At 42.9% G+C, this 72,089-nt stretch overlaps 1 protein-coding gene across 1 annotated transcript; it reads left to right on the top strand.

The window, feature by feature from the left end:
* Positions 1–22,031: 22,031 nt before the first annotated feature.
* Positions 22,032–56,889, top strand: LOC111148982 (phosphoglucomutase 2). The gene is made up of 14 exons (XM_022505844.1): positions 22,032–22,127; positions 27,147–27,314; positions 31,871–31,977; positions 36,365–36,449; positions 38,500–38,583; positions 38,706–38,899; positions 41,835–42,024; positions 42,741–42,838; positions 44,065–44,245; positions 44,334–44,427; positions 45,881–46,010; positions 46,877–47,066; positions 48,762–48,895; positions 56,131–56,889. The coding sequence occupies exons 1-14, from the start codon at positions 22,077–22,079 to the stop codon at positions 56,231–56,233; spliced, it is 1,809 nt and encodes a 602-aa protein (XP_022361552.1). The 5' UTR covers positions 22,032–22,076; the 3' UTR covers positions 56,234–56,889.
* Positions 56,890–72,089: the final 15,200 nt, after the last annotated feature.

Here is a 72,089-nt window from a genome sequence, read left to right as displayed (position 1 = left end):
AGTGGGAGGTACCCAGAAGGAGAGAGGGGGCTAATGGACATGAGGTGAAGTCAAAAGACTTCACCAGAGAGAGAAACATGGTGGCAGGAGGGAGAGAGGGAGGAAGAAAGAGAGGAAAAGAAGGGGCCGGGGAGAAGGAAGACTGAAGGGAGGCGTGTCCAGACCCACAGAGAGAAGTACTCTGGCCTCTCTCCACTTCCTGGCCCTAAATCTGCCTTTAGGCCTTTAGCTGACCTTATCAAGAAGCCAGTAGATGAGGGACCCTGAGAAATGTAGGTCCGGGTAGTAGAGAGCAGATAGGGAGAAGGCAGAGAACGACTCTAAGAGCAGACAGGCAAGGGGTCCACAATAATATCTAACCCAGCCAAACAGACCCTTTAAACCAGAGAGCCTACAGATGTACTGAAAATGTTTAGCTTGTATCTATACACATGAAGCAATGAGAACACCTAGTTAATGAAGCAAAAATCTAGTAAGGCTGGGATTTAGGTCCTTGTAAATCAGGTAGAAAATCAGATTAAGTCATTATCAGGGCAGATAGTAAGCACAATTTTCTTTTTTTAAAATAAACCAGAAATATAGAAAACTCCGCAGAAGGAAAAAACCTATTCGACATTCATTGACTTATGTGTTAAGAGCTACCCTCTCTGCTATGAGCTGGGACAGGTCTGTCACACTGAGCATCACCTCTGTCCCAGTCCTGGAATTCCCCATTCCACATTTTCTTTCAGTTGGCTTTGATGTATAACTGCATAGTATCCATGCCTAGAAATCTTGCGTGCTCGTCCTTTTACTTTTAACCCCTGATGTCCTATTGACAGCCTCCTATCTTCCCAGCATTCTCATTCCTGACATTCAAACATCTTCAAAATCTCCAGTCCCATTATCTCCCTTTTCTCCAAATTTTCTTAACTACCATCTTTTCCTCTCATCCCAGAACCAAGGGTCCAATACGCAACCACTCTTTCACAACAGTGAATAACAGGGTTGTGTTGTTTGTTTTCCTATTCAGGGTCTAAACCCCCTTCTTCATGGGAAAGGGGATTCCCATGGTGAGAATCTGCTGGGAGGTAGAGACTTTTTTCCAGAGTGGAAGCTGAAGGGGCCAGACACTTCTCCCTTCCTCCTAAAAGCAGAGATTGGACACATGACCAAGGGTTAGCGAGTTGGATGCTCCTACCTGAGGTCAACTCTTGACTACAGAGGACAAATGGCTAGTTGAGTATGTATTCACGGCTGCAGAATCTGGGCAAGGTGGATCCAGATATAGAGGGAAGGAGGCCCCGAGGTGCAGTGGGCCACCTTGCCAACAGTGGTAGCCATTCCAGCAGGAAGCCCTGGTCATTCCTTCCTGTGTAAGCTGTCTGATCTCCCTTGGTTCACACCTGTTTTTTAAGCCTGAGTCTCTAACCTTCCCTTTCATCTATGAGAGTTTATTATTTACTTAAGTCAATGTTTCACTTCTGCTACTTTCGATGAAATGACCAATGTATTGACCGATACTTCAACTCACCCGTTCTATTGTCATTCTTTTCATCTCTCTGCAAACTCTTAACTTCTATTTATTGACTCTGTCCCCATTTTTTGCTCCCACGTTCTGACTTGGGATCACTGCCAGGAAAAAAAAAAATCACTCTTCAGACTGCAACAAAGTCATGATCCGTAACTTCAGCCATCAGTCCTTCCAAGAATACTTGTTCTTTATCCCATGCCCCAAAGCAGCCACTTCAGTTCTTAGACAGCCTTCTCTGGTTTCCGCCTCCCTCATCTCCTGCCCTCCTCATTCCCAAGTGCTTTCCACGAACAACTCAATCATCTGATTCACGGAGGAAACCGAGACTATGAGACCTAAATTCAGCTGAATAATCATCACATGAATGGGTTCAGGGGCATTCAGTATATAATTACGATCTGGTGCTTCTCCTTTTCACCTTAAGATTATTTTCATACAAACAATTCCAAGTACTTACACTTCACACAGACCACATTAACTTTTGCTGCCTAGAGAACACATCAATGGATGTATAATATTATGAATACTAAGTACACACATACATACACATATGTACATACATACATATACATACACATGTGTACACAAGTTCCATATTTTTTTTTTTGGTAAAATAAACTCTCTTTCCCTTTCTATTTACTTTGTACTATAAATGGAGAAGCTATATTTGTGCCCTTTTTAAAAGATTTTATTTATTTATTTGACAGACAGCAGAGATCACAAGTAGGCAGAGAGGCAGGCAGAGAGAGAGGGGGAAGCGGGCTCCCTGGTTGCTCACTGGATGTGGGGCTCGGTCCCAGGACCCTGAGACCATGACCCGAGCCAAAGGCAGAGGCTTAACCCACTGAGCCACCCAGGCACCCCAATATTTGTGCTTTTATCACTGTTTTTCCCTCTATGTTTATTTCCTTAGGGTATATTTCCAAAATAGAATTAAGGGGTTAGAGAGTACGAGTAGTTTTTAGTAAAAAGCGAAAGATTTATGCGATCTGAAGAGAAACCAGAGTATACGGGTATAGGTAGTTTTTAAAGAGCCTGCTACATATTGGAAACTTAATCTCTAAGATGTAAACTAAATCTTAAGATGTAACTCTTCTGTAGCGAGAAAGCACATTTTGTTTCCTCATGGTGACCATGTAGCTCAGGCTCGGTTGAACATTATTATTTTCATTAATTTTGCGACCTTACTTTGTATGCCTTCTTTCCATCGGCTCGTGAACACTTTCCATGAGATGTTGCACTCTTGCTCGGGGTCACCTTCAGTGCCTCCTAGATAGACCCCACCTCCTGCTTTTTGCATTGATGTGCCTGCTGTATTTGAACAGTAAAGCTGTTATCTGATGTTCGTTTCCTCTATCCTGTTAGTTTCTTTCAATATTCATTTCAGTACAGTTAGTGTGCCCCCAAATGTTAGTCCGACTTCCCATATTGCATCTCTGACCTTAGCCCATATTTGTGAAGCATCAGAGATTTATCTCTCCTCCGCAGCTGGATTAAATCTGGCATTCCATTTTTTTTCCAAGGACTTTTTTTGTGTCTTTAATAGATTGGTATTAAATATTGAACTTCTGGGTCCCCCTGAAGTTGACTTCAGTAAATAATATGAAGTATGGATCCAAGTGAATTTTTCTCCCTACTCTTCTGCTTGCCTGATAGCATTTATGAAACAGTGATGTACCCCATCATCATTTTTTTAAAACTCCTGACAATGATTTTCAATCCAATTATTTTTTAATGGGTTCCACACCCATCATGGGTGTGGAACTCACTCCCAGATCAAGAGTCCCATGCTCTACCAACTGAGCCAGCCAGCGCCCTTCCGTCCAAAATTTTTCATTATGCATTTAGAGGAGTGAATTATTGTGAGAAGCTGATGTAGACCATTCTGACCTGAAAACCCTCTGAAAAGCAGGGATTTGAGGCTTCAAAATAACAACTGGTGAGCACGTGGAAAGTTAGGGCTAAAAGGGATTTTTAAACTATTTGGTTCAATTTCTCCTTCCTAGTACAAATAAGGAAACTGAGGCACCAAAGAATTAAATATAATGTATCACTCTGCTACAGACTGTGGGAAAATACAGAGAATTAAGGCACATAACTAGTAATTACGGAGATGGATTTCAGACAAAAAACATGTAAACTTTAAAAATACCACTAATAAAAAGCAAACAGCTAATACATAAATATATAGCTAATAATAATAAGTACACAGCTGATAAAAATATATACCTAGTAATGAGGGCAACTTCTATTAATTGAAGATCTACTGTGTTTCAAGCAGTACATGTCTCTTTAAAGCCCCGTGACAACCCTCTAGGGTATATACTATTATTCCCTTTTTAACCCATAGCAATTTCCCCACCATCTGCCACCCAGTGGTGAGAGCCTGCTCCCTGCTCTGTCTCTCAGACTTGGAAGCTCTTTCCCACTATACAACACTGCCTCCCAGCTACCCAATGGTAGAAGACTGGGCATGCCAATTGTCCACTAAGTAACACAGTCCATTAAGATAAAGACCAATCTGCTACTTAAGTCCATTTGAAACTGGTTAAAAGGGCTAACTGAATTACTAAAACTGTGTGATCTGGGACCAATCAATTGAACACATTAGAATTCCCATTTACTCAGATAAAGGCAGTTGTCCTAGGGAGGGGGCAACAGACAAGATAATCTCTGAAGGGGCACTTGGGTGGCTCAGTGGGTTAAAGCCTCTGCCTTTGGCTCAGGTCAAGATGTCAGGGTCCTGGGATCAAGTCCCACATCAGGCTCTCTGCTCGGCGGGGAGCCTGCTTCCTCCTCTCTCTCTCTGCCTGCCTCTTTGCCTACTTGTGGTCTCTGTCAAGTAAATAAAATCTTAAAAAAAAAAAAAAAAAAGATAATCTCTCAAATCTAATTCCTCTTATCTGTTTTTCTTTCTTCCATACATAATAAAAATAGTACACATTTTCAAAAGCAGTGCAACCACTTTTTTTACTCAGTTAATATGTTTTGCTGGAAAACAAGTTTACAGCCAATAAAACCCTTCATAGAAATTCAGTTTATGATAGCCATGAAAGAAAGGAAAGATAAGAAATTAAGAGATATGTCACAATTTTTTCAAACTAACATATAATGTTCAAAAAAGGAATTCTTTACAAAGATTATTTCTCATATACTAGTGGTCTAAGATGATCTGGGAGAAAAAATACTATGATTTAAGGTTAAGATGACAGTAGTCATAAATAACTTTATTTGGTGAGTTAACAAAGGAACAAATATAACTAAATTGTAGTGGCTGGGTCAAAAAAACGGATTTATTAGTTCCAATTCACTAAAGCTACAACGTCAAGTGTATTTTTGGTAATTAGTGACCAAACAGTAATTTTTGTTCAGATCTTTTTCAGAAACTGTAGTGTGGTGTTATAAGTAAAGGGAGACCTATGCTAGATATTTGGGCAAGCCAGGACAGTCCCCACAAGATTTTAGATCTGAATAGATTCTTCCTCTTTGAATCAAATTCTGAAATACTTGCCGAAATAAATAAGCTGTTGCCGGCAACAAGAAACCCTGTCTTTCCCACCTACTGGAGTGATTACAGACCACGGGAGGTATCTCAGGCTAAACACTTCCAGACTTGTACCTTAAGTCTTCCAAGAAAGGGGCCTAAGGGATTTCATAGACTGATAAAGAAGTAGAAATTAAGATATAAAGGAAAGGAGGATTTTAAAAACTAAACCAAGTCGTATTATTAAATGAAAATAGAAAAAAATGCTTCCCTAGAGACTTCTAAAAATAAATGACTTCAGCCTAAGAATAGGCAAAAACAACTGAAAGAGTACCTCTTAGTCATGTCATTTCATGAGTTTCTGGTATTTTTAAAAGTCTGCAAGTTTTTTTAAGACATCGTTCACAACATTGGACATATCGCCAGAAGAGGGCACCCTTTCCTACAAAACCAAGATCTGTGGGCTCCATCCCTAATACGTAAACAAATCCATGGAATAAAGCACTGCATTAACTTCAAATCAACAGGAGCGATGCTTTTAAAAAAATTATATTTCTACTAAAGCATACATTCATATGTATATTGTTTATAGATATACAATTTAAAGTGTGAGAAGGAAAGGAACTCCTGTATGCTCAGCACAGGAATTTAGGAAATAGAAAAATTCCAGTAGCTTGGAAGCTCCCATCTGCTTTTCTTTGCTTCTCTCGACTCAGCCTCATCTCTTCTGGTCCCAAGGGAGCCACTGTCTCAAATTATGTGTTAATAATTTCCTGGACTGTCTTTATAGTTTGATCACCTATGTATTACTTAATCTTGCCCCCTCCCTTTTTTTTTTTTACCCTTCATGTAACTATCATACTGCATGAATCCTTTTGTGACTTTTTTTTTTTTATCAGTATTAAGTGTTTGGGATCTATCTATAAGATACATGTAGGGGCGCCTGGGTGACTCAGTGGGTTAAGCCTCTGCCTTCGTCTCAGGTCATGGTCTCAGGGTCCTGGGATCGAACCCTGCATCAGGCTCTCTGCTCAGCAGGGAGCCTGCTTCCCTCTCTCTCTCTGCCTGCTGCTCTGCCTACTTGTGATCTCTTTCTCTGTGTGTCAAATAAATACATAAAATCTTTTAAAAAAATAGATACATGTAAATGTATTCATGCCTTTTCAGGACAAAGTAGAGTTCCATCCTATGGCTACGCCATAAACTAGCGTTCATTGTCTATGCTTCTTTGGTAGACTTGTTATTTTGTTACTATTACAGGCAACACTTCTGGAGCCTTCTAGCAAGAGCTTCTCTTATTTTAGTATTTTATTTAAATACAATTAATATATAATGTATTACTAGTTTCAGAGGTAGAGATCAGTGATTCATCAGTCTTATCTAATACCCAGTGTTCATCACATCACATGCCCTCCTTAATGTCCATCATCCAGTTACCCCATCCCCACACTCTCCTCCCCTCCAGCAACCCTCAGTGTGTTTCCTAGAATTAAGAGTCTCTTACAGTTTATCTCCTTCTCTGATTTTGTCTTATTTTTTTCCTCCCTTCCTCTATGATTCCCTGATTTGTTTCTTGAATTCCACATATGAGTGAGATTATACGATAATTGGCTTTCTCTGATTGACTTGTTTTGCTTAGCATAATACCCTCTAGTTCTATTCATGTCCTTGCAAGAGCCTCTCACAACACATGTACAACAGTTCCTCTAGGAAAGTATGCTGCCTGTTTTGGTATGGCCCATTAAAATGGGGATCATTTTCACATTTTAAATAGCTGAAAAAAGAAAGAAAGAGGAAAATATTTAGTGACATGTGAAAATTATATGAAAGTCAAATTTCAGTGTCTACAAATAAAGTTTTATTGGAACATAAACACACCGTTCCATTCCATGTTATCTATGGCTGCTTTCCAACTACAGGAGCAGAGCTGTGTAGGTGTGACAACGACCTTCTGGCCCACAAAGCCCAAAACATTTACCACTTAGGTCTTCACAGAAAGTCTGCAGACTTTTGCTCTAGGTTCTATACCTAATTTGGAAGTGCTGAGGCAGAGAGTATGTACATTTTCAACTACACTTGTTTTCCAAGATGGCCCTGCCAATATACCAATTTATATCCCCATTGCCAGTGCTTGAGCATTCTCAAGGTTGTCATGGTGGGGACAGGAAACCTAGATAGGCTACACAGGTACAGATGCTATGTTTCTGTGAACATATGAGTTGGGGTAGCCATTTGTAACACTTCTTATACTAATAAGCTATTAGTAATTATTTTGACTCTATCTTGGCTAGCCTTGGATACACTTTCTTAGCTTAAGCTTGTCAGTAGACAAGATCCCAGAAGGTTTCTAGAAAACTACCATACCTTGACCCAAGACCCTGTCCTGGGGTTCCCAGCTCCTTCATCTAGAGGGCTACCATCTAGCTAAGACCATTCATGGGCCTCCTACGAAACCAGGAATTGAGTGTAGTTGACGCAATGGCCACATGCTTGTGCATTTATCCTGTAATCTTCTGCTTGTGAGATCTAGAATAAGCTCTAGACCGCCCAGGGCCAGGCAGTCTGCATTATGACCGCTGTGTCCTCACGCAGCAAATATGTTAACACGAGGCTACCACTGAGCACTTGAAATGAGTCTAGTCCAAAGGGAGATGTAATCCACTATAATATACTCACCAGATTTCAAAGAGTTCATGCGATAAAAAGAATGTAAGATATTTGTTGTTTCTAGCTGCTAAACTTGATCTCGAGGTCATGAGTTGAAGTACTATGCTCGGCAGAGTTTACTTTTAAAAAAAATGAAGAAGTGCCTGGTAGCTCAGTCAGTCAAGCAACTGACTCCGGTTTGGGCTCAGGTCAAGGTCTTATGTCACAGTTCTTGAGTTTGGGCCCCATGGCGGCCTGTTCCACACGTAGTGGGGAGTCTGCTTGAAGGTTCTCATTTTCTGTCCCTCCCCCACTCGTGGGCGTGCTCTCTCGCTCTCTCAAATAAATAAATAAATCTTTTAAAAAGTAAAAAAATAAATAAATAAAGATAAAAATATGACCTCAGGATTAATAACTGAATTATCAACTGTTTTGTTGGGGGCACCTGGGTGGCTCAATTGGTTAGACATCTGCCTTCAGCTCAGGTCATGATCTCAGGGTCCTGGGATCCAGACCCGCGGTCTGGTTGGGTGCCCTGCTCAGCCAGGAGTCTGCTTCTCCCTCTGCCGCTCCCCACTGCTCCTGCTCGCTCTCTCTCTCTCTCTCAAAGAAATAAATTCAATCTTTAAAACAAATACATAAGTGAATAAATTGTTTTGCTTGCTATTTAAATTGTGCTTTAGAAAAGCCGTTAAAAGAGCAGTTTGGCCTCTTTTTCTCAATGCTTAACATTTTTATTAAAAAGAAACAGACTGGGGGTGCCTGCGTGGCTCAGTTGGTAGAGCATGTGAATCTTGATCTCGGGTTTTAAGTTTGGGCCCCACCTTGGGTGTAGAGATTACTTAAAAGTAAAATCTGTTTTTAAAATATTTTAAAAAAGAAAAGAAACAAACTGTCTGCAATGTCTGAATGACAAGTGTGCTTATGTGTAGAATAGACATCCCCCATAATGAAGCGAAGTTCTAGAAGAAAAATCCCTTCCAAACTGCAGTCCATTGACTTGAAAGCCAAACGGATATTTTAAAACAGGATACTGAAACACACACTAGATCTGAAGCCGATATTTGACACAAGCTTCATATATGTGAATTATTGCTGAGAACAGAACATCTGAGGTTTGAGGAGGAGCAGGGTTTGTGGGTGTGGCCAGTGACCACCCACGGGCTATTGTCTGGATACAGTCTAGCTAGGCCTGTGTCCCCCAAGCCTTGTGGACCGCCATAATCAGAACTTCCACTTCTTGGGACGCCTGGGTGGCTCGGTGGGTTGGGGCCTCTGCCTTCGGCCTGGGTCAAGATCCCGGGGTGCTGGGATCCAGTTCTCTGCTCCGCGGGGAGCCTGCTTCCCCCTCTCTCTGCCTGCCTCTTTGCCTACTTGTGATATCTCTCTCTCTCTCTCTCTCTGTCAAATAAATAAATACATAATCTTAAAAAAAAAAAAAAAAAAGAACTTCCATTTCCTGACATGCTCAGTCCTAAGCCCCACCCCTTAAAAACCCCATGGTCTGACTGGTCGGAGTTGCTCGCGTGTCTGTTCTGTGCGTGAATGTAAACTTGTCCGAATAAAGGGGCTTTTCTTTTAAGGTTCCCAGCTAATTTTGGTTTGGGAATCACGGAGTTCAGAGGCTAATGGTTTCCTTCCATCATCCCAAACAAATCCCTGCAACTTGTGTAGTCCTTATCCCAGGGTAACTCGCTGAACTTTCCTTCTGTCCTCGCAGCCACATTTCAGCATTTTCCCGCCTAGAACAGGCCCCTGGCTCACCTTCACGGACCCCCCCTCCCCACCCCGCGTTCCAGTAGCATCTTCCCAGGAGTCTCCGAGGACTGGGGAGTCCAGAGCTTTCTCCTTGAAAGAAAACCAAGTGGGCCAAATTCACAAACAGCCTATTCAAAACTTTCACCTCAAAGCCTCTTCTTTGATACAGATTTTTTGGTTTATTTATTTATTTAGGGAGCTAGAGGGAATGGCAGGGTTGGTGAGGAGCAGAGGGAGAGGGAGAAAATCCTCAAGCAAACTCCCCATTAAATGCAGAGCTCAATCCCAGGACCCTGATATCACCACCTGAGCAGAAACCAAGACTGAAACCAACAACCAACAGAGCCACCCAGGCGCCCCAGCGCCCCCAATATTTTTATCAGCATTACCTATGCCTATAGTTTAAAGACTCCTCCATAATTCTAAAAGGTTTGTTGTGAAAAACTGCAGCCTCTACAACCACCACCATTTCCAAAATGCAACTTCACTGAATTATTCAACTAGTTCTGTATTTTCCCCCAAAATTCTATATAACATGCTAATATAAACACACATTTGTGTTTTGTGGGATGTTTTTTTGTGTGTTTTGTTTGTTTGTTTGTTTGTTTTTTACTTTAAACATTACGTACTGTTTTTCCACCATAGCAGATGAAGATTTTACATTTTCTGCAACACCCACATGCGCAGGGCTCTCTGAGACTCTCACCCTCCCAATGTGTTGGAAGTTTGGTTAAATCAATAGTCAAGAGTTCCCATTTTACAGCCATGTAAAATGGAAGCCCTGTTGACAGCTAATTAATTCATGGATTATTAATTTCTCTTTCCTGTCCAACTTTTCTCTTGAGAGTTTTAAGCGCTTTTTAACATTTCTTTAAATTTTTAATACTTACCACTAATTTAGCCCCAATCACTCCTCCCGTTGAGTAAATCTCTCATCGCTTCCAAATATATCAGGTATTTTATCACTTATCGTTTTTTTTAACTTTAGTTTTTTAGAGCAGTTTTGGGTTTTAGGTTTACAACAAAATGGGGGAGGGGCAGTACAGGGATTTCCCATATACCCCAGCCCTATACGTTTTCAAACCTGTTTCTCCGATTTCACGTCTTCCTCTCATGTTGGCTCAACCCCCCGTCTGGGCAGAGTGTTCTGAAATTTCACTATCCTGTGTCTTAACATGGGTCTATCTAGATGTACTTTATCAGGGACTCAGTGGGCCCTTCAGTCTGGAACTTCATGTTTGGGCAATTTTCCTGAATTATTTCTTTGATGATTTCCTTCCCTCCATTTTCTCTGCTCTCCTTTTCTGGAATTCCTAAAATACTTTAATTCCTTACTTTATATTTTCTCCTCTCCTCTTTGTATTTTTTTCTGCTTTTTGGAAGATTTCCTTAACTTTTTCTTCCAAAAGTCTTTGGGATTTTTTATTTCTACTTATGTTTTTAATTTCCATGATCTGTTTTCTAGTCCCTAAATCCTTTTATTTTTACTCATTCTGTTTCATTATTTATGCAAGGGACTAATTTGGGTTTTTTTTTTCACAATTTCTTTTCTATACATAATCTCTTTCATATAAGCTATTTCCTTTCTCTTGTTTTGATCTCTGTCTTTCAAAGTGCAGGATTTACTCAAAATCTGGTGATTCTTAGCTATCTTCTCATACTTAAAAGTAGAGCACAGGTGCATCTGGCTGCCTCAGTCAGTGGTGTATGCAACTCTTGATCTTGGGGTTGTGAGTTCAAGCCCCACGTTGGATACAGAGATTACTTAAAAACAAAATCTTAGAGGCACCTGGGTGGCTCAGTGGATTAAAGCCTCTGCCTTCGGCTCAGGTCATGATCCCAGGGTCCTGGGATCGAGCCCCGAGTTGGGTTCTCTGCTCGGCGGGGAGCCTGCTTCTCCCTCTCCCTCTGCCTGCCTCTCTGCCTACTTGTGATCTCTGTCTGTCAAATAAATAAATAAAATCTTTTTAAAAAGAAATAAATAAATAAATAAATAAAATCTTAAAAAATAAAATAATAATGATTTTTTTTAAAGGAGTAGAGCAACAAAGCATCCATTGGAAGTCCGGTGTGCTGCATGGCTTCAGTGCAAGATGACTTATCTGTCTGTTCCAATGGGCTTCTTTCTTCTTGGGCTGGTTATAAACTCCAGACAAGGCTCTACCCCATTCTGGGATGAGAGATTGGTAAGAAGCCTGGGGTGGTATCAATATTCAGCATAAAAATTTTTACTTACTCTTCCTATCGTCACTTTGGTAACCTGATCTTAACTCATATCTGGGGTTCCTCAGTCATGATTCCCTTGATTTAAACACCAGAGTATAAACCTGCATTCCTCTGCTGGTGCTTTCAGCAGAGGAGCAACCGCTATTGGCCTGGAAGGCAAGAAGTCCCCAGAGCTAATCACTTTTTTTTTTTTTTTTTTTTTTTTTAAGTAGTCACCGCACCCAGCATGGAGCCCAATACGGGGCTTGGACGCATGACCCTGAGATCAAGGCCTGAGCTGAGATAAAGAGTCGAACTTTAACTGACTGAACCACCCGGGCACCCCCACCTAACTTCTTCCTCAACGGACTTTCAACCAAACTTTCTGATCGTACTTTTACTTCCCTAAGTATCTGGGTTTACCAATTCCTGAGTCTTTGCTGGGGGGCGGGGAGGGGTCTGCCATTGGACTGCCTTGTTCCTGGCTTTCTCCAGCCCTTTAGGATATAGTGGTCTCAAGGCTGCTATGCCAGTTACATTCTTCCAATTGCCTCCCAGCCTCCAAAATTTGCTGCTGTCTCCCACCTGTTCCCATGCTCTTTGTTCATGTGGCTTTATCTTCTCCTAAAATGTCCCTTCATTTGCATCCTCGTGTGGTTTTAGAAGAAATGAAAGCCAGTATATGTGGCCAACCTGCTCTTTTTGGTGTAAAGTCTCAATGCTGGTCTTACCATTAGTAAAACTAATATTTTAGTGTTTATCAGATTGATTCTGTGGTTTGAGGCTGTTTCTTTACTGTTGTGAGCCTTTTCTTTAATCCTGTTTTTCTTGTTCATCATAATAGCTCCTGCATCTAGCCTTTTGTGAAGTAGACACATGCCATCAATGTCACATAAAATTAAACCGTTGTACATTTTAGCACATTCTTGTGAAAAGCAGTAACATTTTAAAATGTAATTTTAAAGTTGAGCATGGAGCTTTTCCTCCATTACTAAAACAAAATATTATACACACATACATACGTACATAAAATGTAAGTGAAAGTTAAGACATAAAGCTAAGCAATGGGCCTTTTGACATTCAGAAATGATAAAATTCCCTGAAAACCTTTAATTATTTAGATGTCCAACTGTATAATTACCTAAGCCCTTAATTTAAGAAGGAACTTGTCTAGAGCAAATTACAGTTGTCAAACTACACTTTAATAAGATTTCATCAAGTCAAACTATGACACAGTATTTTTCAGAATGTGATAATTACCGGTATTCAAGAACTGTGGAAAAAATGTTCCTTTGTGTTTTTTTTCATTTGCAGAAGTCTATCTGTGTGCTAGTCAGAGGCCATTTGGAAAAGCAAAACATGAAAAATATAATAGTAAAAACTTTTCAATTATTTAAGGTACATGGTGCCTGGAGTTGGTAGAGAAACAATTGTGTGTTTTTGTTTTGTTCTGTTTTGGTTTGTTTTGTTTTGCCATTGAGAGGAGGCTGAAAGCCCAGATTGTCCCTCATCAAGCAGGTGACCCAGGGGGAAAGCTCAACTATGATCTGGGAACTTGTACTGAATTCTTTTATCTTCATATGCTACCAGAAAACTTAGAAGGGCTGCCTTTTAAAATCCAGCATTCCTTTATTCCAGCAGGTAAAGGCCACTCCAGGATGGGCCAGTCAGCTTTGTTGCAATAAGGAATGATGGCGTAAACCCCTCATGGTTTACAATAACAAATACGTCTCTCTTGGCCCCATTACACCGCAATGGCACTGGGTCAGAGCCAGACAACTCCTTGCTCGTGACTTCTCATCCCTAGATGGAAGCTGAAGGAGAAGCACCACCTGGCACATGTTGCTGGGTGACAGAGGGAGAAGTACCTAAAAATGTGACCCTTGTCTCATGTCCTCACATTCCTCTGAGCAAAGCAAGTCACACGGCCAAGGCCAGCATTGATGGGGAAAGAAAGTTTCTCCTCCAACAGGAAGTCCCTGTATGTTGCATGGTAAAGGGTGCACATATAATCCTCTAATAAGGAAGGGAGCAATGCATGAGTCACCAAAAATGATAATATAATCTCTACAGGTAGAGGAGGCAAAGAGAGAGAGAGGGCTTAAATCATTTAAGAAAGAAAGTGGATTTAAGAAAAGTTGATACAGCTAGGGGAAAAAAATTGAATAGTGAGGAGTATGGGAAAGTCTATAGGTTTAAAATGTGTTTAACCATTGAGTTAAACACAATGGTACTTTAAAGAATTTAAGCCTGGATTATCTACCTTAAATAATGATTTGTCAGTTATCCCTGCAACATAATTAATGTGACCAGTATTTCTGTTAGGAGTATGCTTTTGGATGCCTTTCTAATACTGTTCAGTTCAAGAGGTACCAGCTAAATTCCACTTTAATCCAGGTAGGATTAACAGACTGAGTTGAGAAGATAGTAAATCAAAATAATTTGGATGAAAAAGTGAACCGCACTGTATCAGTCAGTGTCATTTAGAGCGTAATCATTTACCCGGTGGCTACCCAAACAGAAACTATAGGTCCTCTGGGTTCTGGCTTAAAATGTAAGGCTCAATATTCAGTTGACAAAATAGTGCTGTCTCAGGAAAACCAGGAATGAGGTGATGCTCAGAAAAAGAGAAAAGAAAGAAAAAAAGAAAAAAAAATCCCTTCCACTAAGTCTCTTAAATTCAACACTTTGTAGGAATACAATTTTTAAAAATTTTTTTAAAAGATTATTTATTTATTTGACAGAGAGAGATCACAAGTAGGCAGAGAGGCAGGCAGAGAGAGAGGGAAGCAGGCTCCCCGCTGAGCAGAGAGCCCGATGCGGGGCTCAATCCCAGGACCCTGAGATCATGACCTAAGCCGAAGGCAGAGGCTTAACCCACTGAGCCACCCAGGCGCCTGGGATGCATTTTTTTAATGTAAGGCCTAGCCCCAAGCTGAGATGAGTATACTAACACTTTAGTGCTCAAGTTTCAAGGGTGTTGAGTTTTGAAACATTAACCTCCTGGAGACTGTTACCTCACATACTCTGACAGTGTGATCAAGCGTATGTTTATCTGACCAAAGCAGAAACCAAGATGCACAGTAGTTCAGAGAATGAATGACTCTTTCCCTGAGACCCATCTAGTTGGGACAGGTTGTGGGTGAAGGGTGGGGGAAGGTGTGCTAGACTGAGCACCATGAGAAGGAAAAAGAAATGTGGAAGTTTTGAAAGCAGGAGCTGGGGTAAGGGAACACATACCAGGCCTGGTATTAAATTTCTAATGATCAGAAGGCCCAGTAGAAATTCAGACTCAAAGAATTATTAAAATAAGTGATGAGAGAAAATTAAGCAAGTTTATGAATTTACTTAATGAAAATAGGCATAAATAATAGATATTTAAATCTTGTCACCCAAGAAAGACCATCAAACTCCAGCTGGTCTGTAGAAATGATTGCTGTTGGTATAGTTTGGGTTTATGGCTGGTAATAAATATACTGATGGGGTGCCTGGGTGGCTGAGTGGGTTAAAGCCTCTGCCTTCAGCTCAGGTCATGATCTCAGGGTCCTGGGATCGAGTCCCACATCGGGCTCTCTGCTCAGTGGGGAGCCTGCTTCCTCCTCTCTCTCTGCCTGCCTCTCTGTCTACTTGCAATCTCTCTCTTTCTGTCAAATAAATAGATAAAATCTTAAAAAAAAAAAAAGTATACTGATACAGTCTCCTGACACATTTTTTTTAAGGTTTTATTTGACAGAGAAGGAGAGAGCACAGGCAGGGGGAACGGCAGAAAGAGAGGGAGAAACAGACTCCCCGCTGAGTAGGGAGACTGGTGCAGGACTCAATCCCAGGACCAACCTGAGCTGAAGGCAGATGCTTAACCCACTGAGCCACCCTGCTGTCCCCACTGACACATCGTTATTCATTCTTTCATCAACCTTGAAATTGGGGCACTAGAGAATAGTGACAAGCATTTCACTTTTCTTGGTTAAATTCAGAAGTGCTAGCTTATTTTAGAGAAAAGACTTGTCTTGGTGTATCTTATATTATTATTATATTCAACCTTTCTTTTTTCTTCATTAATATAAGGGGACCCAGTGATTCATTTTTCAACAAACACCTATTGAACATCCATTATGAACCAAGCACTGTTCTAGGTGCTGGGGACTCAGACAAAAAAGGACTTACATTATAGCAGGGTAGACAGACAATAATAAAATCCAAATTAAAACATTATGGCAGGTACTGATAAACACTTTAAGGAAAAATAAAGTAGGGTAAGAGGATGGTGGTGAAGTTCCCATTTCAGAAGAGGCAATGGTGTGCTGGTGACAGCTCACTCCACTGTCAACAGAGCTGACTACATTTTTAGGAATGTTGCTAGTCATATATTAAACAGCCATTATTATAAATTAAATTACATAAGCTTATGAGTAAACATTATAATAAAAGCAAAGGTAATAAATATGCAAAACTCACCATTCATATTCATTTTTCTACTTGTTACGACCATCACTGCTCTTCATTTGCATCCATTATATCTGCATGTTGTAAATTTCACATAATGGTGTGCTAGTGCCCTTGTCTTCCCAACTCTGTGTTGAATGAGCTCACGCTGGCAGCTTGTAATCAGCCATGGTGGTTGTACTTACACCATGGAAATTGGCAAACAGTGCAAACCGGGGATTTTTTTTTTTTTTTTTTTTAATTCCAGAGAGCTCGTTAAACATTTGCCAGCACTTTCCAGAGAAGGGTCTTTCCGATGAGGTGATATTTGAGCAGATGCCTGAATTAGATGTGGGCATTGCCATCAGGATATCTGGGGGAGAACAATACAGACACAGGCCTCAGACCAGCCCCTGCTTGACGTGGTCAAGGATCAGCCCAGAGGACAGCATGGCTGTTAATTGCAGTCAGTGAAACCTGTGGCAGGAAATCAGGGCAAGGGACAGATTCCGTAGAACTTTGAAGTTCATGGTGAAAGGTATTTTTTATAAGTACATTATGAAGCCATGGAAGGATTGAAAACAGGAGAGGGTCACGATCTGATCTCTATCACAAAGCATCACTCTATTGCATAGAGGAAAATAGATGGTTCTATCAAGTGATTTGTTCTCAATTTCAACTGAGTGGTATCTAAGAATTCTTAGATTACCACTCCTCGCCTGTTGGAAATGTATCAGAACCAGTGAGATGTGCAATCATCCTAACAGTGAATCACAGACAAGACTGAGTCTATGGAAGTGACTGTGAAGGCTCATTCCTATCCTATCTCTTCTCCTTCCCCGCACATGAGTGGTCTACACTTCCCAACACTCTTGCAATTAAGTGGGTTCCAATGATGGGTTTGGGTAATGATATGCGAGTGGAAGAACAAGATGAAAGTCTTCTGATCCCTGAGTGACTGTGTGGTGTATACTGGCCACCGACTTGCCCTTGACATGTAACAAGAGCAATGAAAGAAAAAAAAAAATCTTTGTTTCACTAAGTCCTGAGACTTCAGGATTAATTTCTTACTTCAGCTTGACCTAGCCTATTGTGACTAACACAGAATTTCAAGCGAGCAATGTTTTCAGAACAATAGCTAACATTTATGGAGTGCTTACCCTAGGCGGGCCAAGCATTTTACATGTATTTCCTCATTTAAGACCCAAGTCACCCCACAGAGGTGGACGCTATTATTGCTTCATTTTAGAAATGAGGAAAAGAGGTCAAGAGAGGCTAAGTGGCTTGTCCAGAACGAAGGGTAGAACTAAGATCAAGTCCTGACTTGGTGCCTTCCCTTTTCCTAATCAGGAAAGAACACACAGCCTCCTGACTTCATTAGTTCCTTTACCCATTTATCCGGCACTAAGAGTGATAGGCTCTTGGTAGGCCAAGATAAACAAAACACCGCAAGGAGCTCACACAGTCAAGCAAGGGAGAGATCCTGAAGAGCCGCTTATAATGAAATGAATTTACAGGAAATACAGTAGACAGAGGAACGTGCCAGAAACTTCAGTCACCAAAAGCCAGATTGCAGGAAACCCTACAAGACAGATAACCTGGTTTCTTTGACAAATAAATTGCAAGGAAACTGAGGCAGAACCTACAGATTAAGAGAGATATAAAAAACTTACCAATCAATCGTAAGATATTCTGGCTCCTGGTTCAAGCAAACTGTGAACAAACAAATGGACAAAAAATGAAGACTCTTGCTAGATATTTGAAAATTTGAGCACTGAGTGGACACTTAATGACATGAAGACATTTTTAACTTTAAAAAGTTGGGATGAGATAATGGTTTTGAGGTTATTTTGAGTGTGTCCTTACCTTTTAGAGATACGTGCTAAAATATTTATAGATGAATGATATGATGTCTGGAATCTTCTTCAAAGCATTACAGGAGGGAGAAGTAGACAGACGGAACAAGCCCGGCCAAGGATGACCACATGTTCCATGGGGATCGATTTTAGTAAATGTTTAGAACTTCCCAAAATAAAAAGTTTTAGAATAACTATTCCTGGGCTGGATACAAAGGAACTGATAGAAATGCTGACAAGGTGTTTGGGGAAGTTGGGAAAGCTTCCAAGGAAAATGGGACATCCATGTGTGAAACAGTCCTCAGGCAGCAGGGAAGCACGCACAAACAAATGGAATTATTTTAAGCATCACCCAAAATTATTGGTGCCAGAGACGGTTAATATTTGTTTTTCAGCCACAGCCGCTGCTATCACATGGAAACAGGCTACCAGAGTTCATGAAACTTCCTTCTCTGGACAGGCCTAGAAATGGATTGAGAGAACAGGAGACTGAGCATTGGATTAGAAAGTCAGGAGACCAGGCATGAGAAGCCTGGCTCTGTTGTTGACCAGCTGTGTGTCTTGAAGAAGGACTCTTAGATTTTGTGTCCCTGTTCGCTCCTCTGCAAAACAAGGAGGTCCAGGAGCACCCAGGTGGCTAATTTGGTTAAGCATTTGCCTTTGGCTCAGGTCATGATCTCAGGGTCTTGGGATCTAGCCCCACTTGGGGTTCCCTGCTCAGTGGGGAGTCCTACCAACTCGTGTTTTCTCTTGTTATCTCTCTCTCTTTCTCTCTCTCTGTCTCTCTCTCAAATAAATAGACAAAATCTTACACACACACACACACACACACACACACACACACACACACACACAGAGGTCCAAACAGTTCCCAAAGAACCCTTCCTGTTCCCACTATTCTACACAGGCTTCCACAGACATGAGCTGTGATCTGGGGTCCTGTGTGAGAATCAGCTACTTCTGATTCATTCCAGAACCAGAGAGACTCCCAGGGCAGGCATCTTAGTTATAGGAGACCTTGGGAAAATTCCTTGCACAGAGAGACCCCTTGATGCAACCTTAGACTGTTTTCGACTTCACAAGGGAAGCAGATGGGAGCATTGCCATAACACCACTGCCATGAGCCCACTGTCCCTTGTTTCCAGCACAGTACCCCAGATCCTGGTGCCCTTTGCAGGGGAAGGGAGGAGAATTTACTTACAATTTGACAACTTCCTTGTTAAAAATTCCTCTCAGTTTAAAAATCCTATTGCTTTCTCTCCTTGAATGTTGAATATTGAGAAATCTGAGTCCTGGATGTCCCAAATAGAGGTTAAAATGGTACTGACTGAATGATAAAATGGACCCATGATTCCGTGCTGAGGAAAATAATGAAAAGTGTCAACGTATCCCCTGACCACCCCGCTTCCCGAACCTTCTGAACCGCAGCAGAGACTCACCTGCAGTCATTCCCGTCATGGAGGAAGTGATAAGACCTGAGGTCCAAGTCCCCACTACCTTCCCATCCCACCCACCCTACCTGGCAGAAGCTGAAGCCACACAGAGTGGTCTGGGAGAGTTCTGGTGTGTGAGAGGGACACAAAGGGCAAGTGAGACCCGCCTGGTATCTGACTTTCTGGGTCCTGCGGTTTCTGTCCTGGCATGATTGCAAAGAAGGTTGGTCTGTACCGTTGACAGAACAAGACAGCCGCAAGTGGGGTTGGCCCGCACAGAGCCTGACAGATGGCAGACTGAGCCTTCTCCTCCTTCTTCACTTCTTCTTGACTGTGCTCCAGTCTCTCCCACCTTTTGGTTCAGGAGAGGGACCACACTCGGAGGAGTCTGTCGATCTGGAAAGCGTTTTCCAGGCTGTCTCCTCCGCCATTAACTGTGTCCTTCCCTCATGTCTCCACATAAGCTTTGAGTGTGAAGGGAAGCTTCCCAGACTAGGACAGCCACCTAATGAATGAGATTCCCCTCCTGGAATCTCCTTGCTTCCCTCCTAATGTTTTTATCAGTCTGTAATTATGTCTGGTGTCATTATAGGATCAATCTGCCTCTATAAACAGATACAATAAATCCTGGGTATATATTGTTCTCTCTCCCTTTTTTTTTTTTTAAGATAGATTTATTTATTTATTTATTTATTCAGAGAGAGAGAGCGCGCGCGTGCACATGCAAAGAAAGGAGGGGCAGAGGGAGAGGGAGAATCCCAAGCAGACCCCCCACTGAGGGCAAGCCCCCACCCCCTCAGGGCTGGATCTCCTGACCCTGAGATCATGACCTGAGCCAAAATTAAGAGTCAGACTCAACCAATTGGGCCACCCAGGTGCCCCTGTTCTCTTTTTAAAAGTGAAATAGAACATATAGAAAATAAATAATTCATAAGGGCAGCCCAGTGAATTATTACAAAACGAGCCCACTTAAGCACCCATTACACGAGACAATAAAACAGTCCCAGCATCCCAGAAGGCACTGTCCTCCTTCCCAAAGTCAGACTCTCCTGACATCAATAGATTAGTCTTGCCTCCTTTTTAAAGTTTTAAATCTTGAGGTGCCTGGGTGGTTCAGTTGGTTAAGCATCTGCCTTCAGCTCAGGTCATGATCTCAGGGTCCTGGGATCAAGCCCCTTGTCCCATCATTCCATCAAGACCCTCTGCTCAGTGGGGAGTCTGCTTCTCCCTCTCCCTCTGACTGCCACTTCCCCTGCTTGTGCTCTCTCTCTGTCAAATATATAAATAAAATCTTTAAAGTTTTAAATCTTAAGACTTAAACGTAGAGATATGTACTGTGAATTTATGTACAGTGAAATTTATCTTTTCTGAGTATGCAGTTCTAGGATTTTTCTTGAACAGAGTTTTATTTATCATACTTTAATCAAGATACAGAACAGTTCCCTCACCCCCAAAATTCCCTTGAATCCTTTGTAATCAATCCTTCTCCCCATCCCCAGGTCTTGGGACCTACTGATCTGTTTTCTTTCCCTATAGTTTTACCTATGGTTGAATGTCATTTATCTGGAATGGTCTAATATGGGGAGGGGGGGCAGGAGGGAAGGTCTGGTTTCTTTCACTCAATGTTTACAAGATTTATCCATGATATATATAACAACTGTTCATTTTCATTGCTATATAAATATACCATAATTCATTTACATCATTTTATGATCATACCATGATATTAGCCATTGTATTGTTGACGGACATAAAGTTGTTTTCACCTTGGGGCTCTCACAGATAATACTGCTAGGAACGTTCGCACACACACCTTTTTAGGCTCACTGCATTAATCTTTGTGGTTTAGTGATCCCGAAGTCGTGAAAATGTACTCCTATCTCAGTTTCTAGAATTTTCACTCTACCTTTCACACTTAGATCTACAACTGACCTAGAACACTTATTTGTATGTGATATGAGGTGGGGGCTCAAGCTTCTATTCCCTTCGCGCCACCTGGATACCAGCTGAACCATCACCATTAATTGAAAAACAAAAGTCCGTTCACCCTGCTCTACCGTGCCCTCTCTGAAATAAGCTGTCCATACACCTGTAATTTTGTTTCCAGGCTCTCCATTCTGTTCCACTGTCTCTTTATATTAATCCTGCCCCCCCCCCTTTTCGAGATTTTCCTGTTATTCGTGACCCTCAGAATTTCCACATAATTTTTAGGCTCCTACCTGGGTTTACTCATCCGTGGCCCCAGCACTGACAAGGTGCCTGGCGCACAGTAGGAACTCAGTGAATCGCTGTTGTGTGGATGGAGGTGACCTCAGGACCTTTCAGAGACGATGGTAAAGACCTTCTCAGCCACACCCTCCCCACCTCCACTACACTGGCCGGCCTTCTGCCCCCCTCTACTAACCCAGCCCCCTTCCCGCTTCCCCTTCCCCTCCACTGACCCAGCCCCCTTCCCCCTTCCCCTCCCCCTCCACTGACCCCGCCCTCCGTCCCCCCCTAGAGGCGCTCGGGTAAACTGCAGGGAGGCGGAGCTCGTCAACTTCCTCCCCGACGCTGCCTTCCAGTGGCGGGTCCTCCCCGCCCCGCCTCCTGCCGTCTCCGCCCCGCCTCCGCCGGCCTCCGCCCCGCCCCCAGCTCTCCAAGCCCCGCCTCCGCCCCTCTGTGGCGGGCCGGAAGGGCAGTCCCGCGGCCTCCCTAGCTTGGCTACTGGCAGCGCCTGGAAGGCAGAGGCGGCAACCGCGGCTCGGGGAGCGCCCGGCATGGACACCCGGTTGGACCAGGAGACAGCGCGGTGGCTGCGATGGGACAAGGTGAGGGGCGCCAGGGGGAGGGAGCGTCCAGGGGAGCCGTGGGACCCTCCGCACCTCGCAGGCGCCCCGCTGCCTTTCCTGCGGAGAGCGCGGGCGCCTGCGCTTCCTTCCATCCTGCCGCTCGCACCCGCCGGGCGTACCGCCCGGAGGAAGACCCGAGCTGCGGTACCGAATTTACCAACATGCAGATCCCGAGCTGCTGGATGGGGAAACGCGAGCCGGCCCCGGGAGGCCACAGCTCGCTCCCTCAGCAGCCGGACTCCCGCTTCGGGGAAGTGGAGGCCACCCGGGCGGGTTGATGCTGCGCGCAGTTTCAGTGCATCCACACAGAGGAAGTAGAGTCACAGCTGAATGACGGATCCAACAACAGTGGGGAGTGGGTGCAGAGTCGGGGCGAGGTCAGCCCTCCGTCCCCGGGTCACTGGGGAGTTGCAGAGAGAGCAGGGTGGCAAGCGGGGGGCGGTCGCTAACTTTTCTCTCCGCTGAACTCTTAAGTGGTTATTTAAAAGGTGCTCCGGGAAAAGCAAAGCGAAAACAGGGCGGGGATCCCTCTGGGTGTGAGCAGGGTTATAAGGTTGTAAAAGGGCTTGGCAGCAACTCAGAAAATCCAAGTTGTTTTTCTCATCAAACACGGGAAGACAGAAGAGGAGGAAGCAGGGGTGGCCAGGCCTCCTTGCATTTAGACTGCTTGTGGCAGATCCGGAGTTTCCCCGGGGAAAGTTGTCCCGGGACAAATCGAGCCATCTGGCTGTCTGGGGTGCCGGTGGAGGAGTGGGAGAGCAAGCTGGAGCTGTCTGGACTTGGCCCGTCCCAGAGGTCATGTCCGACTGGGGCGTGCGCTCGTTGATGTCACTCAGATTGCTGGCTCAACAACCATCCTTACGCCGGCCGCGGTGCATCCCCAGAGACACAATCCTTTCGTCCATCCTTTGCCTTTTGCTCCTGGGAACTTTGCAGAACGGTTTTCCCATCCACCTTTCCCAGGTAGTCAGTTGTGAACGTGGGTCCTCCTGATGGGGCCCGCCTGGCTTCCAGCATCTTCTTCCCCTCTCTGACTTTGCTGGAAAGATAGCACTGCTAGCTTTTCCCCTGTTTATTCTTACATGCTAGAACAAAGAGAGAGAATTAGGGACCCCACTCCAAAAAGCTCCCCTTCTCTTGTCTAACTCTCCTACTTGCCCTTTGGGGCATGTAGTTTGTTTTCCCGGAGTGTTCCTTGGCTCCTCTGCTGAACTTGTTTCTCATGCTGTTGCTCCTGTTTTGGGTCTGAACTTCAAGGTGTTTTAGGTAGACAGGCCTTCCCAGGCAACCAGTGGTAAATTATGTCTCCCTAATAGTATATCTAGATTGGTCAAAAAAATGAAAACAAAACAAAACAACAAAACAAAAGAAAACCTTGTTTGTGGGTGTATTTGTTAATGTCTGGCCCCAGGGTTGACTTCAAAGGCAGGATGCCTTTGGTGGCACAGCCCCTGTTCTGGAGGGCCTAGCACTTGGCTTAATCCTCTGCTGTCCTGTTTTGAAATTCTTAAAACTTGTTAAACAAGGAGTCCCACATTTTCCTTTTGCCCTGGGCCCAGACAAGTTAAATAGCTATCCCTGTCCACTTCCTCATTAACTTCCATGGTCATTAGGGCCTGGCCCGGTGCACAGCTCATACTTGCAGAGCGAAGGAAGGGAAATTGCAAGCTGTCATAGGGGGCCAGGGCTTCCTCTCCACCTCTGGTCCCTGAGCAAGAAATGAGGACACATCCCACACAGGATGCTATTGGCAAGTCCCTGGGTGGTTTTTCTTTTCCTGGAAAGAGGGCCTTGTAATTCTTTAGGGAAGGAAACCATTTCTGATAACTTAATAACTTGAGGTGGGTAGATTTTTTTTTTTTTTTTAAGAGGAGGGGAAAAACAGAGGGAGAGAGAGAATCTTAACCAGCCTCCACACCCAGCGCGGAGCCCAAGGTGGGGCTCAACCTCGTATCCCTGAGATCATGACCTGAGCTGAAATCAAGAGTCAGGCATTTAACTGACTAAGCCATCTAGTGGCCCCTAGAATCCTTTTAAAATCATAATTGATAATGCGTTTTTCGATGAGGCTTTCTCTTTGAAGAAATAAAAACCTAATTTCCACAAAGTGTTGTATCTGTATATGGAGAGAGAGTACCTCCCTGGGTAGAGGTGAAGGGATATTATCCTTTTTATCTATTTGTTTTTTAAGATTTTATTTATTTATTTTAGAGAGCTAGAGAGAGAGAGATCACAAGCAGGGGGAGGGCCAGCGGGAGAGGGAGAGAGAGAATCCCAAGCAGATTCCGTACTGAACACAGAACCTGTTGCAGGACCTGATCCTAGGACCCCGAGATCGTGACCTAAGTGGAAATCAAGTCAGACGCTCAACCAACTGAGCCACCCAGGCACCCCTCCTTCTTATTTTTAAATTTCTACCGCTCCTGTTGCTCTTTCCTTTCTTCCTCGGTTTGAGACAGATGCCAAGTGGGGAGCATCTCCCTGACCAAAAGCACTGGAGCGGTCTGGTCTGATTTCCCCCAGGACCACAAGGCAGGTGCCCTCTGGGTTCCCACTATGCCTTCATCCCCCCCACCCCCGCCCCCATCCCTTGTGGTGTCTCTGCTGTCAGCTTTGGTCACTCTCATGGCTGATGCTGATCTACTCCGCCCTCCTGACTCTGCAGTTCTGTCTCTGTCTCCTTTGGTTTCTCTCAGGCGATTGGGTCTTTAATGGCTACCAAAGGCCAACTGGCGTCTTCCACATCTACCCCGTGTACAGGAGACTCACCAGATATTGGGTGTGACCTTGAAGTCTGTGTTTCCTCTTTCACTCAACAAATATTTATTAAATCTCTTCTGTGTTCCAGATCCAAACCCTTCCTTGAGGGGACCTGACTATCTGATTGGTCAGATTGTGCTCTGTGATCAGGGACTATTGCTTTTAACCCAAAAGGTGGGGGGGTTTTACCCGACCCCAAGGTGGAACAATCTGGAAATATGGGCTTGCTTCCAGAAAGCCTAGGTTTTATTGCAATAGCATTTCAAAGTTTAATTACGTGGCATATCTTGGCTGCATGTTCGGTAGTTGGATGATGACTGTGAGATAAAGTGTTTACTTGCTGGTTCCTCCAAACTCTTCATTTAAAAGTCTGATGTGGAATTAATGTGATTGTCATTTTCCTCCATTCCTAACATTTTCTGCGACTCTTGAACAAAGAAAATTGGGCAATGTAAAATGAACTTAAATGATTCATGAGTGTCTATTTGAAACAGCTAATGTAATAGAGAAAGTCAGTTAAACTCTGAGGCTTCTCTGTAAACTGGAGTGTCCGTTATTTGTCTGCTTCTTGCGGCCATTGCAAGCTTCACATTTGACCAGGTCTGTGAAAGGATTGTACAAATTAGAAGATACTGCCGTTGTAAGATTTTGATTTAAAGTATATAATCTCATAACTCTGTGGGAAAATTTGAAGATACCAGGGAAGAAAATGAATGTTTGAGTACAAATAAGTTCCAGACAGAGAAAGAGGTTTTGCATTAATTTAATGCAAACCACCTCCGAACCAGCTTGTAAAGGAGCTTCTAGACTGTTCCCATTTTACGGATGAGGAAACTGAGAATTCAAGAAGCTAAATAGGTCTTCCCAAGGGCATCCAGTTGGTAGGTGATGGTATGGCTGGCATTCCATCCCCAATCCTATGTGTTCATTCCATTTCTCCAAAAGCACTTGCCATGGTGGGAAAGAAAATAACGCATTATAAAGGAGAAAACTACTTCCTTCTAGTCACAACACTTCTGACACCAAATGTACGGGTTCCCACACCGAGTTATTTTCCAGTTCTCTATGGATACTGACTGGCATCCTACAGTTTCCCTCAGTTCTGACACTCAACTGAGCAAACTGAACACAGACACCACCCTCAGCTTAGGGGCTCAGACCCACAAAACTACCCCCCGCCTCAGATGCCCGTCAAAAGCCCCAGGTTGTCACCTGTACTTCTGACCAGCCAGCGATACATCAGGGGTACCCATGACCCACACTTCTCAGGGGTTTTTTTGTTGTTGTTGTTGTTTTAAAGATTTTATTTATTTATTTGACAGGCAGAGATTACAAGTAGGCAGAGAGAGAGAGAGAAGGAAGCAGGCTCCCTGTTGAGCAGAGAGCCCGATGCAGGGCTTGATCCCAGGACCCTGGGATCATGACCTGAGCTGAAGGCAGAGGCTTTAACCCACTGAGCCACCCAGGCGCCCCCACACTTCTCAAGTTTGAGAATTTGCTAGAATGGCTCACCGAGCTCAGGGGAGCGTTTTACTTAGGATTACCAGCTTTCTTATACAGGGTACAGCTCAGGAACAACCAGATGAAAGAGCTGTGTAAGGCAAGGCGTGTGGGAAGGGGTACAGAGCTACCCTGCTCTGCCAGCACCCCAAGTGTTCACCAGCTCCGAAGGTCTCTGACACTAGGGGTTGAGGGTTTGGGGGGACGTTCTGTCACCCTGAGCAGGATCTAGTCATTGACCACTGGTGGGGGAACCCAGCCTCCAGCCCTCTAGTCACTAGTTGGTTTCCCTGGCAACCAGGTCACTCCCTGGGCATAAACTCAGGTTTGGCTGAAAGGGGTTTATTATGAATAAGAGAAGTTGTTCTTACCCTGCCACTCTGCAAATTCCACCGGTTTTGGTGAGAAACTCTATTCCAGGAGCCAGGGACAAAAATGAAATCTGTATTTCATACTGTATCACAGTGTCGCAGATTATAATTAAAAAATTGAATCCCCTGAAACTAATGTAACATTTTGTGTCACTATACTTCAATACACACACACACAAAAAAACCTTACCTCATATTTCAAATTTTAATGTCATCAGAAAACTGGAAAGCCATAGGTATAGGGCTTTTCAAATATATACATTTTTACCCTATAGATTAAATTATTGTGGGTCTTTTAAAAATATTTCAGATGTTTAATTCTGTTTTTCAGTTGGCAGTATCTGTTGTACACGTTTCTGTTTCACAGAATCCTTTAACTTTGGAGTCAGCAAAACAACTAATTAAGGATGGAAATAAAGAAGAACTACAGAAATGTTTTGGGGCTCGAATGGAGTTTGGGACAGCTGGCCTTCGAGCAGCTATGGGAACGGGAATTGCTCGTATGAATGACTTGACCATCATCCAGACTACACAGGTACCACATTTTTCTATTTCTTGGTTATTCTTTTTTTTTTTAAAGATTTTTTTTTTAATTTATTTATTTGACAGACAGAGATCACAAGTAGGCAGAGAGGCAGGCAGAGAGAGAGAGAAGAAGGGAAGCGGGCCCCCTGCTGAGCAGAGAGGCCAACACTGGGGCTTGATCCCAGCACCCTGGGATCACTACCCAAGCCGAAGGCAGAGGCTTTAACCCACTGAGCCACCCAGGCGCCCTTATTTCTTGGTTATTCTTAACACGTTCCCAGCTGTAATGGATAAGCTGAGGCGTGTTAACAATTTTAAGCATTTATTTGAGCAAAAACCCGTTTGAGTCTTGGGGAGTATCAAGCTTAGGAGCACCCCAACTGGCAGGAGTGGGGAGAAACTTCCAGAGAAAAAGCAGAAGCGGAGCGAGGAAATTAATAGATTGGCTATAGCTCTTGTGGTTGCCTTTTTCAGGTAAGTCCCCCTGGCTGTTTGTAATTGGCTCTCCTTAGGTTTTAATTTAACCTTCAGGCCTTTACAGGCTCGGGTTTGGGTTTGCTTCTATAGGCTACCAAGACATTAAAGCCTCCACAGTCTAATGGCCTCCTTGTCTAATTAATATAACCCTGGGCTCCTTTTGTATTTGAGGGACCTATATAATTTTAATTATGGCCAGGTCTTGTGGGTTTGCCGAGACCCAGGGAGTCATACATTTACTCAGTACAGTAAGGCTTGTGCAGTTGGTTAAAAGGTACGTGTTTCAAAATTCATACAGCCTGCTTTTCTTTCTTTCTTCCTTTTTCTTCCTCCCTCCCTCCCTCTTTTCCTCTCTCCCTCTCTCCTTCCCTTTCTTTCTTTCTTCCTTTCTTTCTACAGAGATTTATTGAATGTCTACCAAGTGCCAGGCTTTGAAGATACAACAATGACTTAGACAGATTCCCCCGTGGAACTTTCATTCCAGTGCAAATCCACCAGCTAAGCTGGAGACTTTTATGGTCTCGTACTTTGCAATGGTGATACCAATGCACACACTGAGAAGCTTTTCTCACTGCCAGAATAACCAGAAGCTGATTCTGTTTCATGTGAATTGATAGTATAGGTGGAAATTATTGCTGAGTTCCTTTTCCTTCATTTGTCAATTTTACAGTCAAGAGTGTACACCCAACTTTTAGGAATACAGATGAAATCTTTCTGCCACGGAGTAGTTAGAGTTTTGTTTACGAAGGAAATGAAGACTCGGTTATTCTGTTTCTTCCTACTTAGACTTGTTAAAAGATGAAGGCAACTTTAATTTGGAGGGGAGAAGAATCCAGAAGAGTTGACTAACAATGATTATGTGTACCTTACATGTAGCTCCCAGCATCAAAGGCAGACCTGGGCATGTTCTAGTGAAACCCTAATAAGGAAGTCTTGCATAAGGGTATGGGGTTGCCATGGAAATGCTGGCTCTGAAGTCCTGTTCAGCACTAGGGCTCCCTGAGATCTTTTTGGAGGGAAGGCTCGGAGTGGAGTGAGCCTGGGAATCTTGTTCCAGTTTATGGCTAGCATGGAATCGTGCCCCTGGCTAAGGTCACCCTCTGCTCTAGATACTAGGACTGTATAACACATCACCCAAGCACTGGGTTTAAAACCCAGTGGTTTTAAACAGCCACATTTATTTTGCTCACAAATCTTTAGGTGGAGGTCAGTGAGGACGGCTCACCTCTTCGGGTGAGGTGAGCCTTCGGCTTACCTCTTTGCATCACTGGAGCTGGCTTAGAGGCTGGAATCACTGAAAGCTCATTCACACTCGACTCTGCAGTTCCTGCTGACTTTTGGCTGAGATCTTAGCTGGTGCTGGAGCCTTCCTACAACGTGGCTCGGAGAGCAGCCCCGAAGAGCACCCACAGAGAGTGTATACAGGTGGCAGCTGGGTTGACTTTTCTTTTAGGACCTAGCCTTGAAAATCACACAAATTCACTTCCGTCATATTCTCTTTGGTAGCAGTGACCCAAGAAGGTTGTTCCTGTTCAAGGAGAGAGCACCTCTCAAGGGAGGAATGTCACTGTCCCATTAGAGAAGCACAGGGAATGGGATATATGCACATGGCTCTCTTTGAAAAGACCAGTTTGTTCCATCCCCTGTTAGGCGTAATTGTTGGGGATTCTAAGGGATTCCAGATGAACCCAGAACCTTTTCTTCTGTATTCGCCTACATCTCATTTGTAGGTATGGTGAAATTGATCCACAGAAAGCTCTTACGCCCTATCCCATACATCTTTTCCCCTAGGGGAATTGGCCTCTTCCGGGAGTAGGCCTTGTGATAGGTAAGAATCCCACAAAACTAAAATGAGTAGATCCTTGAAAGGTCAGCTGATTCAACCAGCCACTCCTTGTGATAATTTCCTTTAGAGTCCCCACCACTTTGAAGTGGTTATCCAGCCTACACGGAATGCTTACAGTAGGCAACAAGGATGCTATGAGTGAGGACAATTTTTGAAGTCTTAGGAGTGGTTAATAATCAGCAAAAGAGGCTCCCAGGACAGACCAGCCAGACTTCCATCCCCAGCCTGGGGTGGTGTCACTGGGCAGAATGTGCTGACTTTCTCTGTGGTCCAGGCCCTCCTGCTGCTGGCCTCCAGTGTGAACTCTTCCCCTAACGGTGCCCCAAAATTTATCTGCTTGGATTTAAGAAGCAGGTATATGTGAGTCATAAATGTCCCAGTGGGAAACAGGGTAGAGACTAGAGGGAAATTTCTGTGTTGCTGGCCTCACGATAACAGTTCTAATTTCCTCAAAGGCTACTTCACCAGACCACCTCGCGTTGATGATGGAGAGCACTCACCGTCTTCTGAAATAACCATTCTGTCTCTGGGTTGTACTCATTAAAGAATGGTTTCAGGGCGCCTGGGTGGCTCAGTCGGTTAAGCAGCTGACTCTTAATTTCTGCTCAGGTCATGATTTTGGGGTGGTGAGATCGAGCCTCCCATTGGGCTCTGCGCTGGGTGTGAAACCTGCTTAAGATTCTCTCTCTCCCTCCGCCCCTCCCTCCTGCTCTAAACAAAAAGACCAAAAAAAAAAAAAAAAAAAGAATGGTTTTGTGATTTTGAGCTTAAATCTGTCTTTAGCTTTCGCATATTGGTCATGGTTTGAGCTTTTGAAGCTGTACAAAGTTCATTTCATGTCTCCTGTAATCACATTTCAATTCCGTACACCTCCCTCAGCACATACTGAGTTTTTTCTCTAGAATAAACATCCCCTCTTCTCTTAGCCATTTTCTCAGGCCCTCAGTCCCAGCTGGCCCCAGAGTTTTTAAGAGTGACTTGGTGGTGTGAGGATTCTGGGCTAAGACTGGGTGCTTTTTGTGCCCTCGAACACTGAAGCCACAGCACAGAGATCGATGGGAGCTGGGGGAGAGGGTGCTGTCACTGGTGTAAGCCTTAGAGTCATCTGGGTACCTTCTGGAAGACCCATAGAACCAACGCACACATGTCCTTCTTATCGCTCAACCTCAGAAGGGCTGCCCAAAGCAATATTTTTGTCTAAGAAAGATGAAAGGTATTCTCCATTGGCACTGCTCTGGCCACAAAGCTGTGAAGTATCTCCCTCCCAAACACGAAGAGTTATATTTACTTTTTTTAAAAGATGTCCCTTTAAGGGTGGGACCCAAAAAAAAGACTTTCTTCAGTCAAAGTGAAATAAGTAATATTATGACTCAGTCAGCCCGCCTTCTCTTTGTTCCATAATAAAAACCTATTTTGTCCCATGAGATAAACCTATCAAATTCAGGATTCAGTGTTTCTCTAATCTTCCATATTTCCAATTGATGTGATTTACGGTGCCCACTGAGATTCAGGAATTGTGTGTTCCATCAGCAGGTGGGAATCACCCAAAATCCACACAATTTTTAGATGTGTAATTGGCTGAGCCGTGTGACAGGACTGAAAAGACCTCGGCCTGCTGGTCAACAAGATCACAACTAGAACAGGTTTAGATCAGATAATCGTCAAAAACTTATAAAACATACCAAGTTTCCTTCACCTCTGTGTTATCGAGCAGGGAGAAATGTCGTTTCTCCTTTTCCTCAGACATCTTAGAACTCGTGTGAAGGGAGGAATGTAGACCTTGAAGGAAAGTGATAAAAATAATGCTCATAACAGCAAACAGATAGTGCTTGCTGGGTGTCGGATGCCAGCACTCAGGTTTTCATTAATTTAATCCTAGAAACAGCCCTTTGAGGTGGGTACCATTGTCTTCCTGTTTTACAGAACAGGAAAGTGAGGCATCAACCAGTTAAGGAATTTGTCATTTGTTCTCGAAGGTGGTAGAGGGGAGTAGGAGTCCACAGGTTATGTGTGCTTTTAACCCCTGCCTGTACCACCTCTAACTGGATCCAGGTAGATATCCAGGCTCTGTTCTTCATGTGTCTGGGCAAGCAAGCGCCTCTGAACCTTAGCTTTCCCTTCTGTACAATGGGATTCCTTGGCAAAGTTTATCTGGGGGTTACCAAGAACAGATACTAAGTGTCTAGCACAGTGCCTCAGACATACAGGGAGACAATAAATAAAGCTGATGGGATATTTTTTAGGGGTTTTGCAGATACCTGGAAAAGCAGTTCAGCGACCTGAAGCAAAGAGGTGTTGTGATCAGCTTTGATGCTCGAGCTCATCCACCAAGTGGAAGCAACAGCAAAAGGTACGGAAAGATACATAAGAAACATTTTTGTAAGTATTGCGTGGTTTTATCTTTAATCACCTCACATACATTTGTCAGCCCCATTGCTTCCCTATGAGAATGATGAGTACGTTCCGTTTGCAACTTTTATGAATTCTGGTTTTACGTTTGGGTTAAAAGAATGAAATTATTCAGACAAAAGAGAATTTAAGATCTGTCTAAAGGAGAGACATATTTTTAAAGGGGCAGAATTATTTTTCCCTCTCCCTTTCTTCCATTTGCCATTTTTTTTTTAAAGATTTTATTTATTTGACAGAGAGAGACAGCAAGAGAGGGAACACAGCAGAGGGAGTAGGAGAGTGAGAAGCAGGCTCCCCGCAGAGCAGGGAGCCCGATGTGGGGCTCAGTCCCAGTACCCTGGGATCGTGACCTGAGCCGAAGTCAGATGCCTAACGACTGAGCCACCCAGGCGCCCCCATATTTTTTTCTTCCCCCACTATTCATTATGCCCCTTGAGCTCCTTCCCATTTCGTGAGCACCTGTTTTCAGTTTCATGCTTGTATCATTTTCAAACCACTGGGACTCTAACGTAGCCACCAGCAGATGATGACGCAGATGCCGAGGCTGGTGACGAAGATGCTATTAATAGTAATTGGAGCAATTGCTTGAGTGCTGGATATGAACAAGGCCCTTAGCTATTTACTTATTCAATTCTCACAACAGCTGATAGAGTATGTACTTTTATCTCTGTGCTTTGATGTCATGAAGCGAGAGAAGGAGTCACAGTTTCAGCATAAAGAAGCTGACAGCAGTGGTCAGCTAACTTTATTTCTAAAGGGTAAAGAGTTAAACATTTTACACAATATGGGCCATACAGTCTGTCACAACTACTCAATTCTGGCCCCGAGCACAAGAAGCATAACCATAGCTAATGCATACTGAATGGGCATGGTGATGTTCCAATAAAACTTTATTGACAGATGGGCCATAGGTTGCCACCCCCTGCTCTTAATGATGTTACATGACCCTCTTTTCCACTTGAACGCTTCCCCTATTATGATGAATCTTTGTGTCACTCCAGAGTGTATGAATTAGTAGTTTCTTAGAGTGGAAGAACATACAAATATTTAATATTAATGAAAGGTCTCATTACCTTTACAGCACAGAAGGAGTTCATAGAGTCTTTTTTTTTTTAAGATTGTTTTTTAAATTACAGTATGAGTATGAGTATGAGAAACAGAGTGTGGGCAGTGAGGAGCATCAGGGCCAGAGGGAGAAGCAGGCTCCCCGCTGAGCAGGGAGCCGGATTCAGGACTCGATCCCAGGACCCTGGGGTCATGACCCAAGCCGAAGCAGACGCCCAACTGACTGAGCCACCCAGGTGCCCCAAGTTCACGGAGTCCTAATCTTTGCCCTTAAGAGCTTCTAATCTAAGAGAGAAGCATTGATAGGAACAAATGTGCACCTCTGAGGGACTATGGCCAGAGCATAAGATTAGATACTGTTAGCTGCTAGACTAAACTCGGAATGACATAAGATTTTTGCCCTTTTTTCTTTTTTAAAGATTTTATTTACTTATTTATTTATTTATAGAGGAAACACAAGATGGAGGAGAAGGACAGAGAGGGAGAGAGAGAACCTCAAGCAGACTCTGTGCTGAGCGACGACTCCCAGACGGGACTTGATCTCAGGACTCTGGGATCATGACCTGAGCCGAAATCAAGAGTTGGATGCTCAGCCAACCCAGCCTTCCAGATTTTTGCTCCTAAGCTGCAGACTCAAAAATGTGGTTTATGTCAGTACAGCAAGAGAGAAGCCGTAGCTCTACATTTTTAAGAGAGAGGCGTAGTATAAGCCAGAATATTATTAGTTCATCAGTTTTTAGTTAGTGAGTCTACAGTTAGAATTAGGTCATACTCGGGGCACCTGGGGGTGGCTCAGTCGGTTAAGCACCTGCCTTCAGCTCAGGTCATGATCCCAGGGTGCTGAGATCGAGTCCCCTGCATGGCACTCCCTGTTCAATGGGGAATCTGCTTCTCCCTCTCCCTCTGCTGTTCCCTCTGCTTGTGCTCTGTCTCTCTTTGTCAAATAAATAATCTTTAAAAATCTTTAAATAACCTTTTAAAAAAATCTTTAAATCTAAAAAAAAAAAACTTAAAAAAATCTTTAAACAATCTTTTAAAAAATCTTAAACAAACAAACAAAAAGAATTAGATCATAAGCATGCTTTTCTGTCCCCGGGGGCCAGGTCACTGCCTCCAGCCAGAGCATGCGCCATGCACATACGTGGCCAACTGTGCCTGTGGAGCTTCTGAAATTGCTTCTTTTTGGGCTGATTCTCAGCTTCTGGTTGACACATCCTTTGGATGTGTTCATGTTGGCGATTAAGGTATGGATATTTCTCACTCTGGCCTTAGAGCCATAGCATTTCCAGAAAGTGACTGCTCTGTGAGTTTATGGCTCAAGTCTCCGGGTTTGATGGGGTGGAGTGGAGCCCAGGGTCTCTCTCTTCTCCCCCACAACATGCAAGACGTTCAGAGATAGTCGCATAAGTACTGAACCAGTACATGGTCAAACATTATGGTGAGTAAATGGACTCTCGTTAAAGAGGCAGAAATGACTGCAGGTGCAGAACTTTATGTAAGGAATTATTTATTAGTCCTTTCATCTCCCAATTTTAAATATCTGGTGGGGAAACATAAATACATAAACAGTAACCATCAAGCATACACAGAGAACACATTGAATCTTTCCTGTGCAGATCTGTTACTTAGTTGCTATATATAATGTGTGTGCTGAGTGTCTCCCTTGCTTCTTTCAAGAAAGCGCTTTTAGGGCGCCTGGGTGGCTCAGTGGGTTAAGCCTCTGTCTTCGGTTCGGGTCATGATCTCAGGGTCCTGGGATGGAGGCCTGCATTGGGCTCTCTGCTCAGCAGGGAGCCTGCTTCCTCCTCTGTCTCTCTGCCTGCCTCTCTGCCTACTTGTGATCTCTGTCTGTCAAATAAATAAAATCTTTAAGAAAAAAAAAAAAAAAAAAAACACGTTTAAGTCACCCAGAACACAAGAGAAACATTCTGTGAGGGGGAAAGTGACATCTGTTTGAAGTTACTTCAGTTCTGATGACTACAGTTTAGACTTACTTCAGATTTTTATTAAAATTGTTTTTGCTGAATTTTGTTATTTTTGTGAGTTTCCCTTTGTAGTGTCTTTTTTTTTCCCCCACTGTCAAAATCTTGTTTTTATTACTGTGAATCCTAGGAATTTTAATGCTCATGTTGTGAAAAAACAGAGATCTCTTTGTGCCCAGCCAGCTTCCAGAATAGTGTTGGCTAAAGCTGGTGCTCAAGAAATATTTGGAAAGAGGGGTTCCTGGGTGGCTCAGTCGTTAAGCGTCTGCCTTTGGCTTGGGTCATGATCCCAGAATCCTAGGATCGAGCCCCACATTGGGCTCCCTGTTCAGTGGGGAGCCTGCTTCTCCCTCTCCACTCTCTCTGCTTGTGTTACCTCTTGCTGTGTCTCTCTCTGTCAAATGGATAAAATCTTTAAAAAAAAAAAATTGGGAAGAGAAGGAATACATATCTGCTTATTTAATCCTATAATGGTATTTGGTTCAATGGAAGTAAACTGCTCAGCTTTTGTGATAAAATAGTCTACCCCAAGGCTGAAGAAAGATTTGATGCCCCGTTCTGTGTCCTGCCCTAAGCTAGCCCTGTGGAAGGTGAGAAAAACGTCAATGTCAGAGATTTAAGTCTTGTTTTAAAGGGCTGAATGGAGCCAAGATGTGTCTCTGCCCGATGTATGTATCACATACATCACACTCTCCTACATATGCCAATATGCCTTATATTTCATGAGACGACATCTAATCAGATGCTAGTCTGTGTGGCTTCTATTGGATTGTGAGAACTTTAGATGAGGGTTTCTCAGCCTCTGCCCTGTTGACATGGGATGTCCTACTGGGCTGGGTAAGTCTTTTTTGGGGCCTGCTGTGTGCATTGTAAGGTGTTTGGTGGTGTCCCCAGCCTCTAGCCTTCTCTAGCAATCCCCAGTGATAGTCAGAAACATCTTAGGCATTTCAGATGTCCCACAAGAGGGGCAGAATTGCCCTTGGCTGAGAACCCCCGAGACGGAATGAAAAAACGTGGGTGAGGCCCTCAGCCAGCTGCTGTGGGACTTGTTTGACATGAGGCAACTCACCTGGCTTTTCTTGGCTTTAGTCCCATCTCTGTAAAACAAAGGGATGGAACGAGATGGCTCCTAAGATTGCTCCAAGGTCAGTGTTCTGTGCCAATGGAGATACAATGAATGACCTGAATGAAGAAGGGGTCGAACACTCATTTCCTTCTTCACCAGCACCCATGGTCCTGACACCCTCCTCTCCTTTCTCCCCCATCACGCTGCATTTCCAGATTTGCCCGACTTGCTGCAACCACATTTATCACTCAAGGGATTCCTGTGTACCTCTTTTCTGGTATAACCCCAACCCCCTTTGTGGTAAGTAACCCTTTCTGTTTCTAATTTTCCCTCACAGGATCAGGGATGGGACATGGCTGCGTTCCGTGGTCTTTAAGCTATTGGGATTTGGGTATTTATTTGACAGGAGAGCCCCTGGGCATTTATCAGGCATTCTCTCACCTCTCTGGGTATGTTCTCCCCACATCCTAATAATATTTCTCAGGTGTTCAACCCCTAATGCATCAGAGTTTATTTTTTTCTAAGTGCAGTTTTCCTTCTTAGCATTCAAAGGGTAATTTAACTAGTTAGCAAAATATCTTTTGTTTGCTGTCTGTGTTTTCATTTGGTTTGTGTTTCTTTTTCTCACTGGCACAGGCAGGAAACTCCTTGGGTAGAAATCTGAATTCACCTCAAACCGTGTCTCCCCCTGAATGTTTTTGACAGGTTGATTAACCAGCTTTTGCTACACACGTTTTGTTCTAAATACTGTTCATGACCAGGACGTGAAGCCTGCTTGGCACATTTTAGGAAGTTTTTTTTATATCAGATCCTTAACAGAGCAGAACTCAAAGAAAAGGACAATAGGGACTATGGCAACTATTGTTTTTAAGTAGATGGAACTTTTTAAAAATGGGGCCAGGTGCTGCGAATGTACATTTTTAGAAATTAAGCCAAAAATGTGAGTGGAATGCAGTTTCTTACATCGAGTGGACAAGACATGAATAAATAGAGAAGCCAGCTCCACTGGCTTGAGTGCATGGACAGGTAGATGCCGCACCTTCTGGGTTGTAAATAACCCAGTAGACACACAACGGCACAGCCAGATGTAGCTTGGATTTCATTGTTTGATGGAAAAACTGCCATGTGTTCTAGCATCCTTGCTCTTCTGTATAATGTCAGTGTTAACTGCTATTATTTTTCTATCAGACATTAATTGTAAGAGTATCTCCTGACCATTTTCCCATGCTGTGGCGTGGTTCTCCCCTTTTCTTTGCTTGGGGGATATAAAATAACCCCTAAAGGGACAAATGACCACAGAGATCTTGGTGGGAGGCTGAAGGGGGGCTGATGGTTAGAATTTCAGGCTCTCTGTGTGTAGTAAATCTTACCTGCAGCCAAAAAAAATCCTTTTTTAAAAAAGATTTTACTTACTTATTTGACAGAGATCACAAGTAGGCAGAGAGGCAGGCAGGCAGGGGAGGGGTGGAAGCAGTCTCCCTGCTGAGCAGAGAGCCTGATGCGGAACTTGATCCCAGGACCCTGAGATCATGACCTGAGCCAAAGGCAGAGGCTTAACCCACTGAGCCACGCAGGGAGCCCAAGGGAGGAGGACCCCGCCCCTCTCCCCATCTGAGGAACTAAAGTCTCCCAAAGATGGGAGTCGAGTAGAAATACAAGAAAGGGATTTCCAACCTTGGAGTGGGCGATGAGTGAGCAGGCCGTAGGAGCTCCATTTCTTCAACATTACCCTGCCCTGTTCCCTAAAAGCAAATGGGAAAGAAGAGAAAGCAGCTGGAGGGAAGAAACAGAATCCATAAGCTTCTGCCCTGAGCCAAGAGCTGAAAAGAATGTGAGATGAAGGATTAGAACTTCTTTTTGTTTGAACAAATTTCTGGTTCTACCAAGTAGAAGACAGAATGAGAAGAAGGCACCTAGGAAAGTACTCACCTGTCTTATTGGGGTAGGGTGCACGTCCCTCAATTTTGAGCCGTCATCGTAAGGATCATCCAGGTGTGGCACAAACATACGGAATGACACCTTCTTACGATGTTTTTCTATTATGTGTATTAAAAGAGAGCAAGTTGGGGCCCCTGGGTGGATCAGTGGGCTAAAGCCTCTGCCTTCAGCTCAGGTCCTGATCCCAGGGTCCTGGGATCGAGCCCCGCATCGGGCTCTCTGCTCAGCAGGGAGCCTGCTTCCTACTTTCTCTCTGCCTGCCTCTGCCTACTTGTGATCTCTATCTGTCAAATACATAAATAAAATCTTAAAAAAAATAAAAGAGAACAAGTTGATACAAACAGTTTACAAGACCCAGGCTGAGGATCTCTGATTTTTCGCTTAAAAGTGTTGTTGTTTCTTGCCTTTACAGCCCTACACGGTGTTGCATTTGAAACTTTGTGCTGGAATCATGATAACTGCCTCCCACAACCCAAAGCAGGATAACGGGTACAAGGTATTCTGCTTTTTCTCTCCGTACCCGTGTCCTCTGTCCGCATCCTGTTCCTTTATGGTGCAGGTACGGAGGCTGTATTTCCACGAACCTAAGCCGTCTGGATACGTGCCTGCCTTCTCCAGGTCTACTGGGACAACGGAGCTCAGATCACCTCTCCTCATGACAAGGCGATTTCTCAAGCTATTGAAGAAAATCTGGAGCCGTGGCCTCAAGCTTGGGATGATTCTTTAATTAATGGCAGTCCGCTGCTTCGTGACCCGAGTGCTTCCATCAACGAGAGCTACTTTGAAGACCTTAAAAAATACTGTTTTCACAGGTAAGTGGATTGTAAACTCACCTCCTATGAGCTCAAATAAGGTGATTCAGCCAAATGCTCTCCTTTTTCATTCAGTTTTTCTCTCAATGGGTACGTATACTGTGGCTGCATCAGAATTTAGAGGCTGTAGGTCAAGGGTCAGCAGTTTTTTCTTGTAAGGACAGGTGATTCATAATTTGGGCTTCGTGAGCCACTGTCTTACAACTGCCCTTTCCCCCCCCCAGTTCAGTTGTCATGGGCCCCTTCTGGTCCTGACTCTTCTGTTGCCATGCCACACCCCTGTGTGTAACCCAGGGACGCAGACTGGACATGCAGTGAGGGAAGAAGCTGTCGAGCAGAGGAACAGTGTTGTCCTGCTGTGACATGCTTGGGGCCCCACCACCCCTGACTGTCCCCTCAGGAAAAGACCACTGATTTTAAAGAGGCACGGTTTCTCGGCTGTCTCTCGGCTGTCTCTAATACTGTTTCTATTGTACCACTGGGAACGGAGGCTGTGGGGTAGAGTGTGGACCCCCCGTTGCCTCTGGAGGGAGCGGCCCTTCTCACTGGGTGTTACCATGTGCGGATGGAGGTCCGGAGTCTCCAGTGCCGGATTTGTTCTCCCTGACAGAAATGAGAAACCTACATTTTCTGTGCAAAATCTCTTCATTTTTGAATGTGGGGGACCATTCTGTCAACGGTGTACACACCAAATGGAACACATGTGTGCGCCTTCCCTCTGTCCCTCTGATTGGATGTCACAGAGACAAGGGTTTTGACTTGCTCGCTCCTCTAGGGAGCACCGGTGACAACGTGCTCGATGCCTCGAGTGCTAGTGTGGGTGTGCGTGCAGGATGTCCATAAGCGGCAGGTCCTGTAGCAACACTGCACGGGCATCGACGGAGTTGGCCATGAGCAATAAATCACTCTCCAAACACGTTCTACCAGTTGACGCTCCCACCAGCAGAGTCCCAACTGTATCAAGTTCAGTGGTGTAATATCTCGAGTGTATCAGAACAGTATGTGATCCATACATCTTACCCGTACTGAGGATTATCAGATTTCTTATTTTGCTCGATGAAAGCAATATCTTACTTTTTTTGGATTCTTTAAGTATGAATAAATTATTTTTTCCTGTTTATTTCACCTATATTTTTGTATGTATTTATTCATTTTTTTTGCATTTGTGAAACCTCTTTGCTCATAGAGAAAACCGGTCTTCATTTATTTCAAATATTGTTTTCCCTTCTCTTGTTGTTACCTTTGGACTTTTTTATTGAAACTTTCTGATGCACTCATAAAAAATGGATAATGTTTATCAGTCTTCTAATTTATGAGTTCTGAGTTTTGTGTTGTACTCAGACTTTCTTTATACCAAGATTATTTTTACCCCTTACTTATTTCTAGGGCTTGCATATTTACATTTTATAATGTTTAAATCTTTTCAGTCATTAGTGATTTTTTAATTCCGTGTGAGACATGAAATAGCAAAGCAGATTGGTTTTTTTGGGGTTTTTTTTTTTTGTTTTTTTTAGGTTTTGCTGCTACACCAACACATTAAATTAAAGAATCTATCTTTGTTGATTAATTGGAAATATCACTTTATCAACTAATTCCCCCCTTGGATTGAGTGTTTATATAGATAGTTTCTACAGGCCTTTACTTTTACTGATTAATTTTTTTTTTATAAAGTGTTTTGTTTTTTGTTTTTTTTTTGACAGATAAATCACAAGTAGGCAGAGCAATAGGCAGAGAGAAAGGGGGGAAGCAGGCTCCCTGCTGAGCAGAGAGCCCAATGCGGGGCTCGATCCCCAGACCCTGAGATCATGACCTGAGCCAAAGGAGGCTTTAACCCACTGAGCCACCCAGGTGCCCCTTTACTGATTAATTTAATCTCATTTTAATCCTCACAGTAATGCTGAGGGTAGGTTCTGGTATATCACCATTTTATAGATGAGAAAATTGTGACACAGAGAGGTTGAGTAAATAACCAACAGTCACACAGTTTGTAAGTAACAGAACTCTAGGATTTACATTCAGAGTCTGTCTTCAGAGCATGTTAACTATAAAGCCATTCCTGCTTCTCATATATATTTCCCATTTCAAACTCGATCAACTTCTACTCTCTATTCTGTTCCTTTAATTGCCTTTTTAATCTAATTCTAAACTGTTCTAATTATGATAGCTTTATACTTCACTTTAATATCTGAGCAATTTTTTCCAGATTTGTTCTCACTAGTCTTGCATATTTATTTTTCCAGATGCACTTTATTTCCTATTCTAAGAGGAGACCTTGTTCATTTGTTCACTTTTAAAAGAGATGGGTTAGGTTAGTACAATAACCTAAGATTTGAGCAATTAGAACACTGGAATTTTTATAAGTCCTATTTTTACCTTTCTATAACTTTTACTTTGGATATTGATTGTTATTTTATTTTAATATCCGGACCCCGGATAATTTGATAAACAGGATGGTTACTTGACAAAGGAAAAAAAAATTTATTTTATCCATCCGTGTATAAGATGTTTCTTCCCATTTTGTGAAAAGGGACATTTTGAAAAGCATTTTGAACTAGTAGAATTAGGAGCTGGGACGTTGGCACCAGCAGACAGCCGTGGGTCTGTCCTGGAACCTGAGCCCCAAGTTCTTTCTTGAATCCCACTCTAGGTATAAAAGCTGTCTCGTGAATCAAACTCTGAAAGTAATCAGATTTACTGAAAATAACTACAGAGTAAAATTTAAAACTTGAATGTATTGGGGGTAGGGTGTATATTTGGGAAAGGGTCCGTAAGTTTTGCTTCTTTTTTTTTTAAATGGAATTAGGAAGATAGTTGGTTATCTGGTACCTTCTTAATACACTGATTTCTTCCTTTCTTAGGAAGTTTCTAGTTTTGCAAGCCAGGTTTGCATCTTTCATCTCTATTTTATCCTTTTCCATACTGTGTTTAATCCCAGGAGTGTGAACAGGGAGACGAAGGTCCAGTTCGTGCACACCTCTGTCCACGGCGTGGGTCATGAGTTTGTGCAGTCGGCTTTCAAAGCTTTTGGCTTTGCTCCTCCTGAAGCTGTTCCCGAACAGAAAGATCCTGATCCTGAGTTCCCAACTGTGAAATACCCGAATCCTGAGGAAGGCAAAGGTGTCTTGGTAACGTCATCTTTTTTGTTCTAAAACTGACCTGTTGTATCCAAAATTCTTACTATCCAGTAAAATAACTTTTTATGTGTTTTCATTGTGCTGAACAAAAAACCCAGGTTCATCATGAGAAATATTTATATGTATTAGTCACCCATTTCTTCCAAGAGGCTTCAAAATACATGTGTTAGCATCGGGATGTGAGAGGTGAAATCAACATCGTATTTTAAATCGAATCGAATTGAGTTTAAATTGACTTTACTGTGCTCGCTAAATGTGAAAAGGAAACAGTAATAGAATGGCTATTCATCAAATGATTTTTATTCCCTCATTTTTTTCTTCCTTCATTTTTCTAATATGAAGTCATGCTACTTAAATTATGGTTGCTTCAACCTTTTTAAAGGTGAGGGTCGCAACGATATTCAGAGTCCATTTATTTTGGTTGGTGTTTGAGGTTGATCACTTGGCAAGGCCTAGAAATACCACATACAGGCTGTCAGGTGTGTCGGGAATCCCACGGGCAGGTGTGGGTCTCGTGCTGATGTTCCCGTTACCTGACCTCTGGCTTAGGATATATTAGGTGACCCACCAAGACCAGCTCCAGAAATAGAATTCAGCCTTCATTTGGGGAGAGTTCCCTCAGTTCTTAAAGAACAAGATATTTTTAAGGACTGCAATTTGCTCAATTCTTGGCTGAAGTAGTCCTTTATGTTCCTATTCTTTTTCAGACTTTATCTTTTGCCTTGGCTGACAAAACCAAGGCCAAAATCGTTTTAGCAAATGATCCGGATGCTGATAGACTTGCCGTGGCCGAAAAGCAAGACAGGTACAAGTGATTGTGATTACCCATTTCATAGAAAACATAAGCAGTAAAATGTGCTTGGGGAGACCGGACCTATTGGGGAATATTTACCATTTATCACACGAATTGTCACTATATTGCTAACATACAGTGAAATGCTGTTCGGGGGACCACCAGCGTCATGCAGAGTAAATCAGCCCAGGATGAACTTGGAATTGAAAATACTATTTATCTTCTCTCGTTTCATCATTGATTTTGTTATAATTAATGGCTCAGTTCCTAATGCCCGCAAGTGCATTGTTTGGAGCTGGCGTTACAGTGTGGGATTTGCTGAAGGGTTTGGTGAAGGGGCTGGACCTTCAAGGAAATGTTGAATTTAGTTTGAGCAGACCACAGAGGAAGAGCAGTGGGATACCCAGCTTTTAAGACAAGTTTGACCCTAGAGTTTGTCCAGAATTAATAGGACATAAGTGGAGAGAAAAGATGAAAGGCGGGCAGGGTCCGAGCAGTTTTGGGTATCAAACAGCACGTGTGATGTTTTGGGAGTAGTGGGGTGCTACCAAAGGATTGTGGGTTTTATTTATTTATTTAAAGAGAGAGAGAACGAGATCTGTGGGGAGTCATGATCTGAGCTGAAATCAAAAGTCGAACCTTAACCTACTGAGCCACCCAGGCGCCCCAAGGGATTAGGGTTTCAGATTATGATCAGACAGATTCAGTTCTAATCCCTTTCTGGGAAGTTCAGCCAGGATAATATACGTTGAAACACAAAACGTACTTGTAGCCACGTGGACTGCAGAAAGGAGAAGTCCTGTATCTGTTGTCTGGTGTCCTGATCATCCTAGCATGAACCTGCTCTTGAGACCTGCTAGGCTGTTGCCTTCCAGAACCCTCAATACTGTCCAGACCAAAAACGGAGACACACAGTCTGTTATCCTGAGGTGGGATCCTGCCAGGATATTTCTATCATCTTTAAAACCAAAGCTTTTGCCAAAGACGAAAGCGTTGTGGATCGTTGCTCTTCCAAGATGGGAGGTTTGTCAAAGGAAGCCAGCACAGAGGAACGGCTAGGATATTGGTGAAGCAGCAGTCATGTTTCCAGACAGTTCTTTAAACAAGAAAGATAAGAACATTTGCAGAAACCATTCTGAGCCTTGTTTGATTTAATTGTCCTGCCCCAGTCGTTTGCAGTGTCTCTCTTAAGGTCACAGTAATGCATTGGTTGTTTTTTGTTTTTTGTTTTTTTTCAGTGGTGAATGGAGAGTGTTTTCTGGCAATGAGCTGGGGGCCCTCTTGGGCTGGTGGCTTTTTACTTCTTGGAAAGAAAAGAACCCAGATCACAGCGCCCTCAAAGACTTATACATGTTGTCGAGCACCGTCTCCTCCAAAATCTTGCGAGCCATTGCCTTAAAGGAGGGCTTTCATTTTGAGGTAACATGTTTCCAGGACTTGCTCTTAGATTTGTTTGGCTCTGTAGAAGGTCTAAGGCACGTCTTTCTCTTTTGGGTTATCCCTTTAGGAAACACTAACTGGCTTCAAGTGGATGGGAAACCGAGCCAAACAGCTCATAGACCAGGGGAAAAATGTCTTATTTGCATTCGAAGAAGCTATCGGTAAGAAGTGATAACAGTGACTATAGCATTGTTTAATATATAGAACGCAAATAAATGGGATTTGGATTGGGGTTCAGAAAATTAACAGGAGACCAAGAGTACAGCAGCGCTCAGAGGGTTGAACTGTCCAACCCTAAAACTGGCTTCTCAGATTTTCTTTTAGCTAAAAAGAATATCTTATAAATAACCAAGCCATTAATGTCAGAAAGTGAATCCTTAGCCTGGATGAAAACAGTGATGTTCTACACATGGTGCTTAGAGCCCAGGACCCCACATAGTTTAGGGAGTAGTGATATTCCCTCAACCGTGGTGATCTCAGATCTGATATGGTTCGCTTCTCTTCCGAAAGTGCTGGGCAGAGGTCTGTCCAGAGGAAAGGGGAGGACTTAGTTGTGGGGCTTTCCTCAAAGTGACTATCACCTGAAAAGACAGCCCCAAGTCCAGCCAGAATGACCGAGAAATACTTGTCTTAAATTGTCAGTGTAGGTGAGGAGGAAGGGGAGCTAGGTAGAGAAACTTAAAATTCAGATGTTAGGGTGGGGGATATTTTAGCTGTTTGTTTTGTAAAAGCTATTACACTTACATAAGAAGATTCAAAGGGGGCACCTGGGTGGCTCAGTCTGTTAAGTGTCTGACTCTTGGTTTCAGCTCAGATCATGATCTCAGGGTCCTGGGATCGAGCCCCACATTGGACTCCCTGCTCAGCGGGGAGTCTGCTTAAGATTCTTTCCCTCTGCCCCTCCCCCCCATCACTCTGTCTCTGGTTCTCTCCCTCTCTCAAATAAATAAATCTTTAAAAAAAAAAAAAAAGAAAATTCATCTGTATTTCCTGCAACACAGATGCTCCCACATATCATTTAGTTAATTAATCTAAAGAAGTGTGTAATAGCTCAGCTTTTCCTTTTCCTTTTTGCTACAATTACCTTTCTATAGCTTTTTGTTAAAATTTTTTTCCTTCCATTTGTTTATCAACTTTTTATTGTGCACCAATTACATAGTGACTCTGTGAGAAACAGATGACACTGACCTTAGCCTCGAGCAGTGTGCATAGATCCTGTTCGTAACCACACGAGAGTACTGGCTAGGCGGTCAATGTGAAGGACATAACTCACAAGAACTGTTGGAATTCAGCAAAGACAGAATAAGCGTTGACGAGAACAACTGGAAACCATTTTGTGTGAGCAGGAGGAGTTTGGGCTGGACGTAGGGACTGAACGGTTTGTCTAGGAGGGAGACTCTCCTAGGTTATTCAAGCAGGACATCTGGAAGGCCTGCCTCGAGCTGAGGCATTGGGCTGAATTCTTGTATGTAAAGGTGGTCAGTGAGAAGCATTCACATATTCATACTGTAGAACCTCTCAGGCGATGGGCAAGGTGCACGGAGATAATGTGCATGTCCAGTGTTTTAAAGGAGCCCACCCCCAAGTGTGGATGCATGACCCGTGTTTCCGCAGGATATATGTGCTGCCCGTTTGTTCTGGACAAAGACGGAGTCAGCGCCGCGGTCATCATCGCAGAGTTGGCTAGCTTTCTAGCAACCAAGAATCTGTCTTTGTCTCAGCAGCTCAAGGCCATCTATGTGGAGTAAGTTTCTATTAACTCTGTTTAATTGAAGTAATAGTTTTCAGTGTTTTAGTATGTTTTTATACTATAAATAATGTTTATACTATAAAGAATGTTTTATAACATTCTTTCTAATGCTCTTTGGTTGTGGATTCTCTTCTGGAAACGAAGGAAAGGATCCCCTTTTCTTTTGATACTTACCCGGTTAACGCTTATTATCAGTCATCACTGTGGTCATCCTCAACAAACAAGAACATCAGTTGCAGAAAGAGCTAACCGAAGAAGGTGGTCTTAAGTGTTTGATGTCAGGAAAGATGCGAGGTGTTCATGAGACATCTACTGAGTTTTTAGAACCATTAGTCAAGTCTGCCTTTATGGTGCAGAAGCAGTGAGGGGCGGTATACAGGGGAACGGGGTGGGGAGTGGCCTCCGGGCAATGAAATGTTTACCCCCAGATACAGGCTGAAGGCCAGGTAACAGTTTGGCAATCCCTGAGGCCAATCGTTGTACATTTTTTAGGCTAAATTATTCCTTTGAAGCTAGTTATGGTTACTTGTTTCATTTAGTTTAAAACTGGCTGATATGTGTTCTGGGTACATTACGTATGAGAGTATTTGTTCCTCGTTTTGCATATTTGTATTTTTTCTGTCGAGATGTACTGACATGAGCTTCCGGTATACAACGTAATGATTCGATATTTGTATATATCACAAAGTGATCATCGCAGGAAGTCAAGTTAACATCCACACCGCACGGAATTACACATACTTCTTCTTGTGACGAGAACTTCTAAGATCTGTACTCTTAGCCACTCGCAAATACATAATACAATATCATTAAATAGAGTCACCATGCTGTATGTTACTTAATTGTGTTTGTTTTCATAGATATGGCTACCATATTACCAAAGCTTCATATTTTATCTGTCATGATCAAGGCACCATTAAGAAATTATTTGAAAACCTCAGGAACTACGATGGGAAGAATAACTATCCAAAAACTTGTGGCAGATTTGAAATCTCTGGCATTAGGGATCTTACAACCGGCTACGATGATAGCCAACCGGATAAAAAAGCTGTAAGTGATACTGTCTTTTACCAACTAAACTCTTGTGTATTTACCTTCTATTATGCTTTGAATAGCTTAATTTATCTAATCATGGAATTAACTGAAGCTGATTTTAGGCATTCTGGCGTTTATTATAAATACACTATCGAAATAAATAGAAAGTTAAAAATCATGGGCTTGAACTACAAGGATCATCACTTGTTATCTGAACCAACTTCACCGTGTTACATACAGGAAATCAGTGCTCGGAAGTTTAAGACCCGCCCACTGTCCCACAGCTAGTCGGTGATGGTTGTCGTCAAATCTGGGTCTTCTGCCTCCAGATCCGGGTTTTCCTCTGTCTGAGCACCTGCTCAGTACATCAAGAGTGACAGTCTGCCTTTGTGTTTCTGAATGAGTAGGTCTGGGGTGGGGGCCAAGAATTTGCATTTGTATCAAGTCCTGCTGATGCTGATGTTACTGGTACACCCTTCTAGAAACACTGTTTGCGTCCTAGTTTCTTTCACTCCATTCTCTGACTGTCCGGATGCTGTTAGCTGTCAAGCACGAGTTTGCATTCTTGACATCACTTGGATCCTCCACTCGAGTCCAAAGAAGGCTCAAAAATGGCAGCCGAGTATTGCAAACTAATGGCAGTGGGTCAGGAAAGGAGAGTGAGACTCTTCTCATGCATTATTAGACATTTTTGTTATTTCCCTTTTTTTCTTTTTTTAAAATTTTCCTCTGCGCACAATATATTTTTAAAGAGAAATATTTTTGGAGGTGTCACGATGAAACATGGCAGCTCCAACCCTCGCCATCTCTTTGCCATGTCGAGACAACACCCTTCCCTCTCAGGTGGTGATGCTTGGGCTTCTCAGGGGTTGACTTTATTACTTTTCTGTTGCGGAGGTAAGGATTGAGATCTTCCATTCACTGTTCTCCCTTCTCCCCTGTCTTCCCAAGCACTTCTGCCACGATGTGGGGTGATTTCAGAGCCTGTGCTTGGATCGTTACGACTGGTAACTGTTGTTTCCCACTTAGCTAAATAGTGTACTTTGATTCCATTCCCCCAGATTGTGTAATTATTTTTTCTATAATTAATAGTTCTGTTCTTTCATTTCCTTGGATTTTTATGTAACAATCTCCAGTCTTCCCACATTCCTTCAGATGCCTCTCAGGGGGGTTTTCCATGTGGCCCAGTGCCATTTTGTCCATTCTGTTTTGTTATCACTGGCCTCCCTCCCGGGCCCCTGTCCAGTCAAGGCCTGTTCCTCTCCGTGTCAGGCACACACATGTCATCCTGGGAAGGCCCTTCACCAGTTATGGGGTGGGTCCTTGGCTCCTGGACCCCCTGACTTCCTCTTGCTATATTTATTTTCCTAAATCACCTCCTCTAGTAGCTTCCCAAAAAAGAATGAAGAGATGAATTTTTGGAGGCACTGAAGTCTGAAAATGTCTTACTCTGTACTGATGCTTGATTTACGTGCCATTTTGAAAGCAGTGCTCCATTATTGCTCCTGTACTGCTGCGGAGGGTCCCATCTCTCATTCCTTCAGGAAATGGCTGAGGCCTACTGTGGGCCACATAAAGGGATGTTGTCACCACACTTATTCAGTCCTGTCCTTGCCACTTGTTTTCTCTCTACAGGAAGATTTCGGGAATTTTCCGCTAAACTTTTCTTCTAAAATGTCAGTGATATGCTTTGATATGGGGCTTTTTCAGGTTCTCCCTACTAGCAAAAGCAGCCAAATGATCACCTTCACCTTTGCTAACGGGGGTGTGGCCACCATGCGGACCAGTGGGACCGAGCCCAAGATCAAGTACTATTCAGAACTGTGTGCCCCACCTGGAAATAGGTATGATGTGATGGTAGCACCTGCGATCCTTATTCCCCAAGGTTCCTAACCAGTTCTGTGCAAATGCTAAGTAAAACATTTTGTCTTTCCAGCAGCAATTTTGTGATGTGAACAGCTGCTTGAAGAATGCAGGGACAGGGACGGGAGAGCTGATTTTCTACATGCTTATTTCTGTCCTGCCTTTCTTTGTAAGGAAAAATCTCATTCTGAATTTCAGTAATAGTAATACAGTTTCCTTTATCCTTTTATTTGAGACTAGCACACATGAGTTTTCCTCTTTTTCTCCCTATCTCTGATACATTAAATTAAAATCCATTGCACATGCACTGAACAGATGTCCTCGAGCCCCTGTTGTGCATAGGTCTGTGCTGGGTTCTGGGGAGGAGAAAGTGCCTTAGCAGAGGGAGTCCTTGCCACCGAAGAGGTGATGGTCTGGTAGCTTCAGGGTCGTGTTTCTGTGACCTTGGCAAAGGGTTTGAGTTCACTTGGGAGTCCCATAACATCTTAAACTTTATTTTCTTTTAAAGATTTTGTTTATTCATTTGAGAGATAGAGTGAGAGACAGAGAGCACAAGGAAGGAGAGCAGTAGGCAGAGGGGGAAGGAGAAGCAGACTCCCCGCTGAGTGGGAGGCCAGATATGGGGCTCGATCCCAGGACCTGGAGATCGTGACCTGTGACCTAAGCCGAAGGCAGAGACTTAACCATCTGAGCCATCCAGGCGCCCCACATCTTAGACTTTAACAGCTGTGGTACATGTAGTCAGCATGTATAAATGTGGTACTGCACATTTATTGAACCCTCCGGTAACCAGCGCTCCTCTAATCAGAATAAAGAATCGGGAAAATGGTTTTTAAAGGTCGATTAAGTCACTCCTGTCCAACAGAAATAAAATGTGAGGGGTGCCTGCTGGCTCAGTTGAGCTTCCAACTATTGGTTTTCAACTCTTGGTTTTCGGCTCTGGTCATGATCTCAGAATTCTCAGAGTCCGGCTCTGTGCTGAGCACAGAGTCCCCTGGTCCCTCCCCCTCCTCCTCCTCCTCCCCCTGCCACCACCACCTCTCTTACTTGCTCCACTGTGCACGGGCTTTCTCTCTCTCTCTCTCTCTCATATAAATAAAAGAAAATCTTAAAAAGAATTAAGGGATATTATTTAAAAAAGAAAGAAAATGTCAACTACATAATGCGATTTGAAATTTCCTATTAGACACATTTTTTTGAAGATTCTATTTATTGGACAAAGAGAAATACAGCGAGACAGGGAACACCAGCAGGGAGAGTGGGAGAGGGAGAAGCAGGCTTCCTGCCTATGTGCGGCTTGATCCCAGGACCCCAGGATCATGGTGACCTGAGCTGAAGGCAGACGCTTAACAACTGAGCCACCAGGTGTCCCTAGACACATTTTTCAAATAGCAAAAAGAAACAGTTAAAATTAATTTAGTAATTTATTCTACTTTATTTAATATATGAAAATATTGTTTTACCATATATAATTTATATAAAAATGATTAATGAGATATTTTACTTTTTTCACACTCTTCCAAATCCATTTAGGATTTTATACTTACCACATATCTCAATTAAAATGCTAGATCGTTTTAGAAATACTTGTTCCAGGAGCACCTGGATAGCTCAGTCATTGGGCATCTGCCTTCGGCTCAGGTTATGATCCTGGGGTCCCGGGATCGAGCCCCACATTGGGCTCCCTGCTCAGTGGGAAGCCTGCTTCTCCTTCTCCCACTACCCCTGCTGGTGTTCTCTCTCTCGCTGTGTCTTTCTCTGTCAAATAAAGAAAAAGAATCTTTAACAATATGTAAATAAATAAATAAATACATACATACGTACATGCCTAAATACATAAATAAGATCTTTAAAAAGAGAGAGAAATACTTGAACAGCACAGGTTTGAACTGTGTGGGTCCACTTATACACGGATTTTCTTTTTGATAAATACAGTATAATACTACAAATGTATATTCCTTTCCTTATTATTTTCTTTCTTTTTTTTTTTTTTTTTAAGATTTTATTTGTCAGAGAGAGAGAGAGAGAGATCACAAGTAGGCCGAGAGGCAGGCAGAGGCAGAGGGAGAAGCAGGTTCCCTGCTGACCAAGGAGCCCGATGCGGGACTCGATCCCAGAACGCTGGGATCATGACCTGAGCCGAAGGCAGCCGCTTAACCAACTGAGCCACCCAGGCATCCCTCCTTATTATTTTCTTAATAACATTTTCTTTAGTTTATTGTAAGAATACATTGTATGATACATGTAAGAAACATAATATATGTCAACTGACTTTTTTTTTTTTAAGATTTTATTTATTGACGGAGATCACAAGTAGGCCCAGAGGCAGGCAGAGAGAGAGGGGGAAGCAGGCTCCCTGCTGAGCAGAGAGCCCAATGCAGGGCTCGATCCCAGGACCCTGAAATCATGACCTGAGCTGAAAGCAGAGGCTTTAACCCACTGAGCCACCCAGGCGCCTCTCAACTGATTTTTTTAAAAAGATTTTACTTATTTGTCAGAGAGAGAGAGAGAGAAAAACAGAGCCAAGCAGGGGGACCTGCAGGCAGAGGGAGAAGCAGTTTCCCCATGGAGCAAGGAGCCAAATAGGGGACTCCATCCCAGGACCCTGGGATCATGACCTGAGCTGTAGGCAGATGCTTAAACAACAGAGCCACCCAGGCATCCTGTCAATTATCGATTTATGTTACATGAAAAGCAGGGGTTTTGGTCAACAGAAGGCTATTAATAGCTGACTTTTCAGGGAGTCAAGTTATACATGGATGTTTGACTGCATGGGGGGGGGTGTCATTAACTCCCTAACTCCCATGCTATTGAAGTGTCAAATGTATAACCATTTCATAAAATTTACAGTTGAAAAAGGAGATTTTGATACCTAAGTTGTTCAAACATACTCAAATTTTCCAGTAACTGAATTAAATGTCAGGGTTTTTAATTTGCATTTCCACTGATTAGACTTACTGATGTTAACAGTTCAGTTCCTGGGTCGCACTAGCCACATTTCCAGCCCTCAGTACTGCAGTGGGGAAGATGGGTCTGAACAGTTGTTAGGACATTTACACATCAAAGCTTTGCTTATTGAAGGGTTACTGTGGTCTTGGGAAGCGAATTTGCAGTCTTTGGAAATAAACGGGGAAGAAGTTTTAGCAGATTAAATGTAGCAAATTTGGGGCGCCTGGGTGGCTAAGTGGGTTAAAGCCTCTGCCTTCGGCTCAGGTCATGATCCCAGAGTCCTGGGATCGAGCCCCGAGTCGGGCTCTCTGCTCAGCGGGAGCCTGCTTCTCCCTCTCTCTCCCTGCCTCTCTGCCTACTTGTGATCTCTGTCAAATAAATAAAAAAAATCTTTTTAAAAAAATTAAAAATTAAAAAAATAAAATAAAATAAATGTAGCAAATTTGGGAGGCAGGAACAGAATTGTGAGCCTTACATTTGGTTAAGCCCCTGCCTTTGGCTCCGGTCATGATCCCAGGGTCCTGGGATCAAGTCCCGCATCAGGCTCCTTGCTCAACAGGGAGCCTGCTTCTCCCTGTGCCTCTGCCTGCCACTCTGCCTGCTTGTGCTCTCTCTAGCTTTCTCTCTCTGACAAATAAATAAATAAATAAATAAATAAATAAATAAATAAATAAATAAATAAATCTATCTTTAAAAAGAAAAAAGAATTGTGAGCCTTAGACTTTCCTTGGGCAGGAAGAAAGGATTGCTGATAGCAAAGAAAGAAATATTAAAATGAAACAAAACTATGAAACATGGACACAGGAACTCAGAATGTTCCTCACTTTATCATCCACATCCACATGGGCCCTGAATCTTCTTCTAAATAAGAGCTCCAGTCCAACCGTCAGAGTTATGGTTATGGCTTTTTTTTTTTTTTTTTAATTTGTTTATTTGACAGAGAGCTAGAGAGAGAACACAAGTAAGCAGAGCGGCAGGGAGAGGGGGAGAGAGAGAAGCAGGCTCTCCGCTAAGCAGGGAGCCCAATGCGGGGCTCGATCCCAGGACCCTGGAATCATGACCCGAGTCGAAGGCAGTTGCTTAACCAACTGAGCCACTCGGGCGCCCCATGGTTATGGCTTTTAAATACCACAGCACCCAAGTATATCTAAGAAGCCATAGACTGTGTCCTATATTTTGTTACCAAGTCCCATTCAAAACCTTTTTGTGGGGGTGCCTATGTGGCTCAGTTGTTAAGCAGCTGCCTTCGGCTCAGGTCATGATTCTAGGGTGTTGGGATCGAGTCCCGCATCGGGCTCCCTGCTTGGCTGGAAGCCTGCTTCTCCCTCTCCTACTCCCCCAGTTTGTGTTCCCTCTCTCTTTGTGTCTCTCTCTGTCAAATAAATAAAATCTTTAAAAACAAGCAAGTAAAAAAATCTTTTTGTGCTGCCAGGACAAAAACTCAGCTGGTAAGCCTCTTGAAGAAGCACATAAAATAGCTCATTTTCTAAGCATTCTGGATAACCAAGATTTTAATGTAATATTTGCCGGTGTCAGTGTTCCTGTGTATGTGTTACATGTGAAGCTGTTTGCTGCTCTTGAGCATGGGGTTTCCCATAGACATTGCTTTGTAACTCTCCTTCTCAATGTTTTCGTATTCCTATGCCTCTTTCTTTTGGAAACAAAGGAACAATAGTCCAACTTAAAGATCCATTTTTTCTCTGTATTTGGCCCTTACTCTGTGAAAATATAATAATTCAGAAACTGTATAATAATAATACTATTTAATACTGTATAGTATTATTTAGTATTTAATAAATTGTATTAATAATACAATACTGTGTTTTACAGTTTTCAGATGGTGTATTAGGTGGCTTTAACTTCAAATATTAGTTTACAAATTCCTGAAAATGTTTTGAAAAATTGTCCTTTTATTATATTCAGCGAAATGCTGTTCCAGTTTATAATAGGGCCACTGGGCACTCGGCCAGTCACCGATATGCTTCGGGTCACCAGCGTACCCGACACAAAGCAGCAGTAAAGCCACAGCTGTGCTTCCTGATTTTCTGATCACTTTAATAACTTTAATATTCTTAGTCTATTTTATATTCTAGAGAATGGGAAATCCTTTCCAAATTTAATTCCTGCTTTTACAGAATCTTTTTTTGTTCCATAGATGTCTTTTGTCCAACTTTGTATTTTAAGAAAATGTCAATGAATACCCACATCCCTTTCACTTAGACCAAAGGTTGGCAAACTTCTTCTGGAAAGAGCCAGATAGTAAACGTTTGAGAGTTTGTGAGCCCTATGGTCGCACTCCTCCCCTCTGCTGTTGCTCAAAAGCAAAAAGAAGCCATATACATAATGGAATAGGTGTGACTGTGTTCCAATAAATCTTTATTTACACAATTTATTTACAAAAATGGGCTGTCAACAGGTCGCCAGACAGAGCTAGCCTGCTTTAACCTAGACTCAGCCATTGTTTTGCAATATCTGCTGTCTCTCACGGTGTATTGTATGAGCTGGTTTGGGGGGGGGGTTGTTTGTTTTCCTTCTTTCTCTGAGCCATCAGAAAATAAGTTGCAAACCTCAGTACACACACAATTCCCAAGAACAAGGACACTCTGTACTGTCTCAGGGTTTAGATACCAATCATATCAGGCAAGGTTCTAACAGAAACAAAACCAGTAGGAGATAAATACATTTTATATATTTGTATTTGTATATTCACTGGTGAGTTTAATTTTAGACATATTGTTAGGAAAAGAAAAAAAAAAAAACCAGTAAGGATTGGTTATGTGCCTTTCTGAGGAAGGTTGTTATCTTCAAAACACATTTATGGAAAAGGAAATAATGACCTATGTGATTCATATGTATTTATGAAACCTAATTACTTTCTATGTCACCTGTGGGGGTAAAAATAATTTTAAGGATAGCTACATTTATTGGGTTTTCGGGCCAGGTTCTGTGCTAATTGCTTTATATAATTTATCTCAATCTACACAACACCTCTCTTGAGAAAATAAAGTCTTTATCCCAATTTTACAGATGAGACATCTGGGCCTTGGAGAGGCGAAGCCACTCGCTGGAGGGCATACGGCTGGTGGTAGAGCCAGAATTAATGCCTACAATAAAACGGGTTGTTTCAGCTGTACTGAGGAGCGATGGCGATATAAAAATGATCTTAACTCATTCCAAAAATTTCGATTTCCATTAAAATAAAATTGCCTCTATTGAAGACAGCCGATTATGAAGTCATACAAGTTTGAGCTGAAGGATTTTTTTTTTTTAATTCAGCTTTTTGGTTTCAAGTACTTACAGTAAACACCCAGCACTAGTAACCCCACACTAACGTGAACGGCTGGCAACCTGTCTAATCACAAATCCGTTTTATTATTTCCTAGCTTCAGTTGTTGGCATTTATTTTATTTTTTTTAAAAGATTTTATTTATTTATTTGACAGAGAGAGAGAGATCACAAGGAGACAGAGAGGCAAGGCAGAGAGAGACGGGGAAGCAGGCTCCCCGCTGAGCAGAGAGCCCGATGCGGGGCTCCATCCCAGGACCCTGAGATCATGACCCGAGCCGAAGGCAGATGCTTAACCCACTGAGCCACCCAGGCGCCCCAGTTGTTTGCACCTAAATGAATGTTTTCTGTATGCTTGAAAATGTCATTCCTTACAGGGATATAGTTCCCTAGATTTTTGTTCACAACTTTGGTTGTGACCCTTTTGTTCTAGAGGTAGAATAGAAAAGATTAAAAGGGGGGAAGGGTTCTGAGTTCCTGGTGTGTGATCAGCAGGCCCACTAGGAGGCTCCCATTCTCTGTACCTTCTAGGACGGCCTTGCAGACCCGCTGCTGCTTCACTTCCAGGAGTTTGAAGGCAAATGGGATGAGGAGCGTTCCTATCCTGGGAGCGTGGGAACAGACATGTCATTTGTAAAAGTTTAACAGGATCAAATGACAGCTGAGGTCATAAAAGTTTTCTTTGCACAATTAGGTACAGACGTTGCAGAGGACGCTAGAGCAAAAAACTCTGTTTCTTAAAAATTCTTATTTGTTTATCCGAGAGGCCTTGGGAAAGCCTTGGGGGAAAGAATAGATATTGTCTCATGGGAGTTTTTTTTATTTTTTTGTCCAACTCAACAGATGCATTCCCATGCTTCAGACACCGGGGTTCTGTTTACCCTTAAGAGGGTAGTTTTAATGTTGCTTGACCAATGTGGGGAGAACTTCAAATATGCTTTAGAATAATGCACTGATCTGGAATTTCTCCCTTATTTTCCAGTGATCCTGAGCAGCTGAAGAAGGAACTAAATGAACTAGTCAGTGCTATTGAAGAACATTTTTTCCAGCCACAAAAGTACAATCTGCAACCAAAAACAGAGTGAAATATTTCAGCCTTGGGCATAATTAGAATTCGCTCAGCAGTGTTTTTGAGATCCAAATGACTTAAACCATTGCTACAAGTATTTATATATTTTTAATAGCCCTACATTCCTCATTGTTCTATTTTTGACCTTTAAGATGCATCAAGAAAAGACGGCCAGATGTAGCAAACTGAATTCCTATTGAATGATGGAGTCTAGAATTTTCTGAATTCAAAAATGAAGATTTTAAAAATAGCCAACTTTTAAAAATATACTGTAATTAATATGCCTTAATTAGAATAAATAACCAGTGTATCTACTCTGTAATGCCAGAAAGCCTATACAATTTCTAAATTCTGGACTGTCCATATTATAGGATAACCACTTTTTAGGTGTATGTATTTTTACATCTCTGTCAGTTGCTTATAAGGTAAAATATAAAAAGTAAATGCCGTGTTCATGTGTAGGGATCCTAAAGTGGAGGAATTTACAAGAACCTATAAGTTGGAGCAAAAGATACTTCACAAAGATGTATTTTTTTGACCTAAAACTTCTTGGTTCTAATACTACATCATTATACATTGTATATGTGCTAGGAAAAAACAGCCTAACCATCTTTGTTCTGTGTATTAACATTCATCTCTTCAAAACTTGAATTAAAAAATTGGTTTTTTGAAACTGCAAAGTGCTTTACTGTATAGTTGTTCGCTTTGGTTTACGTTCATGTAATTTTTGGTACTGAGGCAGCAAAGACTATAAGCACTAACTATTTACCTGATTTGGGTTTTTTGCCTTGTTTATATGTGATTAAAATCTAAAACCATTAGATTGCTTTTTCCAGGTTTGTATAACATGTGCCTTCTCCCCTCCTCATAACCGGTGGCCTTAAAACCATCCTCAGTGACTCCCTTTGAGTACCCATGAGTCAGGACCACACTGTTCTTTGTATACTTCATGTATTTTATGTGGTTTTTCTATTTTTCAAGCAAATGATTCCCTGTTATTATGATTAAACAATTATAGTTTTAGAACAATGAAAAATTACAATCTGATGGGCAAACATCTTTCTAAAGTCAGGGAGAAAAATGTTTTTATGTCTGAGAGATACATAGTTTGTGCCCTTTCAGAGAACTCCTTTTTTAAAGATTTTATTTATTTTTGGGACACCTGGGTGGCTAAGTTGTTAAGCATCTGCCTTCAGCTCAGGTCATGTGATCCCAGGACCCTGGGATTGAGCCCCACATCAGGCTCCTTGCTCAGCGGGGAGCCTGCTTCCCCCTCTGTTTGTGCTCTCTCTCTCTCTGCCAAATAAATAAAATCTTAAGAAAAAAGATTTTATTTATTTGAGAGAGAGCAAGAGCGAGCACAGCATGGGGAAGCAGGCAGAGGGAAAAGCAGGCTCCCCGCTAAGCAGGGAGCCCAGACACGGGACTCAATCCCAGACGCCCCCCACCTTTCAAAGAACTCTGAAATCTACAATATTCGATATAGTTTGTCAGCTGCTTCATTGGAGAAGCTGTGTGTATTTTTGTTTTATAATGTTTTCTAGTCTCAAACTATACTCTAGAAATAAGCAATGTCAGATCTGTATCCTCTCCGCAGATTTGGGAGCATATAAACTATACCCCAGTTTGTTACTGGAAATACAAAAGTGGTGGAGACCCACCCGGCTGTGGTGATGCTCACAGGCTAACTGGAGGGCTAGTGAGTAACTGGATGCTCACAAGTTCCCTAACAGAGTTATTTGCCAAGTACTGAGCATTCAGAAGTATGAGAGAGGGATCCGTTCTGCCAGAGAAAGCTTCACGGAAGAGAGCTGAATGACGGCTTTGCCTTTGGGGATGAGCCATTCATAGGAGCAGGTGATTCAGTTGGTGACCTGGAGAAGATCCCCAACTCTGTTTCTCACTTGTACTTCTAAGAAGGAACACATCGTGTACACTCACCGAATAGTCCGTGAGTTTTTGTGTTTTTATGGGATGGCAGGCTGCATAACGTGTAGTGCATAAAGCTTGCACCATAAGATCCCTGGGATCTAATCATGGTCTTCTATGAGCCATCTTTGTGACCTTGGTGAAGTCGCTTACCCTCTCAAAGTCTAAATTTTGTTATTCTTGTAAAAGCCTCCTTTTTTTTTTTTTAGAGTAGTTCTAGGGTCCCAGCAAAAATGAGAGGAAGGTATAGAAATATCCTAGATCCTCCCTGCTCACCACCACCACCGAGGTAGCCTCTCCCATGATCAACATCCCCACTGGAGTGGTACCTTTGTTATAACTAATGAAGCGACAGGGACAATTTGTCACCCAGGCTGCAGAGATAAAAGATCATTGCTGCTGGGGGCGGGGGGGCGGTGTGGGGGTAGGGTGGGGAGCGGTGAATAGGGGGAGCACAGAGGGTTTTTAGGAAAGTGGAAATACTCTGTAGGATACTATAATGGAGAATACATGTCATTATACGTTTGCCCAAGTCCATAGAATGGACAACACCAAGAAGGACCCCTCATGTCGACCATGGACTTTGGGTGATAATTGTGTCCGTTTTTAAACAGAAAGATTTTGCTAAATGATCTTGAGGTCATTTCATTCCTCAAGTCTTCAACTTATGTGGAAAATACGTAAAGGACAACAGCAACGATAAATCATTGGCAGTTCTCTTTGGCAGAATGTGTAACTCGTCCTCTCACAAGATCTAACATTGGAGATGGGGGGCGGGGAACGCTTGGTACCGAAGACGGGGTAGGCAGCCTGGTGTTCATACCACACCTGGCCTTGCAGCCTTAGGGGTGTGAGCTGGAAACCCTGAAACCCGGGACAAGCGAGGCTGAACCCCATGGCTGGCAGCGCTGGGAAATGTTTTGTAGGAGACAAAGGGGAAGATCAGGACAGAGCACCATCCTAGCCACGCTCTCTGTCTCTAAAAGCTACGTGTGCCAGGGGAAGGTGGTCCTATGTGAGTGGAGAGGTGGCGCCGTCTTCTCTTGGTATCCCTGAAAGAAGAGATCCCGTTGAGTGTGAGAGACTGCCTTGCAGGAGGAAAAGCCGAGCCAACCTTTTTTTTTTTCTTTTTTTGTGGTCTGTGAAATAACAGCAGTTACTCTTTAAGGAAAAATGGGAGTGCCTTTTGTTTATCTCATCAGTGTACCTTAATCATCATGCTATCATGGGAAAGTAATGTAATTTCATGACACTGGAAACTCTTGGCTTTAAAAATAACTGTTTGGGGGCGCCTGGGTGGCTCAGTTGGTTGGGCGACTGCCTTCAGCTCAGGTCGTGATCCCAGAGTCCTGGGATCGAGTCCCACATCGGGCTCCCTGCTCCATGGGGAGTCTGCTTCTCCCTCTGACCTTCTCCTCTCTCATGCTCTCTCTCACTGTCTCTCTGTCAAATAAATAAATAAAATCTTTAAAAAAAAAATAATAACTGCTTGGGGCCACCTGGCTGGCTCCCTCAGAAGAACAGGTGAGTCTTGATCCCAACGTCATGGGTTCAAGCCCCACATTGGGTGTAGAGAGTACTAAAAAAAAAAAAAATAGTAATAAATGAACTTAAAAAATAAACAAAAATAAATGCTTTAAGTGATGGAATGAACGTGTATGTCCTACTTTGGAGGGATTTTGAAAGGACGACATCTAACTCATAATTTCTACGTTTTCAAAGACCAAATCCTATTTGGTCTTTCATTCATGCGTTCACTCATATGTTCCCTGAGTGATTTGTACATTCATTCGTATGTTCACTGAGTCCTGTTGGAATCCTGCTACGAGCCAGCCACTCTCCAGATACTGGGACTAACCCGCCGCCCCGCTCTCAGCCTAGCGGGGGGAATACACTCGCGCAGCTCACGGAGGTTCAGCGTGGTCCTGCCATCACGGACAGCCCCAACCGTGGGCAAGCACATGTTGTTCCAACCGTGATGCCCCCTTTCAGACTCTCCTTTCTCGAGACGACCAAATTCAAATCCCTAACATTTTTGTTCAAAACACTTTGACTCTGGGAGGCTCTTCGCTGGTCATTTCCCTGCATCCTCCCCTCGTTCCATCCTCACTCCAAGCAGAGTTGTTTAGAGCAGTGACTGAAAGCAAGATGTCACACTCCAAGGCAGGGGAGAGGACGTGGAAGATACCATCGCTCCCCTCGGCTCCTCCGTGAAGGCTCAGTGCAGTCAGTCCTGGGGTTCACTGGAGGAGAAAGGCAGCTGTCTGGAAAGATGAGAGCCTCTAGCTGACCATCCAGTGTGAGCGCGTGGCCACCAGGTTGGAGAGCAGTGTTGGGGGGCCAGGTGTCTTCCTTCCTGGCTCCCCTCTGTCAGTCCTTGGAAATACACAAGGAAGAACAGAGCTCTTTCTCTGTCTCTTCCCGCTCGGGTCCAGTTAAAGTGGCTTCAGTGTTAAAATCCCGATGTGGTACAGAAGGCAGCTGGGCGCACGGACCCAAGAGCCCTTTCCGGGTCTAAGTAGCTCTTGAACCATTTCAAAATAGTGCCCGTGAAACTGCCAGCAGGAAGTCTGGGCTGCAGTTCAGAGATGATGAGCCTGATTGTGTCCTCAAAACACCTTGTTTGGAATTATTTCATTGTAACCCCCCAAAAAAAACTATTTTAAAGGGCACCTGGGTGGCTCAGTAAGTTAAGCATCTGCCTGCCTTTTGCTCAGGTCATGATCCCGGGGTCCTGGGATCCAGTCCCACCTGGGGCTCCCCGCTCAGCATAGAGTCTGCTTCTCCCTCTGCCTCCGCTGCTCCCCCTGCTTGTGCTTGTTCTTTCTCTGTCAAGTAAACAAAATCTCTAAAAAACAAAAAACTATTTTAAGGAGAGTGAAATGCAGCTCATCTCTCTGATAAATGGTCCTATCACGGAGTGAAATGAACGTAGGGGTGCCTGGGTGGCTCAGTCAGTTAAGCGTTTGCCTTTGGCTCAGGTCATGATCCCAGGATTGTGGGTCAAGCCCCATATCTGGCTCCCTGCTTGGTGGGAAGCCTGCCTCTCCCTCTCCCACTCCTCCTGCTTGTGTTCCCTCTCTCACGTGTCTCTGTCAAATGAATAAATAAAAAATCTTTTTTTTTTTTTTAAAGATTTTATTTATTTATTTGTCAGAGAGAGAGGGAGAGAGAGTGAGCACAGGCAGGCAGAATGGCAGGCAGAGGCAGAGGTAGAAGCAGGCTCCCTGCCGAGCAAGGAGCCCGATGTGGGACTCGATCCCAGGACGCTGGGATCATGACCTGAGCCGAAGGCAGCTGCTTAACCAACTGAGCCACCCAGACATCCCAATAAAAAATCTTTTAAAAAGAAAGAAAGAAATGAATGTAAACTTCAGGTGGAAGCTAATTCAGCTGGTTTCCTTTTTTTTTTTTTCCTTCCAAACCCTAAGGTGGTTCATTCCCTAGGATGTGATCATGTATTCAGTGCATTCTGGAAGATTCTCTCTGCTCACAGCTGTAATTGTCCCAAGTATAGGACTCCAGACCTCTTCCGGTTCCACCCCTTGGTTACCACCTGCCCACTTAGACTTTCCTCCTCAGATGTCTCAAATTGTACTCAGTGCCACTCAGCTCCAAATCCGTTTCCCCCCTCCGTTCACCAGCTGCACTCCCTCCAATCCACTCAGTGTATCTCCACTTCAAACACCTATCCAGTCTTCGGTGACGTTAATGCCTGACTGTAACCTGGTCTTTTTTCTAAAAACTTATTACAGAAAATTTCAACACATATAATGCCGGGGCACCTGGGTGGCTCAGTCGGTTAAGATTCTGCCTTCAGCCCAGGTCATGATCCCAGGATCCTAGGATCGAGCCCCGCATCAGGCTCCTTGCTCAGCAGGGAGTCTGCGTCTCCCTCTCCCTCTGCCCCTCTTAACAGCTCATGCTCTCTCTGGCGCTGCTCTCTCTCTCAAATAAATAAAATCTTCAAAATACTTAAAAAATAGTATAGTGGATCTCTGAGTATCCATCACCCAACTCCACTCACGGCCAGTCCTCCATTCTTGGCCAATCGGTTTACATCCATATCCCCCTCATGTCTCATCCTGCTCCAGAACAATTCTGAAGCCAGTCCCAGACCTGTCTTGCCTCTGCAAATATTTCAGTATGTGTGCATGAAAGATGGGACTCGCTTACACCCATCGCTGTGTTATTGTCACACCTAAACATGTCCACCATTCCTTAATATCCTCAATTATCCAGTCAGTTTGCCAATTTCTCTACCCTTTGGTTGAACCAGGGTTCCGATAATGGTCACTCATTGAATTTGGTGGATGGGTCTCTTCAATCTTTTAATCTATATTCTTCATCTCTTTTTTGTTTCCTTTTTCTAATTTGTTCCCAACGACCAACTCATTCGTCCTGTAGGGGATTCCGTACTTTGGATTTTACTAATTGCCTCCTCAAGGTATATTTAACATATTTCTCTATGCCCTCCATTTTCTGAGAAGTGGTACAGAAGACGGAGAGGCGTGATCTGTTTCAGATTTGATTTTTTGGCAAGAAGATTTGACAGAAGTGTAGGAGGGGGTGGTACTCGTGCCATCTTGGTTTTCCAAGAGCTGTGGATTGGTTATCACCAGCCAGATTGCCTACTTCTGCTCTGCCCTGCATAATACAACTAATCAGGTAAATGTAAAAGGGTTCCGTTAGGAGGGTTGAATTAATGTATGGAGTGTCACACAGAATGCCACAAGACTGGTAAAGCCCGGCCTCCCAGGGAAGGAGCAGGAGAAGCAGATAAACAATTTCAGTTGGGATTTGTAGCTTATGTCAACCTTAATGACAGAGTGCTGCTCTCTGTTCTCTTGGGCTCCACTGGCACAAAGAAAGCGATTTGTCACACCTTTAGGATCTTAATAATTATTCCTTCTCCCCCTCTTTCACCTTCTCCTCCTGCCCCTCCTCCTCCTCCTCCCCCTCCCCTTTCTTCTTCTCCTTCTTCTTCCTTTTTTTTTTTTTTTTTTAAAGTAAACTCTGTGCCCAACACAGGACTTGAACTCATGACACCAAGATCAAGAGTTGCATGCTCTACCAACCGAACCAGCCAGGCGCCCCCTTTGTGATTTCTCTTAGTAGGTTGCTGGACCTAAAGCTGTTAAATTGTGCCATGCCATATGAAATCCTCCCTGGGCTATGCATCTGTGTAGCAAAGAACAAAAATCAATATCACAGAGTACACCAAAAGAAAAACAAATCCTGAAGGAAGCCTGTGAAGTCACTGAGTTTGGTCAATGTTGTGTTCTATCATGAGGATCATCTTTATCATCAATAACACAAGTAAGATTAAAGGGTTTTTCTGTTTTGAGAATCTCCAGTTACCACCCAAGCCAGAGGCAGGCTAATGAGCAGACACACCTAGAAGAAGAGAGAAACATGGTTGCAGTTGAATGGACTGAATTTGTGGATGAAACAGACCCTGAGCTTGTGGCAAAAGGATACTTCGTTTGAGGAAGAATGTTGACTATAACAATGAAGAAAGAAATACTGAACAGATCATTTCTGAATTTAGAAACTCAAAAGGATAAAGAAGTTGAAATATGGGTTTGCTCACAAACGTTAGCACAGAGACACATTGTTCCGCCTCTGCTTTTCAGTCCCTTACATGAAGGACGTTTAAATTGTTTCCAATTCTTTGCTCATGGAACAGCAATGAATAGCATTGTCTATAAGGCATTTTCCCTTTCATTCTGCTATAGGACAAATGCTATCTTAACAGCTAAAACATCTTGTTGAAAGAGTGACACGAAGGGTGTGGGGTGGCTCACTCTGTTTAACATCTGGCTCTCGATTTCGGCCCAGGTCATGATCTCAGGGTGGTGAGATTGAGCCCTGGGCTGGGCTCCAGGCTGGGTATGAAGCCTGCTTAAGATTCTCTCCCTCTCGAGGCACCTGGGTGGCTCAGTGGGTTAAAGCCTCTGCCTTCTGCTCAGGTCATGATCCCAGAGTCCTGGGATCGAGCCCCACATCGGGCTCTCTGCTCTGCAGGGAGCCTGCTTTCTCCTCTCTCTCTCTGCCTACTTAGGATCTCTGTCAAATAAATAAATAAAATTAAAGAAAAAAATTCTCTCCCTCTCCCTCTGCCCTTCCACCCCTAGTCCCCACATGCACACATGCTTTCTCTCTCAAAAAAGAAAGAAAAGAAAAAAAAAAAAGAATGACATGATCTGATTTTTGTGAGAACACTTTATAAATTGCGAAGTGTTAAGTATTACTGTTAGTGGATGAATGAACCTGTTAGATTTATAAACTACGCTTCATGAGTCCCGCATTCAGTGTCCGTAGGTCTGTTTTAGAAGATCACTTATCTTTTCGTTGCTCTCATTTGCCCAGATACTGACAGTCACTTTTAAAGAGAAAAAAAATCAATATATCTTACGCCCACTACAACCTCTTGGGGTTAAGGTTGTGGACTCCGTAGCAACAACCTGAGTTTCGATTCCAACCCCACGGCTTCCTAACTGTGAGATGCTTCTCAGCATGGCTCACCTCAATTCCCTTACCTATAAGGGGGATGAAACCAAATTATTTTTCAAAGTCACTGTTGACATTTTTCAATTGTCTAGGTCATACAGGACACTCCTGTATGTCCCACGAAGGACATTAGGCCCCATGGATCGACATGCAGAGGTACCCACGGCTGGTCTTCCCTGGAGAAAGCTGTTCTCCTGGGAACGTGAGACTCAGGCAGGACCTAGGGAAGTGCTGGAAGAAAATACGGGATTAATTCTTTTCCAGCCTCCGAGTAAGAAAGGCCTTTCTGACTAAGTTTCATGTTAAAAGAAAGGATTGCAAGCTGCCCACATAAAATAAAATCTGCGACAAGCTGGGCAAAAATGTTCACGATTTCTATCACAAAGGGCTCCTCCCTGTTATGTACAAGGAGCCCCCGGATATCAGTAGCAAAAAAGACCAACCGTCTAATGGAGACAAGGGCAAGTGATGTGGGAAGATAGTTCACAGAAAAGGAAACATGGCTCTTAAGTCTACTTTTTAAAAAGGCTCCAGAGAGTTTATTTTACCCTCTTTGTTTCCTGTGTCTTTTTAGCTGTATATTCAATTCCTTGTGTGTGTGTGTGTGTGTGTGTGTGTGTGTGTGTGTGTGTGTGTGTGGTTACTCTTAAGATCTTAATGTGTATATTTCCTTAAACATGTCTGAAGTTACTATCTCCAGTCTCCACCCAAAATGATAGGGAATTTAATTTTTGCTTAGGTAATATATTCAAATGGAAGAAAATTCAAAGGTATAAAAGGGTATACAGAGAGTGAAATGTCTCGTCTACCAGTACTCATGGTCAGCCAATTCCTATGCATGAAGACAATCACCTTTGCCAGTTTCAAGTTTATTTTTCTAGGCATCTTGTATATAAAAAAAATATGTGATGGATTCTTTCATTTTGATTTATTTTATCCGAATGGTAGGACACTGCACACTCTGTTCTGCATTTTGGTGTGTGTGTATGTGTGTGTGTGTGTGTTTTACTGAGAAATTCTGAAAGTGTTTTGTTGTGTTTTGTTTTTTTAAAGTAGGCTCTATGCCCAGTGTGGGACTTGAACTCATGACCACAAAGTCAAGAGTCAAATGCCCTACCAACGGAGCCAGCCAGGCACCCCTGTGAAAGTGTTTTAATGTTTTGCAGTGATTCATTCCTCCCCTGTAGATGGAATGTAGGAGAAATCCACGTTCACTGTTATAATCAACTGACATGTTATAGTTGTTAATGCAGAAAAATCTGACTCTATACACAATATATTCTATAATGTATCAAAAATGTATATCATTCATTTTCATGGCCAAATAGTATTTCAGTGTATGAACGAATATTGAGGTTGTTTCTAATTTGCACCCTTTCTAACAATGCGGTGCTGAAAACCTTGTCATGTATCATTTTGTGTGTGTCTACAGTAGGACCTGCCTAATTTTCAAAACCCATTGAAATAATTATTATAGATAATTAATGCTTACACAGATTCGCTAACCTATTTGCTCTTATGATTCATGCATCCCACCCCTTCTTGCTGAAGCATATATATATATATATATTTTTTTTTTTTTTTTGTAAAAATTTATTTTTTTGCTTGAGTGGGGAAAGGCAGAGGGAGAGGGAGAGAGAAACTGAAGCAGACTCCCTGCTGAGCTCAGAGTCCAAGGTGGGGTTCGACATGGGGCTGGATCCCATGATGCCGAGATCACCACGCGAACCGAAACCGGGAGTTGAGAGTCAGGCAACCCAATGACTGCATCACCCAGGCGTCCCCGAAGTACATATTTCAGAGGTTGTTTTGGTCTCCACCTGAAAATGTCTTTAGCCGGCTTCATCTGTTAATTATGGTTCTGCTGGGTAATGGACTCTAAGTTGATGTTTATTCTCCCTGGCACTTCGAAGTCTCCATTGAATTATTTCTTGGCCCTTCCTGTTTCTGTTCATTTAGCTATAATCCCTTTGTCAATAACTTTTTCCCCTGTTCTCTGATTGCTTTTTTTTTTTAAGCATTTTTACCAAAGTGTAGTATACATAGAAGAAAATGCACAAAATCTTACGTGTACAGCTCAGTGACCTCTGATAAGCACACAGCAATGCACCCATGAAGGTTTAAAACATGTTCAGTATCTCAAAGGGAACCCTCATGCCCTTTACAGCTAGAACCTTCCTTCACCCCCACAGAGACAACCGCTGTTTGAACAGCTAAGAGCATAGGTTAATTTGGCCTGTTCTTGAACTTCAAGGATGTGGGGTGGTATCTTTTGCTCGCTATTGATTGCTTGTAAGACTTTATTTCGTGCTTGGTGATTTGTAGTTTCATTATGATTTTAGAAACACACATATTGCTTTCCATTTCTTTATGTCTGCGTTGCTGTCTCAGCCATTTCCTCAGGGCTGTCTCCCAGAACACTAACCTGTTAGCTTTCTCTAATCGGACGTCTAACCTTTCCCCGGAGGTTCAGCTTTCAATTGTTTTTTTCCCCCTAGAAGTCCTATTTGATCTAGTTTTTAAAACTTTCTTTTTCTTTATTATTCCAGTCTATCCCATGCCATTCTCTTAGTTCCCATTTTTGCTTTTTGAGTTTTTGAAAATAAATTTCAATATGCTTGCTTCAGCGTATTCATCTAAAATTCTAAGCTTATTTCTTCGGTTTGCTGTGTGTGTTGACCGTCTCTTGCAGTGGATGGTTTCCTAGTGTTTTGTGAATTTGCTTGTTGTTATTTTCAACAAAAGTTCGTTTTTTAGTTTTTTGTTTTGTTTTGTCCCTTGTGGCCTACTTTGTAGAAACGTGATTACAAGGCTATTCTGTATTTACTTCTGCGAGGTCCCAGTGTGTTCTCTGTTTTGTTGCTATTGTTCCTGCTGTTATTTTGTTTCCTTTTGAAGCTATTTTTGTTGTTGATTTCCAGTTTCCCTTTATTTTTTTTTTATTCTTATGTGATTTTATTTTTAAGTAATCTCAACACTCAATGTGGGGCTCAGACCTAAAAACCTGAGATCAAGAGTCATGCCCTTTACCAACTGAACCAATCAGGCACCCCTGTGCATTCTCTTTAACTGTAAATTGCTGGGCATTTTACCTGGCTCAGTCAGGTAGGTGTCTGCCTCAGCTCAGGTCATGATCCCGGAGTCCCAGAATCAAGCCCTGCATCAGGCTCCCTGCTCAGCTTGGAGGATGCTTCTCCTCTGCCCCTCACCCTGCTCAGGCTCAATCTCTCAAATACATAAATAAAAGTTAAAAAAAAAAAAAACAACTGATCATTGCTTTGCATGCCTACAACTACAGTTATCAATTAGTTGTAAGATATTGTTTATAGGTGGTAGTGAAGACTATTTTTTTGTTGTTTAAGAGTATGTTTTTAAATGATTTGGATAAATTTATATCTAGCAGCAGTCTATCCAAAACAACTATACAAATTGATTTTAAAATTCATATGGAAGAGTAAAGGGCCACAAGAAACTAATACTGAAGAAGCATAGATATTGGGGGACAATGCTCATTGGTCTCTTGCATGTCTGCGCGTCTAGGCACAGGCACTGACAGATTTTCTTTTTTTTTGGACTGTCTTCCAGGATGTTTGCATAGAAAATAGCTTTAGAATATAGAGATAATGTCTCCCTCCAGTGCAGGGGGCAGATTCAGATGTACAGGATATTTAGGAGATGTCTCTCTCTGGGTGAAAGGAAGGGCAGCTTTGCTAGCACCCCCCATCAAAAGTCTGGGGTTTCCTTTTTTTTTTAAGATTTTACTTTTGAGTCATCCCTACAACTAGCAAGGGGCTCGAATTTACAACCCTGACAACAAGAATTGCACGCTTCACTGACCGAGCCAGCCAGGCGCCCCAAGTTTGGGGTCTCCTTATCTTGGGTTCGTCAGTGTGATAGGTACAGCATCGATTTCAGCTCGTCTGTGTCCCCCATGGGACTCAGGAACAAAGGTAGCTGAGGGGAACGTGAAACTTCCACTGTCTATGTACTGAAAGCCCTAAATAAGGTCCTTTGCTCCTGACCCACCAGCCTCTCAGGTCTTCTGCTTGCATCCATGAGACAGCAACAGGCTTTTTCGCTTGCAAATGAGATAAATTCTCAGACTCTTCAGGTCTTAACAACAAGAGAAGAGGAATTGCACCAAGTGTTAAAATTTATTATAAGAAATATTAAATAAATTTGGCAGAGAGAGAGACAAACCAATGGAAGAAAATAAAAAAGCACGAGTATGTAGAAGACATTGGTATATGACAAACACGGTGTCCTAAGTCTGGAGGGAAAGAACTTTTGAGTGAAAAATTCTGGAACAAGTAGCTATCCAAATGGAAAAGCTAAAATGAGATCCTCACCTCAAACCATATCCAAAACCATATCAAGAAGTAAATTGCAGTTGGATTTAAAATCTAAATGTGAACATTTTAAGCACTTTAGAAGAAACTGTAGGAGATCATCTCTATTATATCAGGGTGGAGGAGGATTTCTTAACCCAGAAAAAAAGCTGAAGCCATTAAGCAAAAGAGCTGATCCTGTTAGAATTTAAAACTTTCCTATAGGGTCACTGGGTGGCTGCGTTGGTTTGGGCTTCTGCTTTCGGCTCAGGTCATGATCCTGGAGTCCTGGGATCAAGTCCTGCATGGGCTCCCTGCTCAGCAGGGTATCTGCTTCTCCTTCTGCCCCCCATCCCCCCGCTTGTGCGCTTGCTCTCTCTCTCTCTCTCTCTCTCTGAGATAAATAATTAAAATCTTAAAAAATATATATATACAGAGTTAAAAGATAACAAACAATTTGGGAGAAGATATTCACAACTCTTCTAACAATATTAGTGATGAGTTTTTACATGACTTTTATTAGCTTTGGATTCCTATACTAACTTGCAAGCATGAATTCACACTTCATCCGCTGTGGGACTCAGCCTTGGAGTTGTGATTCCAGTCATGAACTCACTCTCCCCTCAACGCCCTGCCCCGGTCTGTCCCCCCAGTCCCACCCCCACCCCCACCCATCATGTCAGCAGACTACAAACTTCCCTGATCCTGGACCAGGAGTACCTTTGTTTCTAGTTCCCTTTCACGGAAGTACAGTCCTTTCAGGATTCTTGGACACTAAGGCACAAGATAGGACACCATGAATAAGAACAGGAAATTTGAAGAAAGAACCCTATAGAACTTTCTTGGGGTGCCTGCCTGGCTTAGTCCATAGAGCATGAGACTCTGGATCTCGGGGTCATGAACTTGAGCCCCTCTTTGGGTGTAGAGATTACTTAAATAAAAACTTTAAAAAAAATAGACCTTTTTTTCCGGGGGGCGGTGGGGACAAAAACAACTGAGTCAGTTCTAACTCCCTGCCTTCTATCAGCCCAGGGCCCTATTTCCAGAGTGTGTGTGTGTGTGTGTGTGTGTGTGTGTGTGTGTGTGTGAGAGAGAGAGAGAGAGAGAGAGAGAGAGAAAGGTCTCAAACTCCTAGCTCTTGAGGCCCTGTGTCCTCTCATACCACCCCCCTACTCCACCCCGGCCAAGGTCATGGCTTCTCCAGCTGCTGCTTTTCTGCTCCCCCCATTTCACCTTGGAAATGTTTTTCAACACCTAGGAAGCTTCCTTTTCTTTCTTTGGAGCTCTCTGTATTTTAAAACTGATTTAAGAAATACTTTCTCTAGCTCATATACATTTCAATTGTGAGTCTTCTCCACACCTGCACAGCCCACAGGTGGCCAGAATTGCCTCACTCCTGACTGTCCCTTTCCACACACCCTGCTGGCCCGGCAAAATCCCATTTGGGGCGAACAGGGCTTGAAAGAATTTTGAAAGATTGTTAAATCGTTGTTCAATTTTAACTTGGGGAAAAAAAAATGTTCTTGTTTTTGGATGAGCTTGCCTGGCAAAATCTTTGCCATTTAGAAGAGAAAATAATGCAAAAACAAAAACAAAACAAAACAAAACAAAACAAAAAACCAACTTTTTTTTATAGCTATCACTATACTGTTTCTGAAGCAGCCCAGCAGCTAAATTCCTGAAGAATCCCTGAATTCCTGAAGAACTCCAAGAAAAGATTGGAGTTTGTTTAATTTCACCTGAAAGAAATAGTCTAAGATTCACATCCTGTTCTCTGTACAGAGAGATAGAAGAGAAGACTGATAAGATCCAGAGATGAAGGAAAAGAAGAGAAACTGTAGCCCTGAGTAATAATGATCATCGCATGCTTTGCTACTTACTAGATTTTGTTCTAAGTATTTTACCTTTATTCACACACTTAACCCATTGACAACATCATAAGGTAAGTACTATTATTTGCATCCCTGTCTTATGGGCGAGGACACCGAGAACAAAGAGAAGTCAGTGAAGTAATGTGCCTACAATTCCTTGCCATCCAGTGCTTGTCGGCGCAATGGGTATGGGGTCTTCCTTCAAAGGAACTTTCAAACCTCAAGGAGCTTCTGGGGTTCTGGAGCAGTGAAGAGGAATTTAACACAGATTCGTGGAGGGAGTCTTGTCACTAATTATAGGAAGACGTGAGCTGTGATGATTGGTGGGTGAGGCTGAGTCCAGGTGTGAGTTTGCGAACATGCCCAGAATTTCGAAGCCCTGGGTGGGGAATGAGACACAAAGAAAATACTGGCCACTCAGAAGAACCTCTCTGCGTTTTGAGAACATCTGTAGGTGTTATCCTAACACACAGCGTGTTAATCTTGGAGAACTTGTGGAATATGGGACAATTGCCAGGAAACGTAGATTTGGAAAACATTACTCACTTGTATAAATTAGCTTTTACTGCGTAAGAATCAACCCCCACCCACCACACATACACGTGAGTGACTTAAGGCAACAGACGTTTAATTAGCACAGTGTGTGGGATTGGCCATGTGGGCTGGGCTCAGCCTGGCAGTTCTGGTTTAGGGCTGGCTGGACTTGGTTGAGGCTCACTCCTGAGTTTGCAGGGCGAGTGGATAAAAGATGAATAAAGGGATTACCAAAAGGTACTGGGGCCTGGTTAAGGCTGAGTAACTTGGAATTGTATGGAAACCTAATAGTTTTTTTTTTACTTTTCCTTCTTTCCTTTCTTCCTTCCCTTTCCGTCCATCTTTTCCTCCTTTCTTCCTTTCAGTTTTCATCAAATTCTAATTTAATATTGAGGAACAAGGCTGACTTTCTCCTACAGATGAAATATCCCAAAATAAAGAGCAGAGATAAACCTCATACTTTTCCCATTATAAAGTAATACACAGTTATTGTAGATAATGAGAAACATATAAAAATGTAACAGTTCAACAAAAAGAATCACCCTTTGTTCCCATCGGTAGAGTTGATATTAAAGAAGTCGCAAGTGCTTCTGACAAGTTGGGGTGTCTTCTTGGCAGAGAGTAACTCTGTTCCAAACCACTCTACATATATACTCATCGTGACCTCAAATTATAGTTGTTATTAGACCTGTGGCCA

Source organism: Enhydra lutris, unplaced genomic scaffold (genome assembly GCF_002288905.1).
Source record: "Enhydra lutris kenyoni isolate GAN:26980312 unplaced genomic scaffold, ASM228890v2 scaffoldscaffold21, whole genome shotgun sequence".
NCBI lineage: Eukaryota > Metazoa > Chordata > Mammalia > Carnivora > Mustelidae > Enhydra > Enhydra lutris.
Note: the sequence above shows the minus strand (reverse complement) of the source record. Positions and strands in the feature narration are given on the sequence as shown.

Coding starts and splice junctions, on each gene's coding strand:
- LOC111148982 (XM_022505844.1), top strand. CDS start 22,077: ATGGACACCCGGTTGGACCAGGAGACAGCGCGGTGGCTGCGATGGGAC. Junction 46,011..46,876: donor CTCAAGGCCATCTATGTGGA/GTAAGTTTCTAT, acceptor TTGTTTTCATAG/ATATGGCTACCATATTACCA. Junction 48,896..56,130: donor TGTGCCCCACCTGGAAATAG/GTATGATGTGAT, acceptor CTTATTTTCCAG/TGATCCTGAGCAGCTGAAGA.